At 46.0% G+C, this 72089-nt stretch overlaps 2 long non-coding RNA genes across 2 annotated transcripts; both read right to left on the bottom strand.

The window, feature by feature from the left end:
* Positions 1 to 29237: 29237 nt before the first annotated feature.
* Positions 29238 to 31478, bottom strand: LOC144175796 (uncharacterized). The gene is made up of 2 exons (XR_013323690.1): positions 31267 to 31478; positions 29238 to 29594 (listed from the first exon to the last, which is right to left on the bottom strand). It is a non-coding gene; the product is annotated as an uncharacterized LOC144175796 (long non-coding RNA).
* A 30651-nt stretch (positions 31479 to 62129) lies between these two features.
* Positions 62130 to 64392, bottom strand: LOC144175795 (uncharacterized). Its single transcript, XR_013323689.1, has 2 exons — positions 64185 to 64392; positions 62130 to 62486 (listed from the first exon to the last, which is right to left on the bottom strand). It is a non-coding gene; the product is annotated as an uncharacterized LOC144175795 (long non-coding RNA).
* Positions 64393 to 72089: the final 7697 nt, after the last annotated feature.

Raw genomic sequence — 72089 nt, 5'->3', positions numbered from 1 at the left:
GTGTTACCTCTGCCAATTATGCACTTTTGTGCAAATTCAGGATGTTGGATTGTTTGCTCATTTACGCTAGGTTTTCATTAGTTTCCGATGTTCCTTTCGACGATTTTTTATCTCTGCTAGAATTTAGGAGGAGATGTATACCATGCATATTTTTATTTTGTGGGTTCATATTTGCAATATGTTTATGTTGTTTATTTCTGGTATTTTTGGATTTTTCGAAATTCTCCTTGACCAATTATCGCCATTTACGAAGTCATGAGGAATAATGCGCTACCTTTTCCAGTTCTGCATTTTTTGGAAATGGAAGGCGTTACACGGTTGGTCAGTTTTAAGTATTTGTTCATTAGTGTTGCTCCCTTTCTTCTCGAGCGTTCTTTTTTTATTTCAATCTTTATTTATTTGGACGAGATATAAGCGAGGGATACTTGGATGTCGACAGTTCAGGTGTATAAAATTTTTGCTTTTCCTTATTTTTATTTTAGAATTTTAGATATTCCGTTCAACCAATTTTCTCCATTCACGCCATTGCAACGATTAAATGAGTTTTCTTCTCCAACTATGCATTTTTGTGTAAATGGAGGGCGTTAAACGGTCCTGGCTGTGGCAGTGCCCGGGAAAGCTTGCTAATCAATAATACTAGACGCGTTGCTGCATAGACGTATAAGCGGACACAAGGTGCACGCAGCGCCGTATGGAGGCTTTCATTACGATGGAGGGACTGTCCTAAACATGTAGAGGGAGAATACGACATGAACAAAAATTAATAGAAAACCAGAAGTAAACCATAAACCGTTCAAAAAGTCAGGAAAGAAAACTCAAAACGCAGCGAGCGTACTTTGCATAAGGTTCTGACTCCTTTAATCATTGTTGTTTTGATCTGTCCTTTTGCGAAATGAATGTCCTCGAGGTGATAGGAGATATCGAAACCTAGCAACCAATGTACACTCCTCGAGGCAGAAAAACAATTATCGGCAGTGGTCACGTGAATATAAGAGTTGGCAATGGATTTCATTCTCCGCTTCCAGTGTCCATAATGAATGGTCACGTTGTATTTTCTGAGCCCAAACCACGACCGGCTGTATAGATAGCAACCTGCTCATTGCAACCGGTGATAATGGGAGCCAGAGTGCCAAAAAATTGCCGTGTAGGGATAGCGGGCTCCGTCAGGAGGGGCTAAGATCGAACACCATACTCGCCAGATTCGCAGTGCTCGAAGCGTTCGACAGCTCGCATGAAACGTAGCGTTCGTACCAATTAATATCGGTCGTACCGATCAGTACCTATAATAACGGCCAGCAACGAGAATTCATGGTTAGGTCTAGAACTGTTTTTTAGCTATCCGAACGTCAACGTACGCAAGTAAGCCATTGTTGCGACGCTGATTCCCCGAAAACCTGCCGTTGACCCTCCGTCATCGACTTGCCACGAACCGGCGTATTCACAGTGGCGAACTTTGCGCCTACTTGAACTATGCGCCTTTCAGCGACCTCGTGGCTTCTCAAAAGCGCCAACCGGCCAGCGGGGGTGCTAACAAAAGCAATGCTGGGCGCCCTGCACAACAAGCCTCGGCGGCGTGCCCGCGCCTCATTGTATTGACCTTTTGTGGCGTGTTGTGTTCAATAGGCCACTCGAAGAATATTACCACCGAGGGATGCAAGGCGTCTTCGTGGTAGTGCAACATCGCCAGGACAAAGGGGGCTCTGACCCACGGCGGATTGCCACGGCGGGAGCAACCTGGCGCTCACCTGCCCAGGAGAGGAGGGGTCTCTCGCTCGTGTGCGCGTGTGTGTTTTGTGTGGTGGCGCTGCTATCAGTGCCATGTTCCGTGATTGGTGCCTCCTGACGTCATCCGGAGAAAAAGGGTGAAGGGGAAGGGACCCAACGTGCCTATTTAATCTCCCGCGCGCAGGAGCGCACTGCCCGCTCTCATACCAAGATGTAAATACTTGTATATGAAGTTTTCTTCTTCGTCAACTTGCCCATCATGACTGCCCCGGCACTTCACCCACCTCGGCCCACATCGACCACGCTACCATGGTTCGCAACAGTGGAGTCAGCCGTGAAATTCCCAACAGTGGAGTCAGCCCCTAGGATCCCAATAGTGGTGGCAGCGGTGGGATTTGGCTTCCCAATAGTGGATGGCAGCTCGGCGGGATCGGCCAGCGTCAGCACCTTGGTGGGGTGAGTGCCTGAAGTTTTACCTCTCGTTTTGCCAGACCTTGCTAGCGCAGCGTCGTGCGTTCTAGGTTTTGACTTTGCTTTCTACTTTGTTGTAGCGAGTAGGCGAGGGTAAACTATTCGGGGTGCAGTATCACGATGGACAAGTTCAGAGTGCGGGACCTCCTCGAAATTTGCGAGGAGTTGGGTCTTTCTGTTGGCCCCGCAAAGCGAAAAAAACAGATCCTCGAGCTCATGGAGGCAGATGAGGTAACTCTAGAGGAGGCCCAGGAAGCTCATGAGGAGATTCAGCGGCGGGCTGAAAAAGACAGCCAGGCGCAGAGGGAGCAGGAGGAAAAGGAGGCCAGGGAAGAAAAAGCTGCCGAGAGAGCGCATGAGCTCAAGATGAGGGAGTTGGAGTTTCGGATGTCCGCCGAACACTCTGCTCCATCCTTACGGGAGTCCGCGAGCCTTAAAAACCAAGTCCTTCTGCAGCCGTTCACGGTTGGCGAGGACATCGCTGGTTTTCTGGTGGATTTTGAGTGCGCTTGCGAGAAGGCAGGTTTCTCTTCCGACGTTTGGCCCCAAAAACTTTTGGCGCTACTGCCGTGTTGTGTCGCCAATGTAATCGGGTGGTTGAGCAAAAAGGATGCCAAGGTGTATGACAGGGTCAAAGCAGCTCTCCTGCGGAGTGGGTACCGCCTGTCGGCAGATCCCGCAGCGCGAGCTAAACCCGCACCCGCGCAAGAAAGTAGCGAGTCGACCGCAACGGCAGATCGCGAAACGCGAGCTAGATCCGTAGCCCCGCACCGAAGTAGCGAGCCGATTGCGTCGGCAGGTCGCGAAGCGCGAGCTAACCCCGTATCCGCTCAACAACGTAGTGAGTCGACCGTCTCGGCAGATCGCGAAGCGGAGCTGAACCGGTAGCCGCGCAGGATAGTAGCGAGCCGATTTGGTCGGAAGATCGCGATGCCCCAGCTGTATGCGATGCCGCTCGAGATAGAAGCGGTCTGATCGCGTTGGGAGATCGTGAAGAGCGGCTTGAGCCCGTAGTCGCTCAGACTAGAAGCGAGCCGTTCGCGTCGGCAGATCTCGAAGCGCGAGCTAACTCCGTAGCCGCGCCGGATAGTAGGGAGTCGGCCGCGTCGGCAGATCGCGATGCCCCAGCTGTATGCGATGCCGCTCGAGATAGAAGCGGTCTGATCGCGTTGGGAGATCGCGAAGAGCGGGCTGAGCCCGTAGTCGCTCTGACTAGTAGCGAGCTGATTGGGTCGGCAGATCGCGATGCCCCAGCTGTATGCGTTCCCGCTCGAGATAGAAGCGGTCTGATCGCGTTGGGAGATCGTGAAGAGCGGCTTGAGCCCGTAGTCGCTCAGACTAGAAGCGAGTCGGCCGCGTCGACAGATCGCGAAGCGCGCGCTAACTGCGTAGCCGCGCCAGAAAGTAGCGAGTCGGCCGCGTCGGCAGATCGCGAAGCGCGAGCTAACTTCGTAGCCGCGCAGAGAAGTAGCGAGTCGGCCGCGTCGACAGTTCGCGAAGCGCGCGCTAACTGCGTAGCCGCGCCAGAAAGTAGCGAGTCGGCCGCGTCGGCAGATCGCGAAGCGCGACCTAAGTCCGTAGGCGCGCAGAGAAGTAACGAGTCCACTGCGTCGGCGGATCGCCGAGCGAGAGCCGAACCAGTAGCCGCGCAGGTGGACCCGGGCAGCCAGAACATGCCACACACGTTTGACTGCAAGTCGCCTGGGATCGGGGCATTGCCGCTCGAATGCGCCGCGATACCCAAAAGAAGAAAAAGGAGGCGGCCGAAAAACAGTCAGCGTAAAAAGGCAAAGAAAGTAGGCGAGCCTTTTCACTTTGCAGCGTTCAAGGCTAAGATGGCCAGAAGCAGCCGAGCTAAGCCGAAACTCAGACGTCCGAGGGAAACAAAGAGGCCGCTCCCTAGCCGTGACAAAGGCCGAGGGGCACTATGCCAGAAAGGGCAGAAGGGGGTGACTGGGTTCCGCGGGAATTCTCGGAGAGCTGGGGGGAGGACGTTTCGGGGAGAGTGCGTTCCCCGCCGACGCGTTCGTCATGGTCGGGCGTCCCATTCTTCTCTGGGTTCCCTTCACTTCCGTACTCTCCGCACGCGTTGCGCCTATTTTCCCCTTCAGTGTCAAAGACCTTCCCCGTACACTGTTCAGTGCACATTGCAAAAGATAAGCACAGGCGGTCGGCCTAAGTGGCAGCACCGTTTCGGCAGGCCACACCCGGAAATGTTTGTTTTGACGAGGGCTTAGGATGTTTTTAAGGATTCAGACGAATCCGCGTGCGTGTGCATAAACTGCGTACTTTACTCATTCTGTATAGCCAGTCAAGTGTTTATTGAGTTTTTGTAAGACAGAGGAAGTTAAGCGTCTGTTTTTTTGGTTGGCAGTGTGTCAATCGTCGTGCTTTAACGCCGCGTAGTTATCCTTTTGCTTGGTGTTAGAGAAGTAGTTATTGTTCGTGATCGAACACCGCGTGAACTAAGCGTTATGTTAGTGTTTTGTCGAAGAAGTGGTTCATGTGCGTGATCTAACACCGCGAAGTTAGACCTTTTGTTAGGCGTTATGGAAGTAGTTATTGTTCGTGATCGAACACAGCGTGAGGTAAGCGTAACTTTTGTGTCGATCCTTGGAGAAGTGGTTAGTGTTTGCGATTTAACGCCACGTAAGGTAGGCGGAATCTGCGTGTCAGTGTTCATTTCGTCTCACCCTGATGGAGTGTACGAAATTGTTGTATATAAACACCGGAAGTAGTTGCGTTTAGTACTACGTGTTTATGGTCAGTTTGTATATTGAGGCATTTGTACGTGCCAGTTTGGTTCTCTTGCGTAATGGTGAGTCCAACGCAATTTTATGGTTCAGTGTAAAGAAGGAAGCTACAGATTTTTGTTGATTGACGTAGCCGAGCTCTGTGAGCTAGCTATCTGTAAGTTATCTTTCAGATAAGTGTTCATGTACCTGTAAGTTTTCATGTTATTTCAAGTTTCATTTTCGTAAGTGTAGCGAAATGTTGGTTTTCAAGGAGTCGTGTAAAGTCCTACTTTGTTTTGCTGTACCGTCGTATCGGTTTCGTAGTTTTGACTTTTGTGCTATAGACGGTGACAAAAAGCCATGCGTTGCCTCGGTTGCCTCGAATTACGGCAGTTGTAGCTGAGTAGTTTTGACAAATGGTCATGGGCAAAAAGAGGAATGCCTTTAGAGCTCCTGTTGGCGTCATCGCTCGTTTGCGTCATCTGCCTCATAAAGCTCCTATAGCCAATTCATGATTCTTTGGTACTGTTGTAGTTGTTTTAACAACACCCAAAATTGAGGTCTGATTCTGAACTTGTGCCACGAGATGAGCACTTCGAATTGTTTCAAGGGGTGTAATGTTTTAGCAGTCAGGTTGGTTTTGTTTTGTTATCATGGTCTGGCATTTCGAGTGGTGTTCAGAGGGCGCTTTCCGCATCGAGTGTGGTTCGACAATGGTTGTCCTGCCGAGTTAGTCATTTCAGCAGGAGCCTTGTGTTCGTGCCTTGTGTGGGTTCACGGAGGAGACCAGAAGAAAGCAGCAGTTCGGAGAACTGCGCCTCAAGCCCGGGATGGACCTGCTGACCATCCGCATCAATTCAGCCGAGCCGCGATGAGCCGCTCGTCATCCTGATGCATTGTCTGGCGGCGGGGGTGCTGTTGCGACGCTGATTCCCCGAAAACCTGCCGTTGACCCTCCGTCATCGACTTGCCACGAACCGGCGTATTCACAGTGGCGAACTTTGCGCCTACTTGAACTATGCGCCTTTCAGCGACCTCGTGGCTTCTCAAAAGCGCCAACCGGCCAGCGGGGGTGCTAACAAAAGCAATGCTGGGCGCCCTGCACAACAAGCCTCGGCGGCGTGCCCGCGCCTCATTGTATTGACCTTTTGTGGCGTGTTGTGTTCAATAGGCCACTCGAAGAATATTACCACCGAGGGATGCAAGGCGTCTTCGTGGTAGTGCAACATCGCCAGGACAAAGGGGGCTCTGACCCACGGCGGATTGCCACGGCGGGAGCAACCTGGCGCTCACCTGCCCAGGAGAGGAGGGGTCTCTCGCTCGTGTGCGCGTGTGTGTTTTGTGTGGTGGCGCTGCTATCAGTGCCATGTTCCGTGATTGGTGCCTCCTGACGTCATCCGGAGAAAAAGGGTGAAGGGGAAGGGACCCAACGTGCCTATTTAATCTCCCGCGCGCAGGAGCGCACTGCCCGCTCTCATACCAAGATGTAAATACTTGTATATGAAGTTTTCTTCTTCGTCAACTTGCCCATCATGACTGCCCCGGCACTTCACCCACCTCGGCCCACATCGACCACGCTACCATGGTTCGCAACAGTGGAGTCAGCCGTGAAATTCCCAACAGTGGAGTCAGCCCCTGGCTTCCCTACACCATACTGCTACCATTTCCACCTGCACGACTAGTATTCTTCATTTTCGAGCGTTTTCTTTTATTTAATTATACAGAAATATTGGTGACTTTCGCTTTACGTCGACGTGCTTCCTTTTGGCATAAAGAACTACTATGCACGTGTAAATGTTCAGAGGGAATACTCAAATTTCTATAAACACCTCAGAAGGAGCATTCTAAGAGTGAAAACGCCGTTATTATTGCGGGAAAACAATAATTTTCCAGCGAAGGCAGCACTAACCGATGGCAACCTCTCCAGCGGCTGCGGCGTTTTTACCATAACTGGAGCGCGACGTTTGATGGAGCTCGGTCGGGTTGGCTTACAAGATAATACAAAAGGGAAAGTTTTGTATCGCAGCCATCCCAGGTCAATGCTTGCGATAAGAACCATAAATATCTTCGGGATAGATTTGTGAGCCACTGAACCCGTACGGAAGCGATTGGAACCTGGTGAAAACAATTTGCCTTTACCGTGCGCCTCCAAGGTTTTCGCAGCTGTATGCAACACATACCATCGCATACGATATGATGCGATATGAAAGTACAATGCAAATGTATTGCAGGACCTCCCAGCATATGTTTTCGCAAAAGCGCTTCTCTTGGTTGGGTTTGCCGCCGAGCCTCTTTCCCAAGTCGCCAAAACCTACAGCATCGGCATCAGAGTCACTACAGCTACTTTTTCAAGAATAACTATTCATGCTGCTGCGACACTGCTTACACATAAGCTGAAGGCCAACCAAGGCGGCGCGGCAAATTTAAGACGCGCGCTCGTTTTATTGCGTTTTTTTTTTGTACTCGCTCTATGCGTCGCAAGCCTGTGGGAATTGACCACGTGCCTCGTGTTGCTTCCAGTCTTTTCTTTCTTTTGATGCATTAAATTAAACAGTGCCTGCAAAGTGTTTCTTCTTATTCATTTTTGTGGTTCGACGCTATAAAGCAAAACGCGCCGAATGATAATTTAGGTTTTATTACCCGCCGTGGTGGCTCAGTGGCTAAGGCGTTGCGCTGCTGAGCACGAGGTTGCGGGTTCGATTCCCGGCAGCGGCGGAAGCTTTTCTGATGGGGGAGCAAAGCCAAAACGCCGGTGTGTACGAGATTTCGGCGCACGATAAAGACCCCCAGGTGGTCAAAATTAATCCGGAGCCCTCCGCTATGGCGCGCCTCATCGCCTGCGTTGCGTCGGCGCGTTAAACCCTACAATCAATCACTCAATCAATCGATTTAGGTTTTATTCATTCGGGCGTACGCGCCCTATCGAACGCGTGGAACGCCAATGAACGTGCTAGCAAAGGATTAGCCGCTGTGGTCAGTTTTTTGCTGACGATTCCAGGTGGGTATTCGTTCGGTGTACGCAGGCCGGATGCGTTCTTTCGCCAGCCTAACCAATATTAATTTCACGCTAAAAACACTTATTTGAGCACACCGCCGATCCCAAAGAAGGTGGGTACTTTCCCCAGTGTGAATCGGTAAAGACTGGGCAAAACGGGCACGAGAAAGACGAAATAACAATGACGACAGGCCGAGCAAATGCGTATACAGTGAATAAACGGAGATTAGATGCTGCTCCAACCGGTGCGGTGGCACCGGAAAGAACTAAAAAAACCAAAGAAGCAATAATAAATTCGGCACGCGGAATCGCCGCGCATGGGCAGTCGCTATCTATGAAACCGGTCGTAGTCCAAAATGTGAAAAGGGGACTCGCACTCTCGGCTCCCTTTTGCTTACGGCAGTGTCTAGTTGTCTTGCTGTCAAGCTATTTCTGTCGAGCGGAGTGGCTTTGTTTTTACGGTGCGCTGACGGCAACACCGTTGTTCCTTTTATTGCACTGGGGCAAGCGATCAGGCATCAAAGGTAGGGGGCATCTCTTCATTCAGCAATAAAAGCTGTGGGTGGTTAATTGAATAAAATGTAGGGCAGAACCCCAGTGTTGAAAACTTCACTCACTGGGAGTAAGAGCAGAAACTCGCAAAATTGGACGGTGAACATTTGGTACATTTCATAATTCGATTCACTAGCAACAGAGAATGCGCAGTAGCGATTCATTGATTGTAGGGTTTAACGCGCCGTCGCTACTCAGGTGATGAGGCGCGCCGTAGTGAAGGGTTCCGGATTAATTTTGACCACCTGGGGATCTTTATCGTGCACCGAAATCTCGTACACAAGGGCGTTTTTGCTGTTCGCCTCCATCAGAAAACGGCCGCCGCCGCCGAGAATGGAACCCGCGACCTCGTGCTCAGCAGCGCAACGCCTTAACAATTGAGCCACCGCGACGGGTATTGTTCAAACGAGTCATTTAAGATCTGAAAGGGTCATGACAACTCAGCATGTTGTCTCATTTTTGTTGATGTCTTAATATTGTCGCGACCGGGGCAGACACAACCTGCCGTGACAGCGTTTGGGCTCGAACTTATTCTTATTCCTCCAGCAGCTGCGAGGGTCTCCTGTCGCCGAGCTCCTCGACGTTCAGAAGCTGCTGCAGCCTGCTGCGCTCAGACTCCGACTTGCGTTGGATGATCGCTGCCTTTAGGTGGTCGTACGGCGCTTCAGGATGTGGGCGTCGAGGATGTCGGCCAGCTCGTCCGCAATGCTGCCTGGCACGGAGGTCACGACGCTGTTGTATTTCGTCGCCTGGGTAGTGATGCGATGCAGACGAAAGCGCGCTTCGACTTGCGTGAACCATGTCCGCGGGTTCCGAGTCCAAAACGGGGGTAGAGTTGTGTGTGCACAGCCACGGTTGTAGCGTGAGCAGGCGGAGCTGCTTCGTGGTCACTGCCGCGCTATGGTTGGCCCGCAGAATCCGGCGAGGTCGAAGGGACCGACATGGCGCGGTCAGAAGAGGCGAGTTCAGTCCACATCACCAATTCATGTCGCGACAGGCGCAGAGACAACCAGCAGCGACAGCGTTTGGGCTCCAACTGATTTTTATTCCTCCAGTGCGAGCGCACGTGAGCGCGCGCCTCGTGGTTCCGCCTTCGTCGTCGACGTCGTCTTGGCGCGGCGGACCTGCGCCGCTACAACATTACGAGTAAACACGGGGTAAATTTTATAGTACATTTGGTTTCATACAAACGCACCGCTGTGTAAATTGATGCAAGAACGTATGACTGCTATTTTCAACATAACAGTAAAAATCACTGCTTAGCCTATTTTCTCTGCAACAGGCAGTAGTCTAACCTCAAGCCGTCATTTTGATGAATACCCCTACATTCGCGTGCATGGCACCGTTGGTGTTTTGTTTGTTAACTAAACACCGGGTTTGGACAGTCGTGAAGCAGTGACACAAAAATCATGGAGCAGATTCCGCGGTAAAAAATAATTTATTTCAAGAAGGCGATGATGATGCCCGTGGTAAGTTTTGGTGATTCGCATGCAGCTGGCGTTTATCTTCTGCGATACTTGGGCGATACAGCTCCATGGCCTCCACCAAATCCACCTCCGAAGCCTCCACCAAATCCACGTCCGAAGCCCCAACCGAATCCACGGCCACCGCCGTAGCCTCCGCCATAGCCGCCTCCGAACTGGTTGGCTGCTAGGCTGCAAAGGGTGGCCAGCACCATGAGGGTGACGAGGATGAACTTGGAGCTGACCAAAATCATGGCTGGAATTTAACCTACGTAGTGTAATTATAAATACGAGTTTAATGGGCTGTCAATATATAAAAATACTATTTAAAAAAAGTATTTCTCCACAATACTCTAATTGATTCGTTATGATGAGCTCCGCCTGTAGCGAAAAATGCCAGCCACTTGCTGCGGCCGATCCCACAACACACAAGGACCATACTTATTCGGTATTTTAGGCGACCAAGTTTGTTTGACTGAACCGAAGGTGCTTGGGATGTTAAGTTTTAAACACACTTAAGTCACATCAACCGAACTGTCTGCAAGGTCACCTGCTAAAAGCGATATTCATACAATGAAACAACGGACATGCGATCAGGCCGGGACATTAACAGCTTTATTTTGTCGGAATAAATAATCACACAGGCAGCAGACACATTTTAGTTACACATGAATTATATAAAATGTGTCCAGTAGTAGCTTCTCTACTCCAAGCTTTATAATCTAGATTTCGCGTCATTAACACACTCACTTGGTAACTTCTTACGATACAAAAATTGTTTCCCACGTAACGATACACTGCTGCAGGCCGGTAAATAGCCTTGTAAGGGATCCAGGCGCCAGCGACGCGAAATGTGTCGAACGCAGAGGGAGCGGCGCGGTTCCGGCAAGTGGGGATGAATGAATTTATGGCAGCCAGCTTCTTAAGAGCAAGCGGCCTCTTGGTCACGCCGCTCGCGGGAGGACACATTTTTCGGGGGCCGGAGCCGCGTCGTCGCGTTGTTTTGGCCGGAGTGCGTGGTGTAGCCGTGGGAAAATATTGGCGGTACGGCGGCTTGAAGGGCACTCAGGGAGCTTGGCAGTGGCTCTGAGCCCACCGCATTTTCCTTTAGCAGGTTGTAAAACCATTCAGTCCACTGCGCCTCCGGAGACGGGGAGGCTTGGAGCTGTTAACTGGAGCGGGACGGCGGTCGATTTAAGAGAAAGGGCTCTCTTTGTTGGCCCGTGCGCGCGCGGAGTGAAGGCGTGCGGGGGTGTGCGCGTAGCGGCCCGGGATGGGCGCGGCAGAGGCGACGCCAGAGCCGGCCGCTATGTCCTGTTGTCCCTGCGCGCTGTTTCTGGCCCACGGTCCAATTAACGGGGCATCGCCTGTGAACGGCGGAGACTCTTGATGACGCGCCGGGTCGTTAAGACGGATGGCTATGGGTTTCAGCTGGCGTGGAGTGGCTTTCCGGTTTTGGACGAGAATCATGGGAACAGGTGATGCAGAACGCGTTCGTAGAAGTTTGTCCCTGTCGCTCGCACGTTTTTCCACGGGTTTCTGAATGTTTGTTGTAGCTGTTTCATTTGTATTTGATATTTTCCTTTTTAGTTGGTGAGAGAGGGTGACCACTGTTTCATAGTTACGGGGGGCGTCACCCACCGCAATTTAAAACTGGCTGTGGTAACCCGACCAATCAGAACGGCAGGGGATGCTGATTGGCCCGTGTATCTGGGGTGGAGAATAAGTGACCTGTTAAAACTACGAGACACGAGGTCTCGGGGTCGAATATCAGGGTTTTAATATGCTATGCACAGCCGGCTTATTGCCGGGCTAGCCAGGTCAGGCTAGGGAGGATCTGACCACTTGGGTAGTCTTAGGTCAGGGTCAGTCGCGGACGGGTCAATCGCTGACGGGGGTGCCGCGGGCACAAAGTCCTAGCTTACCTACAAACCCACTTTATTTCTTACTCTGTCTACTTCAGTCTGTAAATATCCTGTATATGTCTCTCGCTTAAATATACAGTTCTAAAAACCCTCAACAACTCTCATCGTCGTCTCATCAGTGCCGTAACCATCAGGCACCAACGCAGACCATCGGAAGACTTCTACACGCCACAACATCGGCGCATCGAAGCAAGAGACAACGAACAAAACCTTTACTAGCCTTTTGTTTTTTCTATTGCCCCGATTTCAAGTATTCGTTTGCGGTGCATAAGGCGACATTTGTTAGTTTTTAATCATGCCTTCTTCGGCTATACAAAGAACACACTGCTCGAGCAACGCAGAACAATTATTGCGCTTTCATTGTTCTGTCAGCGATAGAAACAAAAACACAATACCTAACGAAACAAAACCGCACGGGAAGATTAGTAGAAAATATGGTTATTTTCTGTAGCCTACCACACTTAAACTTAGATCTCTAGTAAAGAGAGAAACTTTAATCACAGTTGAAGTGAGCCTTTTTGAGGTCGGGGTCTTCAGTCCAAGACACCGTTGGTACGGCCGGCAGTCTTCGCCCTGTCCGCTAGCAAAAGCTGCGTTTTAGGACAAGACCTGGCGAGCGTGCTCCCCCACTGCTCGCGTGAGGGGTTGGGGATTGGGGTGGCGGGGGAGATCTGGATCCAGTTGACATTCCCAGACAATATGATACAGCGTGCCTCGTGCTTGACAGTGAGTACATAGGGGATCGTTAAGAGTAGGGTGGATGACGTGTAGTCGTGTTGGGTGGGAGTAGATATTAGTCTGTAGTTGTCACAGGGTGACTTCCTCTTCTTACGTGGCCTGATCGGTGACTGGTGGATGGAGTTGTCTTGCTAGTCGGTAATGTTGGGTGATGTCGGCGTATGTGAGGAGTGGTGGCCAGGTTCACTCCGACTCTTTTTGCGGTGCCCGGTGGGCGAGTTCTCGGGGCCAGGACGTGTGCCGTCTGGTTTCCGCGAAGAGCAGAGTGGGCCGGGGTCCAAATGATTGTGACCTGCTTCTGTGGTGGTCATTGAAAGAGTACCTGAAGCGCTTGTCTTGAAACCCTACCTGCTTGGCATGCTTGGCAGGCAGCTTGGCTATCCGTAATAATTACTTTGACCTTTTTCTGGGAGAGGGCAAGGGTAGCGTCCTAACTTTGAATTCCAGGCGAAGAATTTGCTACAACAAAATATCTTCAGGGCTGAATTATTGGGAATATTGCTGTAAGAAAAACACACATTTAGAAATAGAAGCTTAATGTTTTATCGAAACTTAGCTACGATTACCATAACTTTCCCATCATTCTCACTCTTGGAGCATCAAAGCGTATCGGTGGTGCAACACACGTTTTCCTTTGGTGTTTTCTTGGAGCTTCCAGCAGGTAGTTTGTGCTCCACATCTGATGGTGGCGTTATATAGCGCCTGGCTTCATCACAGGTGGCGAACAGCCTTGCGCGTCAATTTCAAGCGATTGAAGCAACTTACAAATTCATCCTGACTATGCAGCAGTGGCTACCCCTGTTGCGGGAAAGTCCTCAGAATGTTGTAACGCGTAGAGCCCTGTGCATACTGAACGACCTCTTACGTGTCGCCCATACCGCAGAACCGGCACGTGTAGAGACCAGCAGATTGAATCAAGAAAAAAAGACGGTACTACATTCGGGCGGCTATAGAGAATGCAACGTTCGTCGGCAACTGACAACGCCAAGAGAGAACGAGGACATTTATGGCTAAATCGTGGGAACTGGGAATAATTGCAAAAAAAGATTTGCTCTGTAAGCAGGTAATACACGTAGAGCGGCTTTGCTGGATGACTGACTCATTTTGCGATGTTTTTAAAGGCTTGGTGCGCGCACCGGAAACTAAGTTGAATGAGTTGCGCGTATTTCAGCGTACAGTATTACGAAACTCTTTTCTCCGTATTACGCGATGGTATCGGCGAGTGCGGTAGTTTGAATGCCTATAGATTTGGCGACCGTTTAATCGTTCCGTCTGTGCTGGTTGTTTACTCCGCTACACTTGCGCTTTTTCACGAGCGCTCCATTGCCTACTGGAGAATTTTCCGATAATAATGCGTAGCATTCTTTGCCACGCACCCTGCAACGAGGACCGTGTAACGCCCCGCATTTCCAACATAATGCAGAGTTTTTGGAAATTCCACCTGTATTCGTTATGATACCCTAAATGTAGATAAATCTCGTACAAAATTGGTTCTTTGTTCTCTCACTGTAAAGAAGAAAACCAGGAGGAGTGGTTCTGCCAAAAAACATACCAAGCCCTTTGTGAAATGCGCAAAAGGCGTCGCGTATGAAATTCCACTGACATGCGGAAAGGCCTACATTGGCCAAACCAGGCGCTGCGTGAATGATCATGCAGGGAAGCATGAGCGCACATTGGGAGGTAAAGATACTAGAACAAACTTGGCGGGGCATTGCAGAAATTGCGAAAAAAGCGGGTGGAGGCCCTGACTGAATGAGATTAAGATTCTTGGCCGAGGCAGCATCAATTTCGCGCGTGAGATTATGGAAGCCTTTTTGAGAAAGAATGCGCACAATTGCGCGAGTTAAACATCCTTTGCTTTATATAAAAACGAGTCAGATATGTTAAAGTCGTGCTTGTAGGTTGTGCTGATGACAAATGTTTTCTAAGCGTTTTGCATTTGTATGTTCGGCGCATGCGTCAGTTGTGTCTTATATTTGGGGCGTAAGCCCTTGAATTATGCAGTTGTTAGTCGCGCTCGTCCTCTTCTCTCTTCCTGTGCGTCGTCGTTCTGCGCGATCCTGATGGCTTTGAATTCACTTAAAACGCAGACTGGGATTAAGCTGCCTTAACCTGCCGCTACGCCCAAAAATTCGTGGCAGTTTATTAGGGGGCTACAGTGTGCTGGTGCTCCCAGCTGGCGTCTCTTCCGCTTCAGCTTTGGGTCAATAAGTGTTTACCATCTCCCCCTTCCCGCTGGCACCACCACCGTTCAAATCGCATCGAATCACACGTTTCCTTATTTACTCTTTTCAACGGCAGCGATTGGCTTAGCAGGACAGCAATACTACGACCACTAAATCAACGGCGACGATTATTTTTCGCCGAATGTGGCCCTTGAACTTAAACACGTCAGTCCCAGATACCCACGTGGCTGTTCGCTTCGTTCCACGCGCACTTCACATGAGTTTCCTACCACGGCCTCTACAAAATCTTGCTAATAAAGGTGCAACCACACGTTCGTTAAAAGGGAATTTTGCTTCTTGCAAGAACCCAAGCCATGCTGTGCGATTTTACCAGCGCATGGGCAAAATTACGCACCCGAAAAACACGGATGGCCCCGCTTGAAAACGTGCCGACAATTTTACAAACCAGAGCGCCACGCGTGGAGATTGGGATGGGCTTCCGCGTAGGCGACGACTTCAGAATTCCTGAGTGGCGGAAATGCGGAAAAAGAATGTTTGTCTTCTTATATTTATCCCTTAAAAACTGCAAACAGCTGGACAGTAAAGCGACGTATTATAATGGTTTAGTTTTTGTTTCAAATATCTGAGACAGTGATTTCGAGCATTCGCCACCACACGAGAGGCCGGGGCGTGGGTGACTGCACTCGAGGCCTCAATAACAGGGCAAGTTTAAAAGTTGTGAATGAGCTAGCAAATAGTCCCGCATCTTTTACAGAACTTGCAATATCCCAGATGCCCGCAACTATTTAATGGTAGGTGAAATTATCAATAATGCATTGATCAACTTGGTTATCTACACTTCAGGAAAACGGAAGCTAGAGGTGGGAAATTACAGCCGAATACTGCACCACAGTGTCCAGATTCTGTTTTAGAGAGTGTGCAAGAATAGGAGCTCGAAAGCGCGGCGAGCACCTGCCATAATTATTACTTTATCCTTCACTGAGCAGGGGACGTATATATGCTGACGAATCTAAAGTAATCTCTAGCTGATTTTTAGTGTTCAAAGAGGGTTCCGGGAAACTTTAGAAAAACATTCACAAAACTGTCACTTCGGGCTCCGTGTGTGGGTGAGTATTTTAGGCTGATAAGTAAAATACTGCAGCGGAAGTTCTCTAGCTTGGGAAGATATTGGTCTTATGAGCATAAACCTCCTGCTACCAGCGAAGACCATTGTAGAATACCTGAAACGTAAACAAACATTGCAGAATTCGGGACCACCAGTGCAAGATTCTGATTTGTAAGTTTCACCAACATCTTGAAAAACCTTGAAGTTGTCTTAGAACAGTTAAACCACATCGTTGCTTTCAAAATAATTTATTTCACAAAAATGGGGAAGGTGTCTGAAGAGATTTTTGGTGATCCATGTGCAGCTGTAATTCGTCTTCTATAATGCTTGGTACATACAGTGTAGCTTATCCGTAGAAGCCGTGTCCGCCGCCAAATCCTCAGCCTCATCCGAATCCTCGGCCTCCTCGAAATCCACGGTCTCCTCCAAATCCACGTCCGAAGCCACCACCAAATCCACGGCTGCCGCCGAAGCCCCGGCCATAGCCGCCTCCGAATTGGGCGGGTGCCAGGCTGCACAGGGCGGCCAGCACAATAAGGGCCACGAGGATGCTCTTGGCATTTACAGAAATCATGGCTCAATCGGCAACTGCATGAAGTAAGAAAAATATGAGAGAAAAGGAGTAAGTGCGTTAAGCAAGACACAAAGACACTACATTAGCTAAACTGGTAAATTCTGCTGGTTGACGGAACCAGCAGGCCTTTACTACGCCTGATACCACAGTACTCGAGGGCGACATTTGTACGTCGGTATCTGTGGCGAAGTGTGTATGATCCTCATCAAAATTCTCGTAGTAGTAAAGTTTGATAATGCCTCGTATCTTCCTCTCTTTCCAGCCATTCAGGTGCAGAAGCATCGCATATGCAATCTTTCCAACACCCACGTGAAACACATTTTGTTACATAAGGAATTATTTGGGGTCTGTCCACTCTTTGCTCCTGTATTCCAAAAACAGGCATGATAATGTACATTTCGGGAAAGTTTAAGCTGATGATTGGGATCGGAAGAATACAGCGACATTTCGATAATACAACATTTTGCGATAGGTCTGGGATTGTTCCGATCGTTTAGAATTACCGCATTTTGGTAGAGGTATTTTGATTGAGAGTCTCATTAAGAGTCTCAGTAGTCCAATGACCTAATTATTCCAGGAATGTATAATAAGAAGGAAAAGGCTACTTCTGTAAATTAAGTGCAAGCGTACCCATCGAATGGGGCAAAGGTAATATTTCAGGGGTGTGTTTTATGGCAGAAAGGCACTTGCAGTAAGTGTGGAAACAAACGATTGCTATTAATTTACTACAAACTAAGTGAGAAACACTCAGCCAGATTTGCATTGGTCTTTTGAACCAGCCCGATGCAAAATTTTAATTTGAAGTGTCACGAATCTTGCATATGCTAGTGGCTGTGTGAGTGTATCGGATTGCAGCACTTTCATTTATTGATATTTACAAGTTACTTAGTTGTGGCTGATTTTAATGCTTTATTTAGAATGCGACGACTGGTTGCAGTAAGGTGCAAATTGATTATAACGTCTGGTATGAAAGTATGACGAATAGCGCACTACAACAACTATCTAGCGAGACTCATTACCACCTTAATACGGACGTATCAGACACAGCTAGTGTGAAGTTTATGTTGGAGTTGAACCACACCCTTGTTTTAATTCACGCTTCACATTCGGAATTCGACCTATATTTTTGCGCATGAGTGGGAAGTAAAGAAATCAGTTGATGTAACGGAGAATCGTGTTTTGAGACTATTGTCTTAGGAGCTCAAAGCAAAAGATGGCATTTAAACAGCAAACGTTTTGCATGGAGCAGCCATTCTCCTCGGGTAAATGTCCATAATAAAATTTAAACGACATAAAGAAGGTAATTTATATGTACCGGATGTTGGGAACAGTAGTAACTTAATTTCTGGTGTGCTCATTTCCGGTTTGCGGAACATTTTCTCGGCATGAAGCCCTAATCTGTGATGTTACAGATAAAAACACCCGACGTGGCCATAAAATGCTGGATTGGATCATAAGGTGCTACTAATACATTGAGTAGCCTACCAACATCCTGCTTTTTACCTTTCAATAGTCAATCTGAGATTCAATCGCAAGCAAATACTGGCTACAAAAATGTTTTTTTTTGGGAATTCCTGCGAACAGTAATGCAATACGGACCGGCGCTGATGAATAGCTTCATTTATTATCAAACTTCAGCTACGTTAATACGAGTCCATCAAGTATTCAAACTTCTCGAGCGTTAAATTATCCGACAGTGCAACTCACGTTTTCCTTGGGTGTTCACTTGGAGCTACAAAAGGGTCGTTTGTGCTCCCCAGCTGATGGAAGCGTATTTATATAGGGCGACTTTCCGTCAGGAGTGACGCACCATCTTATGCGTCCATTTCTGGAGATTTTTTTTTTACAAGATCACACTGGGAACGCTGCCGCGGCTACTCCTGCGCGTGGAAAAGCACAGATGTTGTTGTGACGAATGTGGCGCTGCCCGTATCACAGCGATCCGTTACGTGCCACCGATTCCGTAGATACGGTACGCAGACTGACCAGGAAACGGTAAAAGTAAAAGCGGTTCCACGCCGTGTACGTCCCTTTCCTACAACGTATCCGGTGCACGGCCTAGGCAGTCATAGTCTAGAGGGCATCCACAGCTAAATCATTGGAACTTGGCAGCGTAATAAATGAAAAATCAAGAAAGCGTGCAACTCACCCAGGGCGCAATCGCTTGATTGCCGAATACTTACCAGTGGTTCCTAAATCGCAGTTCCAGGCACCACCAACTAACTCGGGTAAGTTTGTTTCGTGTATTTCAAGACTGATAATCGAGAAACATTTTTCTTGGTTTTACACGACGTAACCGAATGCGACGCCTGACTATTTATTTGGCAACTACTTACACCATTTGGTGTGCGTGTTTCTTTCAGGCTGCGTATTTGCACTAATCCCTCAGCCCTGTTTTAGGGGGATATTCGAGCTCTCGCTGCTTGCGGAATTTCTGTGACTTCTGTTTGCTGTTTTTTACTGTTACTAGTTTGCGTTAATGGGTTGCGGAAACACAATTTCCGAACTTACAAGGGATATTCTAGATCTCGCTTCTTGCGGAACTTACAACAGCCGCTGCTAGCCTAAATCTTCTGATGGGGCCTCCTGGTCTCGAAGCAATGTTTCCGTGAACAACTAAACCTATGACAGCCGTTGTATCGCAGGCCATGTTCCTACTTACAGCAGCGTTGACTTGCTGAGTACAGTCATCTTCCAGTCTCAGGAAGTTTGACTTCAGGTTACCAGAACTTAAAGGAAATCAAGCGTTACTCGAACAGTTTAGTATAAAGGGTCTATAACGCTAGTCGAGCCAATTGCTTCTGGGTGACAAACACGCCCGTTAACCATCAGTTACGAATCAAGCACTACATTGATTGAAACATCCTTTTTTATCTGCGCTTGGGAATGTTTTATTCACAAGCGCTTTATACAGACGTTTACTGACACCTTGTTTTTACCAATAGTTTTCCAACGACACCACCCCGATTTAACTTAAGAATAAACTGAAGCTAGTTCACTCCGAAATGTTAACAATAAAGACGCTGCTCCAGCTGAACGGCGTTGTCAATGTGCCCCTTGAAAGCACGAACCAGAGATGGCTTTTAAACGGCAACACCAGCAAATTAGGGCTTTGAATTTTTGCTTCCGAGCGTCTGCTACCTTTATATGGTCATGGGATGAAGACCACTGACGATGGATATTCACTCCTTCCTCCGAAGAAGACAAACTGAGCTGGAGACAGCTCATGACCGACATCATGTAAATACACCGTTCACATCCCACCATTGTTCGTGTCATCTTTTCCATGCGGCCACGTAACAATATTGTCATGGGACGCCCATGGATGCTCATAAGGTGAACGAGGACAGCGAGAGATGGCCGGCATCATGCAGCGGGAATGAAGCGATAGACTGGTTGTTCCGGCCGATTGAACGACGATAAAGCACAGGAAGAACTTTTTCTTTGTTAGCACCTCCTCGAGAGTGGCACTGTGTGCCCCACCATGCAAAAATTGTAAATGTCTTCAACATAACACTTTCCCCATAACATATTCTGGTGAAGGTGCTGATTAAGACTCCACCATCACGGATCTCCGTCGCGGGTGTCATATCGGCTCCAGCGCGATGGCTTGCAAATCGCGTCCGGGAGGTACCGCACCACGGGTCGGTTCCCCCTTTCTCTGGTGCGATGACACCGTTGTGGATGACTGCCTCAAGGTATACGAACGTGTGAGTGCTCACACTGCAGTGAAGAGGCGTGTTGGAGTGTGGAAAAAACAGATGTATGCACTTAAAGACAAGCAAGGCAGTGTCATCACAAATAGGTATAAAATAGTCATAGTATCCGAGGAGTTCTATACAGATGTGTACACCAGCCGAGACATCCAGAAAAATTCCGAACGAAAAAGTAGTTTAGAGAAGACAGACCTGTCATAAGTAACGACACAAGAAGTAGAGAAGGCTTTGAATGAAATGAAAGGGGGCAAAGCCCCTCGTGAAGACCAGATAACAGCAGACCTCTTGAGGGATGGCGGGCACATTGTACTAGTAAAACTGGCAAACCTGTACACGCAATGCCTAATGACCGGGAGTGTACCCGAATCAGGGAAGATCGCGAACATCATCCTAATCCATAAGAAAGGTGACATGGAGGACTTGAAAAATTACAGGCCGATCAGCTTACTGTCAGTCGTATACAGGGTAGTTACAGAGGTAATCGCTAACAGAATTTCTGCCACCCTAGATTTCAGTCAACCTAAAGAACAAGCAGGGTTCTCTAAAGGCTATGCAACAATGCAACATATTCCCACGATCATTCAGGTAATACAGAAGTGCGGTGAGTGTACTGAACCCCTATATACAGGTTGATCAAAGTTAAGTCAACAGGTTTTTTTTTTTAAAAAAAGGCGCTTAGATTTACACGAAGATGACCTCTACAGTGAGGTTATGGGCCCAGGGGGACATATAAATAAGAGGTAATTATTGATTTTGGAGGCTTAATTAACTAAAATTGATTAATGAACTTTTTAGTAGCTACAGTAACCAGGCTTGTTTGTATTGGAAAGTCAGACGCAATCTTGTTCCCACGCAGTTTGAATTGGCAGAATTCTTCTAGCACATCTGTAGTCCGAGATATCAAACGGCGAAGTTTATTTGACGCATACGAGACAGTCTGCACCGGCACAAAGCTCCTCCCTTCTGTGACTTGCCTGCTGCTGTGTACGGTGTTTAGTTCGACAAAGGTGCGGAGGCACCGAAAAAAGTGATAACTGGCGCCCATTCATTCTTGGCTGGCGTTATCGCAATCTGCGCTACTCGAAACCGTTATCGAAACACAGAACAAAAGGGAGGAGCTATGCGCCCGTCTTGACTTCTAGCATGCGTAATCATGCGAACAGCAATTAAACTTCGCCACTTGATATCTCGGACTACGGATGCGCTAGAAGAATTCTGTCAATTGTAACTGCATAGAAATGCGATTGCGCCTAACTTTCCAATACAAAAATGCCTGGTTACGGCAGCCACTAAAAAGTTAAATATTTAATTTTAATTATTTAGCCACTACATCAATAATTACCTCCTAATTATATGTCCCCCTGGGCACATAACCTCATGGTAGAGGTGGTCTTCGCGTAAATCTAAGCGCCTATTTTTTAAAAAACCTGTCGACTTAACTTTGATCACCCTGTATAGCCTTCATAGATTATGATAAAGCATTTGGCTGAGTCAAAACCTCAGCAATCATTCAGGCATTAAAGAACCAAGGTGTAGGTGAGCAATAAGTAAGAATACTAGAGGATATTCACTATGGGTCCACAGCTACCATAATCCTCCATAAGGAGAGCAGTAAAATAACTATAAGTAAGGGCGTCAGACAAGGAGACACCATCTCTACAATGTTATTCACAGCATGTTTGCAAGAAGTATTCAGAACATTAGATTGGGAATAGGTGGGAGTAAGGGTTGTGGTCTCTACCTCACAATATGCACCACCCTAGCATTGCATAAGGCATGCACTCATGCACATTGCGAGGAGCCACCGCGGGTTCGAGCTATTCGAGAACGCTCACGGAACTGAGACGCCGTCGCGCCAGCTGAACACCGCCTCTGTTGGGCAGGTGGAGTAGGGGGCGACGAAGGAATAAGCCCAGTGTAGTACATCAGAAGGCGTTTATTCGCGCCAACCTTTTCCGTTACATTTCAACATCCCCGTGGGTGAAAAGGGGCGATGGGCGATCTGGCGCCACGCGCAAGTGTGCGCGTCCTCGGCGCGCTGAACCGGTGGGCTCAGCAATAAGGGCAAAATCTGGGGTGCTGGCCGATGGGCTCGCAATAGAAAGACACTGTCCTTTCGTTCCCAGGCGCGTACCGCACGGCGCGATCGTCGAGTGTCAGGTACGGCTAATATGTGAGTGAACGGACTGTGGATCAACCGAAGGCACGGGCCGGCAGCCGGAAGGGCTAGCGGGCTTAGAGCCGGCGCAAAAGAGCTGCGACCGGGCGGTGAGGAAAGAGTTACGCACCTTCGGCTGTCCTCCTGAGCGTCTCCCCGAACGGACCCCCGCGCAGGGCGCGCGTTCGCGTCTCGGCGAGCGTCCGGTTCGGGCATCGTTCAAACGGGCCAATGAGGTGAGGTTAGCTCCAACACCAGGGCGGAGCCCCCGCTGCGTGACAGTGTTTTATCGCCGCAACGGTTGCAGGAGTTTTAGAAGACGGCTCGGCTCTACACAGCGGCGCCGAGGCGAGCCGGCAACTCGAAGGAGACCAGGGAGAAAGGGGGAAAAGAGCCGCGCAATGCCTCGGGCGCCAGGATCCCCAAAGGGTTAATGGAGAATACCTCAGTAACCTCACATTTGCTGATGGCGTTGCCCTGCTAAGTTACTCTGGGGACGAATTGCAAAACATGCTTTCCGCACTGGACAAACAGAGTAGAACCGTGGGCTTGAAAATTAATGTGCAAAATACTCAAGTAATGATCAATAACGGCAGGACAGCACAGCGGTTTCAGATAGGTGGCGAGGCGGTGGAAGTGGTGAGCGAATGTGTCTACTTAGGCCAAGTTGCGGCCCCGGATCCCAACCATGAGGCAGAGATGATGAGAAGGTTAAGAATGGGGTGGAGTGAATACGGCAGACATTTTCAGATAATGAACAGAAGTCTAGCATTGTCCCTGAGAAGAAAGTGCCTGGCAGCTGCATCTTACCGGTGCTCATCTACGGGCCAGAAACATGGAGGCTCTCAAAGAGGGTTCAACTTAAATTGAGGACGACTCAGCGAGCAATGAAACGGACGATGATAGGTGTAACATTAAGGGACAAGAAGAGAGCGCACTGGGTTAGGAAACAAACGCGTGTTAAGGATATATTAGTAGAAATACGAAGAAATGGACGTAGGCAGGGCATATAATGCAAAGGCAAGATCACCGTTGGTCGTTAAGGGTAAAAGAGTGGATCCCTAGGGAAGGCAAGCTGCAGGGGGTGGCAGAACGCTAGATGTGCAGATGTGATGAAGAAGTTTGCGGGGATAAATTGGTCGCAGTTAGCACAGGGCCAGGATAATTGGGAATTAATGGGAGGAGCCTTTGCCCTGCAGTGGGCGTAGATAGGCTGGTGATGAGTGCTCACAACAGCTGGTATCCAACTATCGTGTTCTAAAATGTTCATTTCTATCTGAAGGGTAGGGCATGGGCATGGTATGAAACGCACGAAAAGGAACGTTCTGTTCGGAACATTTCCAAAGCAAAGCTGTAGAAGATGTTCGGAAAACGAGTTGGCCTCCGGCTTGCTGCGAACGAAAAGGTCGCTACACACGCTCACACATTGACCGAGCCGTACGAGGTGTATATACAAAATGTTCTGGCCCTTTGCCATGCCACAGACAAGATGTACCAGGAGGAAAAGGTAGGCGATGTGCTGAAACAGATCGCTGCTGATGTGTTGAATCTGTTGGTTTGCAAGAAGTGGAACAAAGATTGACGCATCTTTTAAGGAATGCCGGTGGTTTGAACAAGCCAGGAGCCGCACCATCACGTCCCAAGTCGCACTGCCGCCGAATACCCGGCGACTTTTACCGGCAAATCAGCATTTTTTATCGCGTTCGGTGCCAACCACATTTAATACAGACACTGACAAGCTGCAGCTATGGTCACCAGGATTCTAAACTACAAAATTGAAACCACGGCCTCCGGCTGTTTACCACGCTTGACAAAGGGCAACCTTCCGGTCCTTTATCTTAATCAAATGGTTGGTCGTGAAGAATTTGCAAACATAAACTTTGATCCAGTCAGTTCAGCAAATCACCAATCGAACGGCAACAAGCACATGCTGCGGTGGCTTTCCGCGGCGACAATGTTCTTACCCGGTATCGCACGAGTGAACTCCACACGACATACCTATCTACTTCAGCTATAGGCGTGTAGGTCATGTTGCCCGCCACTGTCTGCACCGTTAGTTCCAGTTTCCCACAAACCTTTTCCCGTAAGCGTCTCAACAGTATGCCCCGCCGCCTTTCTCCCTGAAACAAACAGCAATCAATTGAACCGGACACCTCTTCAGCATCCCTGTGCCACTGCTGCCCCTCACCGCACCCGTTGTAAGTTCGCCGCGGTGTGGGAGGTTTTCATTTCCGGCCACTTTCGAACTCTTCTCGCCAGAAACCTAATGAGTGCAGCTCCTAGATGTGACGCTGAATTCCCGCAACGCACCCCGATTGATTGATTTTCCCCGTAACAATGCGTCTCAGTCTGTGAGGTGGGTACATGCTTTCCATTTCGTAGTGTTGCTTCTGCCAAGAAGCATGGGCGGATCAGTAACGACTTCCACTTCGGTCACACGGTGTGCGTACGTGGTAGTGGCAGGGCTAAACTTTCTGCTGTGTTTGCGGGTGATCTACCACCTCTTTCTGTACACTGTCGTATTACGCAAAACTACATCCCCCTGCGCCTAGTAGTGGTGATTTGAAAAAAACAGGAAGCCGTAAACAATAAAAAGGCACGTCATTCCCCCAAGGCAAACAAGAGTGCTTACTTTATCCTCAATGGCTATGATTTAACACAGCGAAAATCACAGAGCCCATTTTAACTGCATCGTTCATCTCATCATATAATCTTTTTAATTCAAATTTCGTACATCCAGAACTTTTGAGTAAGTTTACGTTCGACCGTTTTGTAGGGGTAGGGCTTCCATTCAACTTTACCAAAAGACTGTAAGATTCGGAAGGATGATCGAAAGACTGTAAGCACATTGGAAAAAGGACCGGACAGGGAGATGAAAGGGAGACGAGGCGAGGAACACGTTGACACACTGTGTCCGATAACCTGAAACAATGCTAATGTCATTTTATGGCGGTCATCGCAGATGCCATCCTGAATTTTTATTGCGCTATGGTTCAATCCCATCGCCAACACGCATTAATACGCAGCAAGGGATCACCTGAAATCACAGAAATAAAGCAGCATGGTCCTTAAAGCGCTCCAGTAACGTTGTACTCTTAAAACGCTGCAGGTATGCACATTGTGGGGTGTTCTCACAAATGTCTTTGTTAACGAGGCAATTAAGTTAGTGTGTCTAAAATAACCGTTTTGTTTGTGTCGTGCTGGTGTCGTTATCCTTTCTGGTCCCTGTGTCAATAGGCGCTTAGGTTTTTCTCATGGATGCTCACCAACTAGCTCGTCTCTCTATTCTGCGTCGTTTTGTTACGCGCGTCTTTGGGATAAAAGATTATCATGCACAGTCTTCCACTACCTGCCTGCTGGCATGCTTTTTTTTTCACAAGAATAACGTCGCTCGGAGGGCTGTAAGGCTCTCAAAGCATTCTGACGAGCTAGTTAGTCTGTTATGATGGAAATAAAATTCCGCTACAAGGACGGCACGACAGAAGAAGACACAACACAGCTGCGCTGTGTGCTGTGTTTTCTTCTGTCGTCCCCTCCTTGTAGCGCAATTTTATTTCTCATTTTGAGGTTTAGGACGTCAGGCCCAACGTCGCATTTTAGGTTAACACCACCAACCGCGCCACTAAAAAAATTAAAGCCGTCCCACTCTATGTTAAAGCCGTCGAAAGTGCAAAAGCAGTGATTCGGCATAATGGGCTGCAGCGCCGCCATCCGCTCACTGCTGCCAACCAATGCTTTTAAAATTTCCCGCCTTAGAGGTGCTCGCGCACCCCCTGCCTGAAACTTAGGTGGCTGGAGCCTTTCTGCGGCATTTCGAACGCACCATTTTTTTCTTGCGTGGCTGGAGCCTTTCCGCGGCATTTCGAACGCGCCATTTCTTTTTTGCGTTGCCGCTTTTTCGCTTACTATTGTAAAAACCAACCGAATCAGCGTTCCTAACTAAATAAACGCGGGGGCTGCCGGTTATATACACAGATATTGCCTGAAATGTAACTGCAGTTTTCTTTGCGCTAAATGGCGGGGAGAGGTATGACAAGCGCCAGCGGTTCACGAGGTGCGAACGGCTATGGCTATTTAAACCACGTGGTTTTCGAGGCCTCAGCGTGAGTGCCTGACGCCGTTACAAAAGGCTCTACTTGGGTCCGTTATCTCGCTGCGCCGCCTGATTCCGGCAGTAGCATGAACCGTTAGCGAGCTGAGCCGACAAGGCGAGCCCATAAAGTGCTCTGCACTTAGAAATTGTCCACTGAACGCCAAGCAGCAGGTACCAATTCACGCCATACACCCGAAACGTTAGCCCTGCGGAGTACAGACCCCAGCGTTGCTGTTCCGCTTCCAGACAAGTGGCGCATACCTCCACAGTATAGCACATACTCTCAGTGTGGGACTGGCCAACCGAACAATTCATCTCGATAAAGCTTCGCGTTTGACGGTCGTCGTCATTACACGGAGGGGAGCATAGTTTTTTTGTTTACTATCGCAAAAAATAGGCAGCCATTTAACACTGCATATACCACTTATGCATTCATGTTTTGCATCAAACATGTTTTTTATGAACAATGTTAACGAGTATGAAGTTTGTTTCCATAGTGATCTGGGAATGTTTTGCTGGGTACAACATTCCCGTTCAGCCATTCATTTACCTTTCGCCCGGAAGGCAGAACCGAGGGGCAGACCGACAGACAGCTGGACGGACGGACGAAAGGGCGGACGGACAGACGGAAAGGCAGACAGACAGACAGGGAGACCAAACTTTTCTGATTTAAGTAGCCCAAGAAAGGCTACCTTCTTTAGAGAGAATACTGCCCTTGTTGTAGAAGCGAGAAAGCTGCAAACGAAACTACCGCTTTGCCGCACTGCAGAATATTCGTTCCCGCGCCTGACACCAGAATTGCGCCATCAGGCTAGTGAAATAACTTGATACCTATAGGCTTTATGGTCACAAAGGAATATAGAATTTCAGGATAGACGTTGTGTAAAATTGATCTCGGACGTCAATGACCTCGGGCGCACGCACCCACCAGCAGAGGCCATTGTCTCCATGAAGAATACAGCAATTTATGGGCATTCTACGCGTTGAGGAGGAAGAGATGAATAAGACAACTTTATTTAATTGCGGCGGTGAAATCAGGATTGCTGGTATTGGAGAATACTGGCGCAATTTAGATCTAGGCAGATAATTTATCAAACATAAGCAATCGGTACCCGCCGCGGTGGCTCAGTGGCTAAGGCGTTGCGCTACTGAGCACGAGGTCGCGGGTTCGATTCCCGGCCGTGGCGGCCGCTTTTCCGATGGAGGCGAAAAGCAAAAACGCCCGTGTGTACGAGATTTCGGCGCACGATAAAGATCCCCAGGTGGTCAAAATTAACCCGCCGCCCTCCACTACGGCGCACGTCATCGCCTGCGTTGCGTCGGCGCGTTAAACCCCCACAATCAATCAATCAATCATAAGCAATCGGCAGTCTGCCAGAGGTGCGACACTGTGCAGGGACGTCAAATACCCTGACAGACGACTGGTAGACTGATCGTAGGCGAACATCTGTGGCTCTTCTACCGATTCTGATTGACAGGACTGCGATATTAGACAAGTTGTAGATATTCCGTTTTTGCGGCACAGAATACAGCGGAAAACAGAACTAGCACTGGATGATCCTGCCATATTCTACACCCCGCTTTCGGCAACTTTTCGTGGTTTATTTCAGTAATGTTTGCAGGGTCGTTTGGAGAGAACGGCCTGGCAGCCTCATGGGAGACACGAACGTGAAGAAGCTGACTTAAAAAAAACTGTGATCACAAGTCACTTAGTTGGGGGGACACAGCCAACCAACTTGAGATATTGTAGATATGATCGCAATTTCTATGTTTATAAACGTGTCCTATTAGTACGGAACAATTGCACGTTTAATAAAGCGCCTCAATAATATCGCCGCAATAATAGCTGGTATATTCTTTCGCGGTAGATATTACTATTTGTTCCCAATACTTGGGGAAAAGAAATATAAACTAAAAATTATAGCTACCCTTCTGTCTACACAACGACAGGGGAACGAAAGCTTCCCAAAATCAAGTCCAACACCAAATGAACCAACCCAACAGAGACCAGACCCGCATCACACCACCTTCCCTTACGCATAAGGCATTTTCTGCCGGGACTGTTTACTGCACTGCGAGTGTTTTCTCTAGTTCATTACTGATTCGAGCATTCTATGGCTATCACAAGACTTCAACCATTGTCGGTTTATTTTTGTTTATTTTGCACTTCCATGGGCCCCCCTCCAAATCCAATCTGCTTGGTCGCGGTCGCAATCGGGTAGACGTCGGCCTCGTGACGTGAAGGACCCTCGTTCGATTATGACCACGAAAATCAATCTGATTTTTTTCTTTATTTCACTCACACTCATCATCACAGTCAGAGACAGTTGGCTGTCCTGAAGTACATCTTGGATGGACTGCAAAAGACATCAGTCCTACGCCAGAAGTTTTGCTTTAAAATGTACGTCTTTGATGTATCACCTATATTACCCCTTTAGGGAGGTTCGTCGTTTGTTTAGAAGCGCAATAAGATAAAACAACGCTTTTTGACGTGTTGTCACCCTGGGGTTTGTTTCAATGGCAGAGTATAAGCTCGCTAATTCAAAACTCAGGCTTCCCTGGCAGGCGGACGGCCCGCAGCATGGTGTACAGATGGCCGACGTCTCTGATTAAAGAACATATGGTTATTGCAGCGAAAATAGGCGTTAGTTAGTTTGACCGTACCTGTAGCTAAATCCACGAACATCATGCGAAACCTTCGAGCATCTGTGAAACCTTCAAAAACATTGTAGGACTTTTGCTAATGTGAATATTGATTAAGCAGAGTCGTGAATTCGGTATAAAATGTTCCGTAACACATCTGGCATAAAAATATAATTTATTTCACGAAGACGATGACTGTGACTGTGATGATTTTCGGTGGGTCATGCGCAGCTGGCGTTTCTCTTCAGCAACGCTCGGTTGATACAGCTTGGTTTATCCGTAGAACCCACGCCCTCCGCCGAATCCCCGGCCTCCTCCGAATCCTCGGCCTCCTCCGAATCCACGGCCACCTCCGAATCCACGACCGAAGCCTCCACCGAATCCACGGCCTCCACCGAAGCCACGGCCATAGCCGCCTCCGAACTGGGCGGCTGCTAGGCTGCACAGGGCTGCCAGCACCACGAGGGCTACAAGGATGGTCTTGGCGTTAACCGAAATCATGGCTGGATTGTCACCTGTAGAAAAAAAGAAGCATGTTTAAATAAAACAGAAATAAAAGTTTCACAAACACTCCAGAGAAATTGATTCTATCAACTCTCTCTCCAAGTTAGAAGACTGCCTGCTGTTTACAGCGCTTCATGCCAATGTGCTCGAGGACACCTTTTATTTGACAGCTTCCGAGGCGAAGTCCGGCTGGCTGTTATCAAAAGCCCTCGTGATACAAAAGTTGAAGAGAGTCCCTATCGCCGCTCATTCTGCCAAGACAGAGGCACAAACAATATTATGGAACAAAAAACTAGCGATCGAGTGGAGGCTTTAAGACTTAAAAAAATTAATATCTCCATCCTTGTCAAAAAAAAACTGATCAGGAAGATCTTAGCCACAATTTATTTAGATCAAATCAAGCGCCATTGTGTTCACTCTTTGCGTCTGCATTTCAACATTTATAATAAACATTTCTTTTCATTTATGCGCTTATCCTGCAATTTGTGTCGATGCGAAGCGTATTCCCAGTCTAGCGATGTACTGCTGAGGTGCCTTACTTCTGCCCTAAAGTATCAGTGGCTGGTGTTTATGTTTAGTACAGTTGTGCGCGAAAGGCGCTCCGTTTTTTTACCTGTCACGTTTGCACAATTTCGACTGCGGCTATGGCTAGAATATTGTGATAAATGTCGATACTCAAACTCAAAAAGCATAGAATACCTAGCCTATCAGTACCTAAGCCTGGGGAAGGCAGTAAGTCTATTTCGAATTGGGTAATGCTGTTTCTATTGCTACGGAATTTGCATTGTATATGGATTACGCGGCATAATGTTTTTATTGTTCAGCACGATATATTGGGGTATAATGAGAAGACAAAATATAAACAGCATGGGACCAATATTGGGCCTTTCTTGTGTTAGGAGAAACAAACATTACGCCACTTCGCAAATTGGATGCGAAGACTGAGGAAACAGCGGAACTTGCGGTCTTTTCATGCTAGACTGAGTAAAGTCAAAGTGCACAATCCACCCTCTTAAACTCCAATATATGACGTGCCAAAGTCCCAAGCCAAACATCCAAGTTCACATCATCCGATGTCCAAAGCGAACTCTTCCTCTGGGAACTCAAAGTAAATCCTGTGCGACCCGAATGCGATGATAGGAGAATCGGGTAGAAGGCTATTTCGTAACGCGAGGGACACATGTTCGATTCCCACCACGGGAAGCGTTTTTATCCTGCTGAGCACACTCCACAAAACTGCTCATCGGTTTTTTACCTACTCGCCTCTTTCACTCACACTTCTTGGCCTGGCATTTTTTTCCTCTCCAATTTGATCGGCCGATCAAGTTTTGAGCTACGGCAGGCACGGATACAATTTAAGCTTAAACCGCCCCGCTAATGAAAACGCCGTACATAACCAAAGAAAACCGCCTGGTTGGATGAGAGGTTGGTATCGTTATATTTCGCGGCCAATTAACATCCTGCAATGATACAGCAAAGAAGCATACTTAGATTTCATGGCTACCGAGAATTGGCTACAGCAATGTATCTTCACGGCCACATTCTTCATAACACTACTGCAATAGTGACAGAAGTTTTCGATTAGAAGCTTCATTGAGTCACGAAAACATAACTACGTTAACGCAAAAATTATCAGCACATTCTCTGCCTGGGTATCATCCACCGTCAGGCCGTGCAACTCACGTTTCTCGTTGCTGTTCACCAGGAGATCCTAGAGGGTTGTGTGCGTCCTTAACTGGCGGCGTCGCGTTTATATAGCACATCTATTTGTGACAAGGGACGCATTTCTGTGAGCGTGTATTTCCAGCGATTACGGTCTTTCACAAATTCCCGCTGCCTAAGTGGCAGTGGCTACTCTACCCGGCGGGAAGCCCCGAGGTTTGTTGTTGCGCCGCTCATATTGCAACGAACGGTTACGTGTCGCCGATGCCGCAGAACCGGCACGCGGGCAGTCGAATAGAAGGAAAGGGGAAAAAGAGAGAGGTCGGCGTTCGGGCTACTTTCGTACAACGCCTCTCAGCCACTCCCACTTGGCACATAGCCTACTGAGAGTTTCTCGGTAAGCGCGCAAGACGCGTAGAGCGGCCTTGCTTCATGATTGACTCGCTTTGTCCTATTTTGTATGCTCTGCGGCGCGCACGGCTAACTTGGTAGAAGTTGGACTTATTTTAGAATCGAATATTACAAGACCTTTTTTCTTCGTATTACACGATGGTGTAAGCGAGTGTGGTAGTTTGAGTGTATATAAATTTGGCGACCCTTAAATCATGGCATATGTGCTGGTTGTTTACCCTGGCACACTTGCGTTTTTCCACAAGCAATGCTTTAAACTGGTCTTGGCTCTGCCTGCTTAAAAAAACCAATTCGTAATATTTCTTACATTCACCTACCTTTATTTTATAAACGTACGTCCGTGACATAAGTATAGATAGGAACAAAAGTTGTAAAAATAAAAAAAGTGGAAGCTGAACTAGGTAATGGTAGGTAATGAGCTAATGGAAGTGTAGTGAATTAATCAACAAAAGTGTTCTCTTTACAGATTAATTTTCAAAATGTTAATAAATGTTGCCCGTCAGGGCGGCTCAAGATCAACGCGGTAAAAAGCGCCAGAAGACGGCACATGAAGAGACAGTTACACAGGACCAGCGCTCATAACGGCTATATGAAATGCAATGCTCGTGCAACATATTTTAATGCCTAGCATTCTTTTCCCAGTACCCCTCTGCCAGGAACATGTAACGCCCTAGATTTTCACACTAATACAGATTTCCTGAAAGTTCTACCTCTAATCGTTATGTTAGAGTAAATGGGGATGATTGCACGACAGAATTCTGAAAAAACTAAAAAAAGAGTAACAGTAAAAAAAAAAAAAACCGAAAGTGCCGAACCGTATAACGCTCTGCATTTCTACAATCATGAAAATTCGCGGAAGTTCCACCTATAACCGTTATAATAGCATAAATTGAGATGATTTGTCGAACGAAATAATGAAAAACTGAACAATAAAAAAATATAAAAAAATTACGGGAAATGGTGAACCGTGTAACGCCCTGCATTTCCACAATAATGCAGACTTGGCGCAAGTAACACCGGTAATCGTTATAATGGTATGAATGGAGATAACTGGTTTAACAAAATTTTTATAAACTAAAAGATAAAAATATAAAAAATGACGGAAAATGTCGCACTGGATAACGCCCTCCCTTTCCACAATGATGCATATTTGGCGCAAGTCCCGCCTGTGGTGGTTATAATAGCGTAAACGGATTGAATTAGAAAGGATTTAGAAAACCAAAAGCAGTTGCTGTAAAGAACTCATACTCAGAACAAGCCCCCAGAGAATCACCAACCTTTCGGGATTCGCGGCCACAAGTGGCAGCTGTGTAACCGCTGTGTTTTGCCTTTCTAGGTAGGAATTTTTCCGCTCAATCCGTGTACTGAAAGATTTTGTGGCCTCTTATCCCCCCTTTTGTTCCCATGGGTGTCGACGTGGGCACCTATCGGGTGCGCATCGGCAGGTTTTTTGCCTGTCATTCGCTACAGTGCCACTCTCGGAGACGTTTTGTGGCCGGAATGAATTTAATCAGCGTTCTCGGTCCGAGGCCCTCGACACTACTGCTGTCCGCGTGCTTGGCATTGCTCCTGCTTTAGGCAGGGGGTGACGTTGAGTCCAACCCAGGGCCTAAGATCGAGGAAGTTGTAACTTTGTTAAATAACTGCCATAAAGAAACGACGACTAGTTTGAACGCAATCAAACTGCAAATAAGCAGTATTGAGGCCCGTTTGACTGATATGGACAAAACTGTGAACAATGTGTCGGAATTCCCAAAAACGGTTGACGTGGCGGTTGATTCCGTGCAGGAGGTTAAGGCGAACGTTTGTAAAATAAATGAAGGTCTTGCGGATGTCGCTGATGACATGAACAACCGTATGAGGCGTAACAACCTTACCATTAGAGGCGTTCCTGAAGAATAGAATGAATGATACGCATTCGGAACGTGTCGTCAAAGATTTGTTTTTCAACCCACCTTGAAATCAAAGCTGGAGATATTGAGAGAGCCCATAAACTAGGGAAACCCCGACCTGACCTTCACCGTCCCGTTATTGTTAAATTTCTAAACTTTAAATCAAAACTGGAGCTCCCTAGTAACGGCTAACATTTGAAAAATCTTGAAACGCCCAAAGTCTGGCTAGAAGAAGATTTTTCACCCAAAGTACAGCTAGCCCGGAAAAAGCTCAGCGTTTATGCGAAATCGAACCGCAAAAGCACCGAGGAATGCACCGTGCGCTTTAATAACAAACTGCACACGCATAACTCTGCTTTTTGTTATGATGCTGCAAGCGACTGCGTTGTCAAGGTGGCCTCAGTTAAAGCGGCCTCTCCACAATGACCCTCTAAAGGGCCACTTCACAAAACTAAGTCTCGCAAACCGATATCCTTGCTTGTTGCAACTTTTCGTAGCATGTATAACAAAATTGACACCCTAAACGCAATTTTGTTCACGTGTACGGCTGATATATTTGAAGGCACCGAAACATGGCTATCTGAAGATGTTCCAACTTAACACTTCGCTCGTCGTTTGCGATCTTTCGCAAAGATAGAACGGGCTGCCGAGGGGGAGGATTTATATTCGGCGTAAAATCTAGTTAGCACCCATCAGTTATTTTCATTTCCTCCCCTCTTGAAATCGTTTGGGTTTCTTCCTATTCTGAACATGTTCACTGCGTCATCGTTGCCTGCTACTAAACACCTGATAGCCGGCAGGATTTCATTAACATTCTTAACGATTCCATCGATACCATTTTCCTCAAGTTTCCCAGTTGTGTGTTAATTGTTGCCTGTGACTTTAATTATTCTGATATTGACTGGGACTCTCTTACCGTTCGTGCTCAACGTAATCGCCATGAACAACTAAGCTTTCTGCACTTACTTCATTATCAATAATCTCAAACAACTCGTACATGAACCGTCGCGCGGCGGCCACATACTAGATCTTGTACTCCGAAATCACCCACAGCTTGCTAAAACAAACATACTGGACGAAATCAGTTACCATAGCGCCGTACATTGCTCGTTGTCCCTACCACGTGCCGACAAATCTGAAGTTAAGAAACATATCTTTCACTACAGCCGAACCAACATTGAAAAACTAAACGGTTTGTGTCAGAGCTTCTATGAAGACTTTGAACTCAACTTTGCAAATCGTTCAGTGTAGCATAACCGGTGTTTGTTCCGCGATAAACTAAAGGAAGTGGAAGAATTGTGTGCACCTAAGCTATCAATAAGCAAAAAATTCAATGATTCTTGGTTTACCCGAGAAGTAAAAAGAAGCGTAAATAAGAAGACAAGAGCACACCAGAAATCGTCTAAAACGAACGACCCCGATGACTGGCCTAAATACAAGAGTACCCCCAGCGCGGGCGCTGATTCGATTCAAAAGGCCAAAAATGAACTCTACAATTTCACGCTCCCAAACCTTTTAAAAACTTACTGTAAAAATTTTTGCAATGATATTAATCCAAAGAACAACAACTCTGCCCTACCCCTCACAACTGAAGATGGCAAGACCTTGCCCTTTGCGGAATGTGATAAAAAATTGAACACTTACTTCTCTTATGTTTCCAGCGTTGAGCGACCACTAGATAGCTCTCTCGAGTTGTCGTCCTTTAACATTCCACACCCCTTTCCGCTATCGCAATCATTATGCCTGGCGTAGCCTGCGCAATAGATCGCTTCGTACTCAAGACTAGCGCACGACCAGAAGGAATTAGTTCGAAACTTCTAAAACTAACCACGTGAGGGTTCAAGATAGTTGGTACTCCATTGTGCAAATTTAAAGCACAACAAATTTAGACAAAAGACAAATGACACAAGGACAAGCGCAAGGAAGCGCTTGTCCTTGTGTCATTCGTCTTTTGTCTAAATTTGTTGCGCTTTAAATTTGCACTATTCTAAAACTAACAAGTCAGTTATCGTCATATTTTCTTTCTTACATTTTTCAATGATCACTTGATTCGGGATTCATACCGCAAGATTGGAAATCAGCGCATCTGAGCCGAATTCTTACATCGGGTGACAGTACAATCCCAAATAACTACAGGCCAATTTCACTAACATCAATCTGTTGTACATTACTCGAACACACATTATTCACGCATATAATGACCCACCTTAGCCTCAGAAACCTGCTCTTAAACAACCAACATGGCTTTCGTAAAGATCTTTGTTGCCAAACAGAGCTCTTCGAATTGGTAACCGACCTTCATTCCGCTCCAAACGTTTCGCGACCTCTTGATGCAATTTTCATTTACTTCTCAAAAGCCTTCGATCGCGTGCCACATAAACGTTTGTTACTAAAAACTCGCCACCTCCAACTTGACCAAAACACAACACGATGAATAGAATAATTTTTAACCAATCGTTTCCAGACAGTCAAATTAAACAATTATATTTCTAAATAAACACGCCTTTTATCTGAAGTTCCTTAGGGGTCAGTGTTAGGTCCTCTATTATTCCTGATTTAATTAAATCACATAGCATGCAGCGTCAAATCATCACTTCGCCTGTTTGCGGACGACTGTGTAGTATATAGAGAGATACGTAGTCCAGCCGACTCAATCATCTTTAAATCTGATCTCATTAAGCTAGAGGAATGGTGTAGCCGCGGGCTAATGGAAATTAATGTAGAAAAAAATCAGACCAATATTGTTTAGTTCTGTCCCCGAGACCGTCCCTGCTAACTACAATATAAATGGTACTCCAATAGATACAGTTCAATCATTTAAATATTTTGGTGTGTTTTTACAGCACATTTAGGGTGTACGTGCCACGTCGAACACATAACTACTAAAGCCCTTAAAAAACTTGGCCTTCTGAAGAGGCGCCTACATTTCTCAACCAAAGAAACCAGGTTTCATGCATACAATTGCCTTTTCCAGCCCACACTGGAATACGCTTCTATCATATGGCATCCCCAGGGCGCAAACCTAACTAACCTCTTGGAATCCGTCCAGAGCAAGGCAACCCGGTTCATCACGTCCTCGTACTTGCGCTACCAAAGCGTATCTTTTTTAAAGAAATCACTTCATCTTCCCTCGCTTGCAACGCGCCCAAAGTTGGCTCGACTATCTTTTTTTCAGTCGCTGTACCACAGTAGCAAGCCGTTTTCCCCGCTTCATATCATTCCACCGCACCATACCTCCGCCCGGGTAGACCACATTTTCAAACTTAGACCAATTTTCGCTAAAACAGAAAGGTATAAAAATTCTCTTTGAGTTCTTGCAAGCCCAGAATGGAACTCGTTGCCTGCTCACATCGAAGAACGGTCCGATTCATCTTCCTTTCAACATGCACTAAAAACCTTTCCTGAAGTTCTTTGATGTCGCATAAATCTTTCTTTTGTTATTTTTCTTTTTTTTCTTTCCAGCTCGGAATCCACAACACCCTCGAAGAACTCCTGGAAGCTCAACGCAACAGCCAACTCACCAGATTCCTGCTTACCACTACCGGCCGACACGTCCTCTAGAATCTCGGATACCCGACCCCACCTGCTTCACAAGCCCTTCAGCGCATTCAATCTTCAATCCGGCACCACATTACTGTATCTGAAATTCCTAACAATATGCACCCAGAATTCAAAGAGGGTAGAAGGCTCTCCCGGGTTAAGCATCTTCGATCACAATTCCACTTTCACCCCGATACTCTCCACACCGACGCCGCCCTAAACCTCACACGCCAGGCTCATGCTCTGGCGGTTGTAAACTCAGAAGACACACTTCTCACCTCTCTCACAACTCTCTCGACATCAACCACCACTGCCGAAGAAATTGCCATAGCCATCGCCGCTACAACTGGCTCCGAATACCTTACAATATTAACAGATTCCCAGCAAGCCCGCCGTAACATTCAACGTGGACGCATTTCACTTCCCTTACAATCAATCCCTTCACCGAGCTGTACATCGTCTGGACCCCTGGCCACTCTTCCCTCGAGGGAGATGAGGCGGCTCACGCCGCTGCCCGCGCCCTTCCACACCGGGCATTTCCCTCAGGAACAGAACCCACGGTCCAGCCTCCTCTACCTCCCGCTCTTCCATCACGCTACCACGACATCTTGCACCATTATCGCAACCTTCGCCTCACTTTACCTCAACCTCACCCTCAACTAACCAAGGAGGAAGCAGCCATCTGGGGTCGATTACAAACATACATATATTACAACGCACCCATCCTCCACGCTATCTCCCCTACCCAGTACACCCTCACCTGCCAATTCTTCCCTCTCTTAATACTACCTACCACATGGTGTGGGCCTGTCAAAACACCCCATCGCTTACCCGCTATCCCAGACCTTCCGCAGAGCAGTGGGAGGGCCTGCTGACCAGCTCCCGTCACGCTGACCAGATCTTTCTGGTCACCCGTGCCAGGGCTGCAGCCAAGGCCCAAGGGTACCTGGACTGAGGCGAAGCCACCCCACCGAGTGACGGCTCGACCACCACTGTTTGCTCTATAAAATGTTTCTTTACTTTCTCTCTCTCTCTCTGTATTATTTGCTTCAGTTGAGTGTACTTTTTGCGCTGTTTTGTTTTTTTAATTGTTTCTAAATTTATTTTGCATGAACGCCTTTTTTCATTCAATGTAATGTATTGTTATTTGGCGTTGTTTCTGTATTGTACCGTAAGTTTCTCAATGTAATAGTCATGTACAGCATCCCTGCCTTCATTGTTATGTTGTGCTGAAAAAATCTACGGTACTTTTGACAACCCCAATCTATCCCTTCCCCATGTAATGCCCCTTCGGGCCTTTAGGGTATGAAAGAAATAAGAATGCTGCGCTTTAGTTGACAGTTCTCTGAATTTCTGGAAATTTTTTTAACCCTGGTGTAGGTTCAGTCCTGCAGATGCACTACAGCCGCAGCGGACCATGTTTCCGATGTCGTTCTCTTACCCCTGAGCAAGAGTGTTCTGCTGACGCTCGAATGCCGCATTTTAGATCTGTTCAGGGCATTGTAACAATTTTATTAGCTGATTCTGCTCATCATAATTCTTCTGCTACCATTTTGTACGGATATGTGCCTGAAAGAGAAATCCCGAATAGACAATATGCATCGCTGTCTAAATTCTTCTGTTTATAGCAGCTGAAGTTTGAAGGAAAGTTTTTATTCCTAATCAAACCTTATGGCGATCGCCAGATTGCTAGCGTTTCCTGTCCTTATTGCTCGACTGACGGAGGCCATCCAGCTGCTTTCAACTTGAAGGCTCTAAGCTTGACACGACTATATATTAGCATAAACGAAATAAAGGGTTACCTTTCTGGTTTTTCATAAGAGTGCATTCTAATGCCGGTAGAGTTTATGCTTGATAAACGCTTTGGATTACAAACTCGTGTGCACACTTCATCGGCTTGTCAAGCGCTGTTATTGGCCGGTCTTTTTTGTTAATAGTGGTTAAGCCCGCCATTACTCTAACCAAATTGTAAGGATATATAATAATGTTTTGTTTTGGTGCCAGAACATGTCCAAGGACATCACTCCATTAAACTTCAAACCACATTGTGAAGACCGTTGAGCGATTCGCCTCAACACCCACAAAAAGCCTATTTAACCCTCAGGCGATGTAGTCACCCTAAAAGCAGGCCGACACGCTTGTCCTCAAACATAGCTAGATCGGAACACCTTAGCTTTAAATATCTGCACAAAGCATCTGCAGTATTTGCGTCCGTGTGTGTGCAGACCTTTATATGCACACCCTTTTTACACTTCGCAAACTGTTGCTTCTTACTGCACGCCTGGTGCGAGCAATAAGGGCTTGAACTTCCGTTACATGGTGTGTCTTAGGTGTGGCCACGGTGAACTTGCGAAAACATCTGAAGTATTACGCTCTATAAAATATAACGACATTGACACCGACAAGCTGCATCGGATATTTACATGTGGCGAGTTGAAAAAAATACTAATATCTTCTCTCCTGAAACAGGGGTGCACGCTACGCTTTACCTCAGTGATTTGCTTCTTGCCTGCGAAAGAAGCAAATCACCAGATAAAGTCATATTTATAGCCAACCACCGATACTTATAACAATTTTGTTACTCCTACATTCGATTTGTGGTTTTTGTTCGCGTTCGTTTCCTTGTGTTTTAGTTAGAATTACTTCGACCGGGTTCTTTCCTTCTGCTTACGCGCCACCATTTTCACTGTTCACACGGCAGGTACTGCTTACAACTTTTAAAGAACTGACCTGCAGTGAATGGTAAAAGAGAGGGAGGAGGTTGGTTTTGCGCACTAGGCGCTGTGTGCTGACCGCACTCCGCCTCTGGTCTCTGCACACCACCATGTGCCACCTGTAATAAAGTCAATCTCATCCCCTGCAACCGTGTCAGTATTTGTGATTTTATTTCGCTTTCGTTTCTTTGTCTTTTAGTTCGAATCACTTCGACCGGCTGCTGTATTTCTACTTATCGGCCATCGCGTTCAGCGGTCAATTGTGAAGCACTGTTTACAACTTTTAAAGAACTCACCTGCGGCGAATAATAGAAGAAAAGGAAGAAGTTAGTTCTGCTTGGTACCCGCAATGCGATGACCCCTCTTCACTCTTTTATTCCCAAACCAAGTCACTTCTCTTGTTAATCAATCGCATCATCCAATTTCTTAATTATTTATTAAAATACCCGTTGTTACAGCAGTATTGAATTTCATTTTTTTTCGGTTCGCAAATTGTTAGCGTTGTTTTACCCACCATTATCCCACTTTTATTTTCCCTTGAATTCGTAAGCTTCTTCAATAATGAAACTGTAGCGGCCACTTCGCCATCGACTGCAAGGGGCCACCATCACCATCATTAGCCGCTGCCTCCATCGTCAGCAGCGCGTGGCCTCGAGAGGCACGCCGAGCCACGGGAGACAGAACATCATGGCTTCCGCGCCGCTTGGCCGCACTCCACGGGCGCTCTCCGATTCTCGGGGCCATGTTGTCGTCCCCACGCAACTGTGAATAAATGTGGGCTCGGCCTCACCATTTTGTCGGCCACCTACAATTTGGTGACCCGGACAAGCGGCTTCGCCATGACTTCGCAACGCTGCTTCCCAAGCCACAACGCGGACGACGGCACGGGAAGAACGTTCCCCGCTCTCCCAGACCTTCTCTTGCTGATTACGTTTTATTTATTTATTTTGTTTAATATTTATTTAAAATACTGCCAGTCTCTTCCCGAGACCATAGCAGCTGGTTTTGAAGATTTTACATACACGTAGTCTACACAAACAGCAGAAAAATGCAGTAAGAAAAAGATAGAAGAACTGCAATCTTAAAGGCGGATGGTCTTTAAAGTATACACAGCAGAATACGAAATACGTTTCAGTATAGGTATACATAAAAATATTTACAGAAGAAAGGATAAACACACAGAAAAACTAATTATTTCAAAATACCCGTTTGTTGCCGGAAATACATAAAAAGAAGTTCTAATATTTTAATTGACTCCATCACAAGCGCCACCCTGCATGGTTCGTCATCCTGGAGAGCCATTTTTATGTACATGACATCTGCTCCCGCAAATCAGGTACCTCGTGACATTACAGAAGCTACCTGCTGACCTCATTGAGCAGATCCAGCTGCCGACCCCAGGCCCCAGTGCGTATGACGGCTTAAAAGACACTGTCCTCAACCACTACGTCATGAAAACCCGGCAGATGACAATCCCAACAGAACCTGCAGTCGTTGGTGGTGGTAAGCTCTGTAGCGGCCATTTCGCCATCGACTGCAAGCGCCCACCATCACCATCATTGGCCGCTCCTCCATCGCAGCAGCGTGTGGCCTCGAGAGGCACGACGAGCACGCGAGACAGAATATCATGGCTTCTGCGCTGCTCGGCCGCACTCCATGGGCGCTCTCCGATTCTCGGGCACATGTTGTCCCCACGCAACAGTGAATAAATGTGGGCTAGGCCCCACCACTTCATTCCGCCGCCTACGTAATTGGTGACCCGGACGTAGGCAGTATGGAGTCCTGATTCGCCTACAAAACCACAATCAGGCTCAGCCAATACCCCAGAGTGGGTACGTGCCATTCTTGTCATGGCTCCAACCAACCAACAAACCGCTCCCCGCCTCTGTTCACTGCGCATCGACCCGTGACACCTGTAATTAAGCCATCTCATCTCCTTCAACCGTGTCATTTGGTCGAAGCGCTGGGTATCGTCAACCTAAAAACAACCGACGAGTTTCGACTGAGCAGGTGGCTAACCGGGCCAACCCCACGACAGCCCAACGTGCCGGACACACAATTGACGGGCGCTGCTTCTCCAAGCATTGTGAGCGCCTACCCCCCTCTCCCCCCCAGAGGGAACGGCGCATGTTTTCTGGGACTCCGGAAGAGGACGCAGAAGATTGCCTGGCACATTATGGAAGGGGCAGCAAGTACAACCGCTGGGCCCGGCATCTCAGCTCGTCAACCTGGGCCCCTGCTTCGCCGGAACTACAGGTGTTCCTGTGGTTTGAAACCCACGAGGAAACGTTTGCTATGTGGAACACCTTTGCTACCAATGGTGAAGAAAGCTCAAGAAAGAACGAATGCAGACGTAGGGTAAACACAAACACGGCGCTTATTTATCCTGTGTCTGTCTTCGTCTTTCCTTGCGCTGTTTTCATCACGAACCTAAACCAACTTGCCCATCGCAACGCAATCGTATTTGTTTGCGAGATGAACAACTACTTCGAGGATTCTGTAGCCAGACATAAAAAGGCTGAAGGAACCCTCGCGTAACGAACCCAGGTTCACGGACAGATTTGCACAACAAACATCTAGGGAGCGCTCAAGTTGTTCGACTTCGTTAACTGCGGAATTTCCGATGAGGACGAGGTGGGTCAACTGCCCAAGGGAATTTCTGAGGACGCGTATAACTTTTTAATAACAAACCAAGACCTTCCGTCCGCACAGGACATGATTCGCCACTGAAGGGCATTTGAGAACTGAAAATGCGGCGGCTTTCACCCTAGTTCGGACTTCTAGTAAACGTCACCACTGCGGCGACGTTGGCAGTTCAATTCGGGCCCTTCCGCGTCCCTGGTTCGCAGAATTATCGAAGAAGAGGTTTTCCAGAAGGGTGTTTGCCGCGGCCTGCCCGACCACCATTGTCCTGCATTCGACCCCGTCTATAAACAGAGTGTAGTGCAAGAGTCACCAAAGGAGTCCTTAATACCATGGTGTGAGCAAAGTTCGATGCGTTCGCCGAGCCCTTTTTCATATGAACGCTGTGGTGCCCCCGCCTCTCAGTCCCCGTCCCGGAGGTTTGCAACGCCCAACAATGACACTGGGTGCCGAGTACCTGTGGACTACAGAGGACTTCTTCCTAAAAAAATTCCCCGCATTTCCCCGAGGGGAAGAATGTGAAAGTGCGAATGCACGAGTTGACTTTGCGCGGTTCGGTAATGTTCGCGAAAGAGAGATCACACACACACACACAACTACAAAGAAAGAAAGATGCATTTATTCACAGACACCTATTTGTGTTGTCGTTGTACTTGATTGCTAGAGCGGATCTCAGCTTTGAAATTTCGTGTCAGTACTCCTTTAAGCAGGTGCATTAGCCCTTCTCACGCCCGATTCTTGGCCAATCTCCCACGTGGGTATGTGCCATGTCACCGGCCAGGCAGCGCGCGCCCATCTCCTCCCGTTGCCACGGAAGACGAGGAGATTCCTGGCCAATCCCCCACGTGGGTATGTGCCATGTCAGCGGCCAGGCTGCGCGCGCCCATTTCCACGTGCGCGGACATCGCCGGTGGACGCAGGTTCAGGGTCGCTTAAGAAGTGCATTCGCACTTAAAATGGTTGCGCACCGACCACCTCCTGTTTGCTATAACTGTGGCCTTCCTGGACACATATTGCGATTTTGTTTCCCTCGCACACAGCAACCTCAATGGCAATTCACACGACCACCTGCAGTAATGCACAACCCGCCTTGAGTCATGACTGTACCGACTTAACTTTACAGAGGTTAAGCCAGAATCGAGTAACATGCGTAACGACCCATCCGTGAGAAGAAGAAAACTATCTGATCAGGCAACGTTAAATAACTGACCTGCCCTTAAAGGTAGAGGAGAAGCAAGAGGTTGGTTTTGCGCCCTACCCGCTCCGTGTAGCCCACTCCTCGCCCCTGGTCCCCTGCGCACCACCCCGTTCATATGTAATAAAGTCCATCTCATCTCCTACAACTGTTTCAGTATTTCTGGTACTTTTTAAAGCAAAGCTTTCTACCTCTACCCGCCAATGGTTCTTTCGCGGCGTGCACGAAAATAAACTCCCAACGCTGCAGAGGCGGTGACGGGGAGGGTGGGAAGTGGACGGTTTCACTCGCTCTACGTGGCACGGCGAAGTTGCCCAGCGTTCCCCGCGCGGAGGTGCCTGCCCGAGGGCGGGCGCGTTGGCAGTACGGCTTTGTCGTCTGCTTTAGCGATGGTGGTTTTGTGCCTCTTTTGGCACAGTTTCGCTTCCATTGCACGCTTCCTTCGCACCGCTGGATTAACTTTTATGACAGCTCTTCGAAAAACCAGGCCTGACTGAATTGAGTGATCGTACGGCAAAGGTACATCAAGGGTTGGTTTGAAGGGCGGGAAAACAAAATGAAGAGACAACATACACACATCTGGCCGCTAGAGAAACGCTACCTTTGCGCACTGCTTGTAACGAATGAGACTCCGTTTTCTAAATTGATGAATACCAATTCGGTTGTGTTTTAAGAGGTATTACAAAAGGCAGACGGAGCAACTGGTTCTGATAAATAGCGATTATAAACGTTTCCTCAGGTTTCTCGCAATTTTCAAACTTCCTAAACTAACTAATATAAATTGGTATAACTGGGAATCACTAAGCTCACATACTGAATTGTTTCGGTGTCTCCCTTACAAAAATGGATTTTGAGTTTCAATTCAGTTCCAGTTGAGTTTTTATTGAGTCAACAGAAACATAATTCAAACTCAAATGGCTATTGAGATGTGTCAGTAGAAACTCAAAAGAATTTTTATTGAGAAAACGCAATACAAAACCAATTGACACCAGTCTATTGACACTTTTTGGAGAACCAATTGACAAAACTCATCAGGCTGAAACATACACTTTGAAGGGCTATTTTTTTCAGCGCTGCCCACTGTGTCTACAGGATTAGGACTACTAGGTTACTTTATGTTTTTTATTCTACATTGACATTTCTATTGAGTGCAGTCAATAAAAAGTCAACAACGTTTCAATAGACAAAACTCAACAGAATATCAAATGACTTCGTTTAATTGAAGCTCAATAGAGTTTCTACTGACAAAAATCAAGTAAAATTGAGAGTCGAGCTAGTTGGTGAACATACGTTGTTGAAAATTATACCAGTGTCCTTCTTTTTTGTCCATGTTTTATGGTTCGACCTTAATTTTCAAAGCTGATAAAACTCCTTAGGCCAGTAGCCTTTACCAGCAGCATCTTCGCCCAATTAATAATTATACCTGCTAAGTGGGGAAATCAATTATATTGGACAATTTTTGACTGCATTTCCTCAAATACTGCCGCAACATGCTTTGCACAAAACAATGGAGGAAATAAACATTGACAAAACTCTAGTGACTCATCTCTTCTGGCACGTGACTCCCGCGGAATCGTTTCGTTGCTATAGCAGCGGATTTTCTTCTTTATACCTTAGCACGAATTGACATAATGGGCGAGCAATCTCCACTACTGCTAAGCTTCCGCTTTAGCGGCAGTGGACATATTCGAAGTCAGTCTTCCGGGAAAGTTGGAGCGGAATCATGAAGCATGCATATCTCGGCCGGGAAAAAACGGAAAGGCGGGGGGGGGGGGGGGGGCTACACATCTCGGGTCCCAGTTCTGGGGACAATAAAAAGTCGTCACTCCCCCTACCCATTTTCACACATACAATGCTGTGATACCTTGTGTTCCGGGGAGGGGAGTTGGTTAGGAGGTACATTTAAAACGCGATTTCATCTGCTACATCTACAAAAGGCATATGTGACATCGCATCCTAGTGCGATGATTCAGTGTTTTTCTGTGGAGGCACGATACTAACAGCGCTGTTTGCAGAAATGAATACTTATCTCACAAACCCAAACGCACAAGAATATTCCAGTGACAAAATTGTGCCTATAAATACTCAGAAAAAAAACCAGCAAAACTTTGGTGTAAATCCCTACACGTCGAAAAAAGAATAATTAAATTTTTGTACACAGCGAATTTTTAAAACAAGCGTTCAAATCAAGCGAACGCAGGCTTGGCCTCATCGTCGTTCACTCGTGAACTTCATTACTCCAGTTATCACTCGCGCACCCCGCCGTGGTCTGAGCCCAAGGACGCGAGTTCTATTCCCCGTCATACATAACTTTCCTTGAGGATACCGTGAACTGTCTATGATAACAACAGTGGAACAGCAATGTGGAATGCAGAGAATCCCACGAGGAGCAAACGCGCATCTACGCTCTATTAAAACAGGTGAAAACAGTTCTTTCACTGCAAAAGAACTCCGTTCGCCAGTCCAAGGCGCCGCCGCTCACACGAACTGAACGAACAAACGAAGAAAATAAATGAAGAAAGACAAACTGAAGCGCTGATTAACAACTCATCTTCACTGCACAGGGTCACAAAAAGATGAAACGAGCCTGACACTGCTTCACGCCACTACAAAAAAAAAAGAGAAACCGAACAAATTAGTGGGCTGGCGTGCCGCTTGTTACACGCCGAACCGCTCTCTCGCTAACGAAAGCATGTCTTTTAAAGATGTCAACACGTCCGTGGACTACGTTTCTCAAACACAAGCGCCTCGCAAATATCCTGCGCCCGCAAGTAGATCAAGAACTGTGAAGCTGTTTTCAAGGATTGGACTTTCCAGAATTCTTCCGTCCTCTCTCCGGCTGCAGTTCGCCGAAGCGGGCGCCCGGACACAAAGGACGTACCATCCACATCCACACCCGGCGATAACCAGTTCTTTTGGTTCCTCTGGCACCCTCCTACACTAGCTAAAGTGACCGCACTGTCACGAATGTCTAGTACGCGGCGTTGCCACTGCCGCCAGTGGCGCTGACAGCCAACATCGCGACCTCGGCGGAGTTCCGTTATCTGCAATATAATATTACTGCTGCTAGAGGGGTTGGTAATAATTCTATAAAAAATTACTGTAAATGTTAACATAGGACTCACAAGCCGCCGTAGGTTTTTTTTATATCTCGTGTCAATGCTTTCACGCTCAGTTTTCACAAGAATGCGTAGCTGTGGCATAGCCATCGCAAACCGACTTGAAACCAAGCCAATATCGCTTGTTCGCCATCCCGGATGTGCGGGCACCAGCGCGGTGCGGTCGTGTGGTCGTTCTCATTTTTCTGTGCAAATTTACAGCTTTGCTCGTGTTGTTGGCGATTTATGTGCCGTGTGCGAATCTTTTCAACCAGCATCGAAGGTCAGACATTGCAGTGCAGCTGGCGATACATCGAATTTATTGAAGGAAAAGCCATCGTATGCGCTCTTCTACCGCCGGTGAACATCCTTTGTGTGTCGTGTTGTGTTTGCGCGCTGTGATCGTACGGTGAAGAAGCGTGCGAAGTGAGGTGTTACCATCCCTGTTAGCCCCGCTTTGGAATCCGTCAAATTCACCACGCTGGGAGCCCCGCTGGGAGCGACGTTGTTATAAGATAAGCTCATTCTTTCCGAGCGCTCCTGTACATTTCATCATGACTAACGTTGTGCAGACCTACCTGAATGGCTATACTCACGACTTGGTTATTTGTCGCTATATAAACAGTGTTTTTATGCATGCCGTCTCCAGATCGAACTAAAGGGTACGATTTCACTTCAGCTTTTCAAAAATACTGTACGTAAGTGTAACAAATTGAAGGGGGTATTTTACCGGCACACATTTTGACATCAATCGGTAGTTTACTGTCTTCCGCGCTGCTGTATTGCTTTCGCGTGTAATATATTTGTATGTATCTTAAGCTAAAGGTCTAACAAAACCTTTGAAGGTAAGTGACGAATGAATAAAATTCTAGACGCAGTGCCGCTACAGAACGGAGCAGCAGCCCTGTATTGCCTGGTACGAAGCGTCATAAAAAAAGAAAGAACACCATGATTAAGGTAAATAAAATGTTTGACGAACCAAGTTAACGAAAATAAAAAAAAAATGAAGGAGGTCGAATCAAACAAGTGCCTGTCGGATCAATAACAGACGCACGAATACTGCGCTATGCAAACACACCTGACAGCGCTAGGCTGAGAGGCAGATCTACCAGTCACAAACACTATAGTGTGTTCCACCAGTTAGGAGACATGGCGGTAAAATATACTTACAAGCTAAAGTGCTGGCTGCCGGTAATATATTTGCTTCCTAATTTGAACGATTGTTTGAGAAAGAGCGTTCCCTGAGTGCAGAGCAGTGACTCAGGTGACAAACGTGGCCTAAAACGTACTTCATTCCAGCTAAAGAAATAATGCCCAAGAATATAACAAATTCATTTATTACTTTTGGAAAATAGAGACTGTGTATCCGCAGAAGCTAGGGTTTGAACCCAAAGCATCTTTACACAAGTCTGATTCGTTACCTTGACACCCTAAAGGCAAGCAGACACTTTGGTTTTAAAACCAATGAAGAAAAAAATGTGCTGCGTAAGGAGTAGTTGGAAACAGACTGCACGCTGTTATATATTAGTCTTTTGCCACAAAGTGCCAATTCTCTCCACGTATCTTTCTGGGAATTTCTCATTTGCCAATTTTTGTCTCAGGTGCTAGGCAGCTTGCGCTAGAACATGTACAGGCGTCGAACTTTCAAACTGATGAATACCGGTTTTGACTAAGCACTTGCTCGACATGCTAGCATAAATTGAAATTTGCCATTGCTTATAATCACAACCTGCTGATTGCCTTACTCGGAGCAGTTTTGAATAAGTTGGGCTGAATGTTGTATGAGTAATAGCAAAATCACTGAATAACATTTTGGCCTAACGTGGCATCAGACGTGCCACTCACTGATGCTACACCGGCATTGCGCGAGGGCTTAGTCGATCTGTTGTGACAAATTTTCTGCCTCTAGGAATTACCCAAATGATTGGTCGGCACGGTATCACTGTACTGTTTTAGTGCTGCTGCTGTATAGAAAATCTCGCCAAGCAAAGGGAAAAAAAGCTTTTACATTTTTTCTCATTTACAGCAACTCTGCTGTTTTTTCCTCTCACCAAACAAAACTGTAAACTGGCATCACGACCTTGTCATACTGGGACACTCCTCTGGCATTGTTACGATTAAGGCAAAAATGTGGATATACCCTTATCTCATATGATCCCTTCAAGCTGCTGCTTCGTGCTACTTGTTTGTTATACGTACTACAAGGCACACACCATACTTCAGCGTTACAAGAGTGTGAAAGACTGCGAAATTTAACTTACGTATTTTTTTCTGTCACGTTCTTTCTGGCAAGTTTTTTTTTCTTTCACGGTTCATGTAATTTTTTTCCACTAGTCGGTAAGGACAAAGTATTATGTGCTCATTCATTCATAAAGCCATTTGCAATGATTGCCTGTTGTAGTAACTTTAGTTTACAGTACCATCTGACATTAGTTTTTTTTAATCAGGGCTACAATTTTGTAAACCAGCTCATACAAGTTAACAGTTATCTAATTTTTTTTTGACATTTCCAGCATTGAAATTTCACAAAACAAAATCCACAGGTTGACAGTTATGCTTTTGGACAGGTTTGGTAGTGGCTCACCGAGTCTTGATAGGCCTAAGCGGATTTCTTTTGGACCTCGAAGATGTAGAAGACACGATAACTAGTCCATGCGGGTGATTTTGTGGTTCCCTGCGGACATAGTCGTTCCTCTAGATTTCAGGTGCTTTAATGCGGAAGGCATTCGAGTAAAGGCGTTCCACTCCCTACCCATTGTAGAATTAATTGATGTGGTTAGCTTGCCTTGATGCATTAAAACCTGAAACAAGCTTATACATTTGTTGAACTGCTGTCTCCTTGCCTTGCTTTCCAAAAATACAAACCATCTAACATATGAAATAGCAAGCTACTTAGACCAGCATGCTTAATAAGAAGGGACGCAATCATTTTGTACTATACTGGTGGAAACAAACGTCTGTTTTTTGTTGTATTTTGCAGGCTACACAGTCAAGTAGCCAAGTGGACCCTGCAAGGCTCCAGTGATCCCGTGCTGCTTTCGTGAGCAATAAAGCAAGCGTTGCCATGAAACACCTCACTATTTCACCTGCTCAATGCACACCTTGATTTTTTGCATTATTGAAGCAGAATCACTATATATTTAGTACAGTCAACTGAACTTTACGAGGCAATTGTTGAAATAACTTGATAAAAGACTAAAATGAAATCAAACGGGCTGTCTTGAATGTGCTCAATAGGTTTTGATTTGACATTTCTCAACAGGAACTCAACATGAGAATCAATAGTTAGTCAACACAGACTCAACTGGAACTCCACCGACTTTTCTCAATAGACTTTCAATTGATACATCACAATAGGAACTCCACAGGAAAAGTGTATTGAGAGTCAACAGAAAGTCAATTGGAAATCAACAGACATGTTGGCTATAGTCAATAGACTTTCAATTGAAACACATCGGTGAGTTTCAATTGAAACGCGGCGGCCAATTTTCAACGAGAACTCAATACAAAATTTCTATTCAAAGTCAATTGACTGTCAACACATTGTACTGAGTAAAGTCAATTGACTTTCAATTCAATCTCAATAACCATTTTTGTAAGGGTACGCTTGTGTCGCGCGGTGCTGTAGCACCGAGCTAGCACATCAGGATGGCTAGATTCCACTGTCTCACCCTTCGAAAGACGCTCCTCTCCGCTTTCTTTCGGCCGAAGCACGGCCGGGCTACGGCGCTCCCCGCCAATTCCCCGCAAATTCCCGCGAATTCCAAGTAACGGCTGGCAGAGTCTCTCGTTTCACTCTTTGTAGAGCCACGTGTGTGAATTCAAGTGACGACGCATCGCCAATTCTTGTGGGGGCCATTTAAACCTTTGCTTTCCAACCACCTTCACTGCGTGACTTGGAGCCAATTTTTTTCCTTTCCTTTCTTTGTCTTTTAGTCCAAATTACTTCGACCGGCTTTTAAATGCAGAGCATTTCTGTAACTTACGATGTCACCCGCGTTGACTTCCGCAGTCGTAGTCCGCACCCCTCCCCCTACACTATATAAAAAAATACTATCCGGCGCCTGGTTTCAATCCCTCGACCCTGCGGGCGGAACGTAATGTACAGGGTGCTCTACCCACTGCGCCACAAAGCCGACGCAGAAAGGGAGGCTACGAACGCGCCTTATATCCTTGACTCATTCAAACTACGTCAAGGAGCTGCTGATACAACGCAGTCACTACCACCAACTCCCCAAACACTAAACGTTAACGCAATACACCCACCCCCTATGCGACGCATTTACTCGAAACCCCCTCGCGGGGAGATGGGCCCAATTTTTTTTATCTTCCACTTATGTGTCACCACATTAAGTGGTCACACGGCAAGAACAGTTATACAAAGTTCACCCGTCCGATTCTCAGTTTTGCGAATTTTGTGAACTTAGCGCACAAGGCACTCAAATCTCCCGATCCCTGGCTGGTCTCCCAAGTGGGTATGCACCGCGAAGAAAGGAACAACACCAGGGACCTTTTTTTACTGCTCTCAACGTGTGGAGATTGCACCGTGGTGGCGAACTCTGCTGGCACACTAGAATCTCGGCCTCCACGCCTCACCCTGAAGTTGGTGAAGAAGTCGCCATTGCCTTAGCTCTCTCCGCTTCCCCGCCAAAGCACTATGATCTCCGATTCTCAGACAGCTTTGCGAGTGCACGTATATCCCCTAACACCCCACGCATCCTGCCAACAACACAGAGTCCCTTGCTGTTCACGAGCTGGCTCCGGAACAGCAAGGGACTCTGCTACCGTGATTACTGCTACCGTGATTACCTCTCATGCTTCCTCTCCATCTCCTGGAGGGGAGAGATCGCCTGGTCACCTATAGAGACATTACGAAGTATATTACCACCTCAGTCGTGCACACTCTCCCAGCTCCTCTATGCCTTTAACCACAGTGAGTCTGCTCATTGGGGTCGAGTGCAGGCAGGCATCTCCATTTGGCTGAATTGTGTTACCTCCATTTCCCCACGTCATGCTCTCGCTCCTGCACATGGTGCGGCTTGCCATTCGCTTCCCTGCACAACATATAGGGTGCTTGCCCTGTCATACCCCCCTTGCCCTATATCCATCCTACTCTGTCCCTGCCCCTTTCTAGGTTAGAGCAATGTGAGGGCACACTGCTCAGATCCGACCCAGAAGTTCAAAAGTGAGAGATTAAGCTGCCTTAACCTGCCGCCACGCCCACGGATTCCTGGCAGTTGATTAGGAGACTGCAGTGTTCCAGTGCTCCCAGCCGGTGCCTCCTTCGCTTCAGGTTTGGGTCAATAAAATTTTTACCCCCACCGACACAATCACCCGGGCTCAAATCCCATCAGATCACATATGTGTGTTTTTATTCACTCTTTACAACGGCCGGGATTCACTAGCCCGGACAGCAACAATTATCTAAAATGACGACGACGATGGTTTTTCGCAGAATGTGGTGCTAATACTTACACGCGTCAGTTTTAAATGCTCAGGTGGCTGGTTACTTCGTTTCACGCGCACTCCACCTGAGTTTGCCACGACGGCCTAAAAAAAATGTCTAATTAAGAAGCGACCACACGCTAGTTCAAAAGCAATTTTTCTTGGAAAAAAACAAGCATTATCCGTGAATTTGCCAGTGCGTGGGCCAAAGTAGGCACAAAAAACAAATAGCGATGCTTAGAAACGTGCCTATAACTTTCCTACCCAGCGTGCTACGCGTCCACATTGGGATGTGCCTCCGCGTAGGGGGCGAGATTAAGGCTGATGGCACTAAGTGCCAGAAATATGACAAATTGTTTGTTATATTTTTCTCTTCAATACCTTCACCTGCTGGAAAATAAAGGAAATTGATATAATGTTTTAGTTATCGTTGAAAATACTTGCGACTCAGTGACTTTGGGCATCAGCAACCACTAGAAAGGCCGGGGCGTGGGTGACTCCAATCGAGCTCTCAATAACATGGCAAGTTTTAAAGTTGTGAATGAGCTAGCAAGTAGGTTTTTCCGCATCTTTTACAGAACTTGCCCTATCCCATATGCCAGCAGCTGGTAAATAGGGGAGCGAGATTACCATTAATGCATTGATCAACTTGTTTATCTACATTTCAGAACGAACAAATCTCGGGACACGGGAAATTGGCTGAAGCATTACTAAAGCGCCAGCAAGTACAACCGCTGGGATCTGGCATCCCTGCTAACGTGCTGTCATCCCTCGCCGGAACTCCACTCACTCCCGTAGTTTGAACACCACGACGAAACGTTCGCTATGTGCAATAACTTTGTCCCAAAGATGTTACCGAATAGTACCGAGTGCACAAATTTTGTTTTGCATAGGTTCCACAATAGTAGCTGGAAAGCGTGGTGAGCACCTTCAATAATTTTTGTTTGATCCGGAGAGACCTTCGTTGATCAATGGACGTATATAGGCTGATGAATTAAAAGTCAGCTCATGCTGATTTTTAGTGTTCAAAGAGTGCTACGGGAAACTGTAGGACAACATTAACAAAATAATCGCTTCGTTCTCCGTGTGGGGGTGTATAGTTTAATTCTATACTACAAATACTGTGGCTAAAATTCTCTACTTTGCGAGAATATTTGCCTTATGACAATGAACTTTGTACCACTGGTGTAGAACCTTGTAGAATATGTGAAACATGTAGAAACACTGCCGAATTCAGTACCATTAGGGCAAGATTCTGACTGGTAAGTTATAAAAACCGGCTTTAAGAATGTCGGAGCCGTCTTATAATAGTTACAGCAACATCTCTCCTCTCAAAATAATTTATTCCACAAGGACGATGAAGGTGACTGGTATTGAATTTCGATGATCCATGTGCAGCTGGCTTTCGTCTTCTACTAAGCTTGGTTCATGCAGGTTAGCTTATCCGTAGAAGCCACGTCAACCGCCAAAACCTCGGCCTCCTCCGAATCCTCGGCCTCCACCGAAGCCCCGGCCTCCTCCAAATCCACGTCCAAAGCCACCACCGAATCCACGGCCACCGCCGAAGCCTCGGCCATAGCCGCCTCCAAACTGGGCGGCTGCCAGGCTGCACAGGGTGGCCATCACAATAAGGGCCAAGAGGATTCTCTTCGCGTTTACAGAAATCATGGTTGACTCGGCAACTGCATAAAGTAAGAAAAATATAGGGAGAAAATAAGTGAATGCGGTTTAAACAAGACAAATAATCTAAATTAGCCAAACTGGTAAATTCTGCTGGTTGCCGAAACCAGCAGGCCTTCACAGCGCCTGATGCCACAGTACTCGAGGGCGACATTTTTACGTCGGTATCTGTGACGAAGTGTGCATGGTCCATATAAAAAGTTCTCGTAGTGGTTAAGTTTGATAATGCCTCGTATCTTCCTCTCTTTCCAGCCATTCAGGTGCAGAAGCATCGCATATGCAATCTTACCAACACCCACGTGAAACACATTTTATTTACATAAGGAAATATTTGGGGCCTGTCCACTCTGTGCTCCTTTATTACAAAAAGAGGCATAATAATCTACATTTCCCAAAAACTTGGGCTAATGATTGGGATCGGAAGAATGTAGCGGCGTTTCATGTACAACATATAGCGATAGATCTGGAATGGTTCCAATCGTTTAGAATTACCGCATTTTGGTAGAGGTATTTTGATTGAGAGTGTCATTGAAAGTCTCAGTAGTTCAATGACCTCATTATTCTAGGAATAGAGAAAAATAAGCACAAAGCTAATTCTGTAAATTATTTGCACGCGTGGCCATCGATTGGGGAAAAGGTATCATTTCAGGGGTGTGTTTTATGGCCGAAAGGCACTTGCAGTAAGTGTGGAAACAAAAGATTGCTCTTAATTTAGTAGAAAATTAGCAAGAAACACTCAGCCAGATTTGCATTGGCCTTTTGGACCAGCCCGATGCAAAACTATGCGTCAAGAATCTTGCATATGCTAGTGGCTGTGCAAGTGAAGAAAATTGTAGCACTTTCATTTATTGGTATTTTCAAGTTACTTAGTTGTGGCGAATTTTAACGCTTTATTCACTATGCGATGACTGGTTGCCTAAAATTAGGGTGCAAATTGATTATAACGTGTGGTATGAAAATCTGATGAATAACGCACTACAATAACTATGTAGCGAAACTCACCACAACCTTAATACGGACGTATGAGACACAGCTAATGCGAAGTTTATGGTGCAGTTGAAGCACACGCTTGTTTTAATTTATGGTTCACATTCGGAATCCGACCTATATTTTTGCGCATCACTGGGAAGTGAAGAAATCAGTTGATGTAACGGAGAATCGTGTTTTGAGACCATTGTCCTAGGCGCCCGGAGTAAAAGATGGCATTCACACTGCAAACGTTTTCATGGAGCAGCCGTTCTCCTCGGATTCATGTCTATAATAAAACTGACACGACATAAAGAAGGTAATTTAAATGTACCCAATGTTGGGAACAGTAGTAACCTAAAAACCAGTGTGCTCCTTTCCGGTTTGCGGAAACGGTTCTCTGCATGAAGCCCTAATCTGGGATGCTACAGATAAAAACACCCGAAGTGGCCATAATATGCAGGGATGGATATTAAATACTACTAATGCATTTAGTAGCCTACCAACATCCTGCTGTTTAACTTTCAATTATGAACCTGAGATTCAATCGCAATCAAATATTTTTCTACAAAAATCTTTTCGTGGGTAAAACCTGCTAACAGTAATGCAATACTCACCGGCGCTTACAAAATAATTTATTTATTACCAAAATAGTATCTACGCACCCGTTAAGTTGGCTACGCACCCGTTAAGTACTCAAATTTCTCGAGCGTCAAAGTCTACCCAACGGTGCAAATTACGTTTTTCTTGGGTGCTCAATCGGAGCTCCAAGAGGTTGGTTTATGCCCTGCAGCTGATGGAAGCGTCTTTATATAGCGCCACTCTCCGTCAGGAGTGACGAACCACCTTACGCGTACATTTCTGGTGATTGGCCTCTGTGACAACTTCACACTGCGTACGTTGCAGCGGCTACCCCTACGGGCGGAAAAGCCCAGATGCGACGCGTGTGGCGCTGCCCGTATCGCAGTGATCCGTTACGTGCCACCGATTCCGTAGATACGGCACGCAGTCTGGACAGGAAACGGTAAAAGTAAAAGCGGTTGGACGCCATCTACGTCCCGATTCTACAACTTATCCGGTGCACAGCCTCCGCAGTCGCAGTCTTGAGGGCATTCAGAGCTAAATCATCAGAACTTGGCAGCGTAAGGAATAAAAAACCCAGAAAGGGCACAACTCACTTATGGCGCAATTGCTTAATGACTGACTTCTTAGCAGTGGTTCTTAAATCGCAGTTCCACACACCACCAACTGACGCGGATAAGCTTGTTTAGTGTATTTCAAAACTGGCTATCGGGAAATATTTTTCTTGGTATTACACGACGTAAACGAATGCGACAGTTGGTGACTGTTGGTGACTATTTGTCAATATTTATTTGGTGACTATTTACTTTATTTTGTGCGTATCTTTCCTCCTGCGTTCTTATTTGCGCTCAACTGTAAGCACTGTAGTGGATTGATATTCTAGCTGTCGCTAATTGCGGAATTTCTGCTCGTTCTGCACTAGTTTGAGTTAATGGGTTGCTGAAGCGCAATTTCCGAACTTAAAACAGGCGCTGCTATCCTAACTCGTTTCATGTGGCCCCCTGGTTTCTAAGCAATGTTTTTCTGAACAACTAAACTTCAAGGCAGCAGTCACGTCAAAAGCCAGGTATCTACTTACAGCGGCGTTGACTGGCGCAGTACTGCCATCTTCCAGTCCGAGAAAGATTGACTTTCAATTACCAGAAATTAAAACAAATCAAGCGTCATTCGAGCAGTTTAGCCTATTTATTTAACTGTATATAACGCTAGTACAGCCAATTTATGCTGGATAACAAGGATGAAGGGCACTTTCTCGTTAAAACGGCTGTTACAAGTCCAGCACTGTATTTTTTGAACGATGCTTTTTCTTACGGGCTTAAGCATGTTTTATTCACCAGCGCTTTATACAAAATTGTGCTGACACCTTGTTTTGTACCAATATTTTTCCAAAACCACCACCGCGGTCTAACTTGGGAATAAACTGCGAAACTAGTTCACTCCGACGTGATAACAATAAAGACGCTGCTGCGGTTGAACGGTGTCGTCAGTGTGCCCTTTAAAATCACGGAACAGAGATGGCTTTTAAATGGGCAAAACCAGCAAGTTAAGGCTTTGAATGTTTGCTCCTGAGCAGCTGCTACCTTCATATAGTCACGGGATGAAGACCACTGACAATGGATAATCACTCCTTCTTCCGAGGAAGACAACAATGGGCTCGATACAATTTATGGCCGGCATGATGAAAATACACCGTTCGCATCCAACCATTATTCGTGTCATCTTTTCCCACCGGCTGTCACAATATTGCCAAGCGACGCCCATGGTCGCCATGAAGCGAACGAGGACGGTGAGAGATGGGCGAAACCATGCAACGGGACTGAAGAAAGATAGAGACTGGCTGTTGCGGCAGGTTGAGCGATGAGACAAAAGAGGAACAACTCTCTCTCTGATAGCGCCCACTCGAAAAATTTGTAAACGCCTGCAACATATACCGAAACACCTTCTGGTAAGTGTGCTGGTAACGTTCCACCATCAACAATCTCCGACGCGGGCGTCACATCGGCTCCACCATGATGGCTCACAAATGGGATCAGAGGGGTAGCACCCCACTGGACGGTTCCCCCTTTCTGTGGTACAGATGACACCGATGTTGAATACTGCCTCAAGGTATACGAACGTGTGAGTGCCTTCAACAGCTGGGGCCCAACTATCATGCTCGCAAGTGTTCATTTCTATCTGAAGGGAAGGGCACAGGCACAGGTATGGTATGAAACTCACGAAAAGGAAGTTTGTAGTTAGAACATCTTCAAAGCAAAGCTCTGAGATATTCGGAAATCCAATTGGCCGCCAGCTTGCTGGGAACGAAAAGCTTGCTACTCGCGCTCGGACATCGACGGAGCCGCAATAAGTGTGCATACAGAATGTTCTGGCCCTTTGCCATCGCACAGGCGACAGTATTCACCAGGAAGAAAAAGACGGCCACGTGCTGATAGGGATCGCGGCTGATGCATTGAATCTGTTGGTTTTCAACGAGTGCACAGCGGTCGGCGTCTTCAGTACGGAATGCCGGCGTTTCAACAAGCTACAAGCCGTCACATCACGTCCCAGGTCGCATGGCTGCCGAATGCCCAACGACATTGTCATGCGCATCAGCATTTTCCCACCGTCTTCGCCGCCAACCACGTGCAATACGGACACTGACATGCTTCGACTACGGTGACCAGGATTTTAAGCCGCCAAATTGAAAAAATTACCGCGGCGGCGGTTTCACCACGCATGACTGACGACAACTTTCTGGCCATTTTTCTAAATTTAATGGTTGTTCGTAAAGAATTTACGAACATGGGCTCTGATCCAGTCTGCGTCACCAATGAATACGACAAGCACCCGCTGCCGCTTTGCGGGCCGACTATGTCCTTTCCCGGTATCGCAAGCGTGAAGAACTGAAGACGATATGCCTATCAGGTTCATCTTTACGTGCGTAGCTCATGTTGCTCGCCACTGTCAGCAACGTTGGTTCCAGTTTCCTAAACAACTTTTCCTCTGTCCGCTTCGACAGTATCCCCTCCACTTTACACTTCAAAAGTAGGAGCAACCAATTGAACCCGCCGCCACTTCCCCGTCCCCATTCTACGGCGCGCTCGCCCTCACCGCAACGTCTTCAGTCTGGTTCGCCGCAGCCTCAGAGATCATAACCGACCACCTTCGAAGACGTCTCGGCGGAAAACTAATGAATGTCGTTCCCAGAGGTGATTCTGCATTCTCGCAGCGCACCCAGATTCATGTATTCTTCCCGTAGCCCTATAGCTCTGTATATGAGGTGCACACATGCTTTCCACTTCGTAGAGTGTTGGTTCTGCCGAAAAGCATGGGCGGAGCAGTAAGGACTTCCACTTCGATCGCACGGTGCGCTTGGTAGTGGCAGGGCTGAGCTTGCGGCTGTGTTTGAGGGTGATCTACGGCCTCTTTCTGTACACTGCCTTATTACGCAAAAAGACATCCACATGAACCCGTTCGATACGCTGTCCAGAAGAGGTAAGTTGAAAAAACATGAAGCCGTTGAAAAATAAAAGTAAACATCGTTCCCACTACGGAAACAAGGTTGCTTGCTTTATTCTCAGTGACTGTCGTTTTACACGGCAAAAATCGGGAAGGGCATTTTAAATGCATGTTTCAGCTCATCATATGGACTTTGAGAACACAAATTTTGCGCATTAAGCAGTTTCGAGTAAGTATACGTTTAACAGTTTTAGGGCAAGGGCTCTCATTCAACCGTGCCAAAAGACTAAAATTCGGAAGGATGGTCGAGATACTTCAGGCACATCGGAAAAGGGGCGGGAAAGGGAGAAGTAAGGAAGAGGAGGCGATGAACACGTTGACAAACTCTGTCCGACAACCTGAAACAGTGCTAATTGCATCTAATGGCAGTTATCGCAGATGACATCCGGAATTTTAATTGCGTATGGTTCCATGCCACCGCCAAGATGCCTTAATACGCTGCCAGGGATCACTGCAACCATTGAGATTAAACAGCATGGTGCTAATAGCACTCCTGTAAAGTTGTCATCATAAAACACCGTAGGTACGCACTTTCTGCGGTGTTCTCAAAAATGTAGTTTTTAATGAGGCAACTATGCCAGCGCGTGTAAAATTACTGTTCCATCACACGCATCTGTGGTGTAAAAGAAGACCCTGCAGTCTTCCGCTCCCTGCATGCTGGCGATGTTTTTTTTTTCCACGAGAAGAATGGCGTTGCTCTGCGGGCCGTAAGGGTTTTAGTGCAACTTCCAAGCTTTATAACACCAGGCCTATTGTCACATCTTCGGTGTGAACACCCCAAACCAGCCCCCGCTCAAAAATTGCTCGCTGAACGCCAAGCAGCAGGTATTGGATTAGGGCCGTACACCCCAAACGTTATGCTTACGGCGTAAACACCCCAGCGTTGCCTTGGGAGTTCTAGGAAACTTGTGCGTACATCCAGAGTAGCACCTACTTGAAGTGTGGGTCCGGCCAACCAAATACTTCATTACTAGAAAGCTGCGCGTTCAATCATGGTTGTCGTTAAACAGAGGGGTGTGTATTTTTTATTTACAAATTGTATTTACAAAAATTAGGCAACCCATTCAACACTGCAAATGCCTCATATGCATACATGTTTTGCATCGAACATGATGTCTTTTAAGGCCCAGCCCTTTGGTGGCCGTTTCTGGGCTGAGCCGTGTCGTCTTCGTAACCGCGTGAACGATGGCAAGGCCGAATAGTGAAAGAAAGCGAAGGACAGACTGTCGCGATGAGCTACCTGCGATACTTTTGTGGTGCAGGTCTGGAGTCCCTTCTCCATCTCACAATCTGTCGCGATGAGCAATAAATAAAAGCAGGAGAGGGGGCGAAATTGTGAGGGGAGGGCGGTCCGTCGGTGCGGCGCAAGCGGCCTTCCAAAGTGTGTGGCAGGGTAGGAGAGGTGCAGTATGCTGTGCCCACATGAGGCCCTCGCCGGCGCGACCCTTGGTGAAAACATGAATGGGGCGTGCGCGTGACTATGATGTGCGTTCTCTTAAGTCGCAGTTCTGGACCCACCCTGACTAACTTCGCGCCGCCGACTCAGAGGATAATCGTCGCTGCCGTCGAGAAACACACAAGTGAGTCTGCCTAAGCGCACTGCTGATGTGCCCAAATATAGCATTAGGAAGTATCGTAATCACCAGCTATTTTTTATAAACAATCTTAACCTCTTTGAAGCTTTTTCCAGATTTAGTGGTCTGGGAAAATTTTATTGGTATAAACCTCCCGTTACAGCCTTCATTTACCTTTTGGCCGGTAGGCAGAACCGAGAGACCAAAATACGGGCAGCTGAATGGACGTACGTACGCACGAAGGCACAGATGGACTAACAAACAGACAGACGAACCAAAATTTTCTGGTTTAAGTAGCCCAAGAAAGACTATCGTCTTCAAGAAGGATACCGTCTTTTCTATAGTAGCGACGAAGCTGCAAACGAAACTACGTTTGAGCTGTACTGCACAATATGCGTTTGCGCGCATGGTTCGATGATTGATTGTGGGGTTGAACGCGCCGACGCAACGCAGGCGATGAGGCGCGCCGTAGTGGAGGGCTCCGGATTAATTTTGACCACCTGGGGATCTTTATCGTGCGCCGAAATCTCGTACACACGGGCGTTTTTGCTTTTCGCCTCAATCAGAAAAGCGGCCGCCGCGGCCGGGAATCGAACCCGCGACCTCGTGCTCAGCAGCGCGCGCATGGTTCCAATACCATGCATCGAACCATGGAAACATGCGTTTTCGCGCATGGTTCGATGGTGTGCGCGCATGGTGAAACAAAATATAAATAAAAACTATGATTACCCCCTAAAGAAATTACGACCACGGGGAAACGCGAAGCTTGCCATACTCATGTCCAATGCGTAACAAACCAACCCAGGGGCGATCGGACCCACATCACACCACCTTACCTCACACGTAACAAATTTCTTATCGGGACTGTTTTACCTCATTGTGATTGTGTTCTCTAGAGCGTTACTGATATAGGCATTCTATAGATATCCCTAGCGGTCAACCATCATCGAATTTGGAGGATGGGTGAATTTTGTGCCTACTTTGGCACGGCCAAGCACACCTCTCCAAATACTAACTGCTGCCACAGTACCGCAATGGCGCAATCAGCCAGACGTCGACTTAACAGCGCAAGGGTCCCGGGTTCGATTGCGACGACGGAAACCAACTTAATTTTTTCTTCATTTCACTCACGTTCATCATCATCAAAGACAATGGGCTTTGCTGCGGTGCGTTTTCAATTGACTGCAAACAACCTCAATGATACGCCAAAAGTTTCGCTTTAATGTGTACATCCTTAATGCATCACCTATACTTTAAAATATTTTTACACCTTTGGAGAGGTGCGTCGATTTTTACTAACGCTGTAATTTACAACAGCGCATTTTTGGTATGTTTATCACACTGTATTTGTTTCCGTTCGAAATATTAACTCGCTAAGTCAGACATTCCGCTTCCCTGGCAAGCGAACAGCACACAGCATGGTCGACGAATTGCTCTCCAAGCGGCTGACCACTGAGATTATTGAATATATGGTTACTGCAGCGGAAATAGGATTTAGTTAGTTTGAGAAAAGCCGTAGCTAAATCCGCGACCATCGTGCGAAATCTTGCAGCGTCTTTGAATCCTTCAGAAGCAGTGTAGGACTTTTGCTAATTTGAATATTGACTAAACACAGTCGGCATTTCGGTATAATTGCGAAACACATCTCGCATAAAAATATAATTTATTTCACGAAGACGATGACTGTGACAGTGATGATTTTCGGGGATTCATGCGCAGCTGGCGTTTGCCTTCATCCAGGCTTGGTCAGTGGAGATTGGTTTAACCGTAGAACCCACGTCCTCCGCCAAATCCCCGGCCTCCTCCAAATCCTCGGCCTCCCCCGAATCCTCGGCCTCCTCCGAAACCACGTCCGAAGCCTCCACCAAATCCACGGCCGCCGCCAAAGCCTCGGCCATAGCCGCCTCCGAACTGAGCGGCTGCCAGGCTGCACAGGGCTGCCAGCACCACGAGGGCGACGAGGATAGTCTTGGCGTTAACCGAAATCATGGCTTGATTTTCACCTGTAAGAATAAAGAAAGAAAGACATGTTTAAAAGAAAAGACAGCAAAAGTGTCACAAATACTCCAGAGAACTTTCTATTATCGACTCGGCCATTTAGAAGACTGCCTGCTGTTTACAGTGCTCGATCCCCACTGCGGTCAAGGAGGACAGCATTTAATTGAAGTATCTGAGACGAAGTCCAGTTGGCCGTTATCAAAAGCGCTCGTGATAGTAAAGGGTGAAGGCAGTTAGTTCCTATCGCCACCCATTCTGCCAAGACACAAGAAAAAACATTAGTTGTACTATGGAACAAAAACCTAGTGTTCGGATGGAGGCATCTAGATTTGTGGTAAAATCAATACCTCCATCCTTGCAAATTATATTGATCAGGAATATTTTAGACACATTTTAGTTTCATAAAAATCAAGCAGCATGCGTCAACGTTTTTCGTCTACATTCCAACAAGCACGAGAGCAAAGATATTGTTTCGTTTCTGCACTTATCCGACAACTTCTTTCGATGCGCAAACAATTCCCCGACTAGCGACGGACGGCTGAAGTGCCCCACTTTCACCTTAAGTATCAGTGGCTCGAGTTGCGGTTGGGTCCAGTTTTGCGTGAAAAGCGTTCAGTTTTTTGTACCTGTGAGATTCGCACAACTCAAACTGCGGGTGTAACTAGAATATAGTGATAAATGCCGATACTCGAACTCAACAAGCATTGAACAGGTAGCCTATCAGTACCTAATACTGTTGAAAGTAGTAACTCTATTTTTAGTTTTCTAATGCTTTTTCAGTTGCTACGCAATTTGCTTTGTTTATGGATTATACGGAATCATTTTCTTATTGTTCAGCGCAATATCTTCTGGTGTAATGAGAAGAAAAATATAAACAGCACGGAACCAATATTGGGCTTGTGTTGTGTTTATAAGAAACAAACATTCGGCCACTTTCGCAAATGGGATGCACAGAATCAGGAAACAGCGGAGCTGGCGGTCTTCTTCATGTGAAACTGAGTCATATCGAAGTCCTCAATCCACCCACCCTAAACTTCAACATCGGGCATGCAAATTCCGATGCCAAGTACCCAAGTTCACCTCAGCCAAAGTTCAAATTTCAATGCAAGCACTAGGAACCCAAAGAAAATGCCGAGCGACTGGAATGCGATGATATGAGAGTCCGCCGGCTAGACTGCACTTTCTTAACGCGAGAAACACACGTTCCATTCCAACTACAGGAAGCGTTTTTATCTTGCTGAGAGCACTCCACAAACCTGCTCATCGGTTCTTTACCTCCTCGACCCTTTCCCGCACACTTCTTGGCCTGGCATTTTTTTCCTCTCCAATTTGATATGCAGATCGACTTTTCAGCGACGGCAGGCAGGGATACAATTTAAGCTTAAACCGCCCCGCCAATACAATCGACATGCATAACCAAAGAAAACCGCCTTGTTGGATCAGAGTTTGGTATCGGTATATTTGCCAGCCAATTAACATCCCGAATTGATACAGCCAAGACGCATACGTAGATTTCATTGCTACCGAGAATTCGCTGCATCAAAATAGCTTCACAGCCACATTCCTGGTAACACTACCTTAATAGTAACAGAAGTTTTCGATTAGAAGCTTCATTTAGTCACGAAAACCTAACTACGCTAACGCAAAAATTATCAGGACGTTCTCTGCCTGGGTACCATGTGCGGTCAGGCGTCTCAACTCACGTTTCTCGATGCTGTTCACCTGGAGATCCGAGAGGGTTGTGTGTGTCCTTAGCTGGCGGCATCGCGTTTATATAGCACATCTATTTGTGGCAAGGGACGCATTTCTTTGAGCGTGTATTTACAGCGATTAGCGTCTTTCACAAATTTCCGCGGCTTGGGTAGTAGTGCCTACACTTGCGGGCGGGGAAGCCCCAAGGTTTGTTGTGGCGCTCCGCGTATTACAACGAACGGTTATGTCTCACCGATGCCGTAGAACCGGCACGTGGACAGTCAAGTGGAAGGAAAGAGGGAAAAAGAGAGGGGTCGGCGTTTGGGCTGCTTTCGTACACCGTCTCTCAGCCCTCCCACTTGGCATATAGCCTACTGAATAAGAGGTTTTCGCGGTAAGTGTGCAAGACGCGTAGAGCGGCCTTGCTTAATGATTGATAAATTTTGCTGTTTTTTATGTGCTGCTGCGCGCTCGGTTAAGTTGATAGAACTTTCGTGTACTTCAGATCTGAATATTAGAAATCTTTTTTCGTATTATGCAGTGTTATAAGCGAGTGTGGTAGTTTGAATGTATATACATTTGGTGACCCTATATACACGACATTTGTGCCAGTTCTTTACCACGGCCTACTTGCACTTTTCCACAAGCACTGCTCTAAACTGGTCTAGCTTAGCCTGCTTAAAAAATTTCGGAATATTTTTTAGATTTATCTACCTTTATTTTATAAACATCCGTCGGAGACCGTAGGATGGAAAGCATAAAAAGTTATAAAACTAAAAAAGCGGAAGCCGAACTAGGTAATGGAAGGTAAGGAGGTAAGGGATGTGAAGTTATTTAACCAAAAAATGTTTTCTTTAGAGATTAAATTTCAAAATATCAATAAGTTTAGCCCGTAAGGTTGGCTCAACATCGACATGGTGAAAAGCGCCGCAAGGCAGGGACACAAGAAGAGATAGTTACACGTGACCAGTGCTCAAAACGGTTATATTAAAAGGCAATGTTCCTGCAACAGATTTTTAATGTCTAACATTCCTTGCCAGGTACTCCACCAGCCAGCACCGTTGAACGCCCTGCATTTCGACAATATTGCAGATTTTGATAAAGTTCCGTTGCAATCGTTATAATAGCGTAAATGGACATAATTAGTCGCAGGCAATTTTGTAAAAAAAGAACAATATAAAAAATTACGGGAAAAGCTGAACCACGTAACGCCATGCTTTTACACAATAATGCAGACAACGCGAAAGTTCCAACTGTAATCGTTGTAATTCCGTAAATGGGGATGATTGGATTAAGATAATTTTAAAAATCTAAAAGAAAAAAAAAGAAAAAAATTATGGAAGATGCCGAACTGTATAATGCCCTTCCTTTCCACAACAATGGAGATTTGCAGTAAGCAACACCTGTAATCGTTATAATAACCTAAATGGAGACGGGTGGTTGAGCGAAATTTGAAAAACTAGAAAACTAAGAAAAATATAAACATTTACGAAAAATGGTGAACCGTCTAACGCGATTTATTTCCACAACAACGAAGATTTGGCGAAAATTCAACCTGCAATGGTTATAATAGCGCAAACGAAGAAATTTGGTTAAACGAAATTTTGAAAAACTATAAAATGGGAAAATATAACCAAATTACGGAATATGGCCAACCGTTTAGCAGCACCCTCCATTTCCGCAACAACGAAGGTTATGCCGAAGTTCAACCTGAAATCGTTATAATAGTGTAAATAGAGATAATTGGTCGAACAAAGTTTTGAAGAACCAAAAATCAAAATTTATACATAAATTATGGAAAATGACGAACCCGTGTAATCGCCTCAATTTCCACAATAATCCAGATTACGCTAACATTACACCTGCAACCATTATAATTGCGTAAATGGAGATAATCGGTCGGTAGATATTTCGAAACAATTAAACAAATAATCGAATGTAAAACACTATGGAAAAGGGTGAGCCGTATAACACCCTATATTTCCACAATAAAGCAGATTTCGCCGAGGTTTCCCCTGTAATCGTTAAAATAGCGTAAATGGGGATAATTGATTAAATGTATTTCTAGAAAACTGAAAAATTAGGAAAATATAAAGATCTTACGGGAAATCGTGAGCCGTATAACGCTCTGCATTTCTGCAATAATGAAGATTCCCGGGAAGTGCCTCCTGTAAAAGTTTATTAGCGCAAATGAAGAAAATTGGCTAAAAATTTTTTTGAAAAAATAAAAAATATAAAACACTACAAAAAACGGCCAACTATATAACGCCCTGCAGTTCCACAATGACGCAAATTTCGCGGAAGTTCCACCTGTAATCGTTAAAATATCACAAATGGAGGTAATTGGTCCAACGGAATTTTAGCAAAATGAAAGATCAAGAAAAATATAGAGATATCACGAAAATGGCGAACAGTGCAACGCCGTTCATTGCAAAAATAATGCAGATTTTGCTGCATTTTTGTCTGCAATCATCATGAGAGCCTAAATGGAGATAATTGGTGAAACAAAAAGCTTGAAAAATTAGAAAACGACAACAAAAAAAAAACGCGAACTGCCAACCGCCTAACGCCGTGTATTTCCACAATATTGCAGCTTCCCCGACGGTTCTACCTGTAATTGTTATAATACCGTCAATGGAGATAACTGGTTGAACAAAATTTTGAAAAACAAGAAATAAAAAAACTATAAAGAAATTACGGAAAATGGTGACTTCTGTAACGCCCGACATTTCCACAATGATGCATATATCGCAAAAGTTGCAATTGTAGGCGTTATAATAGCGTAAATGGAAATTTTTGTTCCGGGAGGATTTAGAAGACAAAAAATTGGCTGTAAAGAACTCACAATCAGGAGACGCTGCCTAAGAATGCTACGCATTACGAGACAATTCTCTGAATTTCTGCATATTTTTTTACACGTCTCGGGTAGCTTCAGCCTTGGTAACACTGGGGCCGCAGCTACCTAGTTTCAGATGTTCCCCTGTCCCGGATCAAGCGCTCTGCGGACTATGGAATGCCTCATTTTGTGTCAGTTCAGGCCATCGTGAGAATTTCGTTTGGTGAACTGCTCAAAATAATTTTGATTGCTTACTGTTTAAATTCTTGTTTCTAGCTCCTGAAGTTTGAAGGAGTGCTTTTCTAAATAGTCAAAGCATATGGCGATCGCTACATTGCTACCGTTTTATGTCCTTATAACTGCGTTGACTGAGCTCATTCACGCGCTTTCACCTTGAGGGCTCTAAGCTTGACATGACTATATCAGGGCCTAAGCAAAATAAAAGGTTATCTTTCTAATTTGGCATAAGAGTGTTTTGAGTGCCGGTATAGTTTATGATTGAAAAACGCTTTGGATTACAGACTCGTGTGAAAACTTCGTCTGCTAGTCAAGCACTTATTGGACTGTCTTTTTTTGTTAATGCTTAACCACGCTATTAATCACAACAAAATTGTAAATATATATAAAATCTTTTGTTTTGGTTCCAGAACTTCTCCGAACCCATCACTCCGCTAAAGCTTCAAAACATATTATCAAGACATTTGAGCACTCCGTCTCAACACTAACGAAAACGCTCTTTAACCCTCAAAGGAGGTAGTCTCCGCAAAAACATGCAGAGACGCTTGCTCTCAAGCATGACTATATCGGCAAACCTTAACTTTCAATATTTGCACACAGCGTCTGTACAATTTGCGCCCGTGTGTGTGCAGAACGTTATATGCACATGTGCTTTCCACTTCTCAAATTATTGCTTCTGAATGCACGCCTGGTGCGAGCAATAAGAGCTTCAACTTCCGTTACATGATGTGTCTTAGGTGTGGGCACGGTGAACTTGCCAAACTACGTAAAACATCGGCAATATTAGGCACTATAACGTAAAACGACATCGACATCGACGATGGTGCCCCAGAAAAAATGCGGCGTAAATACCCTAACCTGCTCTTAGCGTTGTTGATGATATGTTTAATATGTGTGGACCAGCTGAGGTAAATTGTAATGTGCACTCCAAGGTACTTATTTGATGTAACTGGTACAAAAGCTGTGTTGTTTAAGTAGTAAGTTGACCGATGCCTAAGGTTGCGGAATGCATGCATAACCACATTTGTAAACGTTTAATTCCATCAGCCAAGTTTGTCACCAGATAGAAACAGTGGTTAGATCAGACTGAAGGATTCTAGTGTCATCACTACTATTAATCTTACGAAACAAATTGAGTGCGGCGGGTCAGGAAGGATTCAATCCATTGTTGCACGTTTTATCAAGGTTGAGGTTAGTTAGCTCGGGAAGTAGAAGTTGATGACAGACCTTATTGAATGCTTTAGAAAAATCAACATAAATGCAGTCTGCTTGAGACGAACTGTCCATGATAGTGTGCAATGTTTCAGTGAAGGATATGAGCTTCATTACGGAGTAGTACGTTTTACGAAACCCGTGTTGCGGTGGAGTGAAAAATGAGTTTGATTGAAGGAATTTTACAAGATTTGGGAATAAAATATGTTCTAGAAGCTTGCAGCAGGTGCTAGTAAGGGAAATAGGGTGATAGTTAGTAGGAGAACATCTATTTCCGGATTTATAGATACGAACCACCTTCCCGATTTTCCATTCAAGAGGTAGCGCAGATTGGTCGAGTGATTGCTGAAAACTTTTGGCCAAGATGATTGAGCTTATCGCAGTTGTAATTTTCAAAAAGTTAGCGTCAACACTGTCATAACCTGGTGAAGAATGAAACTTCAAATTCTTTATAAGAGCGGCAATACCAGGAGCGCCCATGGTCACTAGTGGCATTGGGACATAATTGCAGTAAGGTAGCAGTTTGATAGCTGCTAGATTCATACGAAACATTGTTTAGAAATGTTTCGTTAAGGATACCAACACATTCACCTTCACAAACATAATCACCTGACATGTCTACGAGAGAGATGGAATCATTAGACGTCGGGTTAATAGTGCGCCAGAATTGTTTCACATTTGATTTTAGCACGGATGATAATACATTTGACAGAAAATTTTCTTCAGCATCTTTTAGAGCTGTTACATAGCTGTAAGAAGCTTCTTTGTTGGCTGCCCATTTTACATTGGTCCGAGAAAGTTTAGCAGAAGGATAAAGACGATTATTTTTGTTTGATAGGGATTTGTTGCGTGGGTTGTACCATGCGCATTGTGCGTGAGTCGTAATGAAATGCGTGTGGATGTACTTATTGGTTAGTTTGCGAACTTCGTAATAAAACACATCGCAGTTAGTTTGAACAGTTCGCCCGTCGTAACCTTTAAAAAAAAACATCAAGGAGTACCGCAAGTTCTTCAGTTCTTCATTTATGGCTTCAAAATTAGCTTTTCTGTAGCTCCGTATTATTTTGCTTTTCTTGCTACTTGTGCGGAATGGCGAATTGATACAGAGTGTGAGTAATGAATAGTCACATATATCCGGTAAGCATGTAATGTCGGACGCAAGGTCAGGTGTATTTGTTAAGAATAAATCAAGGGTGTTCGCGGCGTGCGATGTTACCCTCGTGGGTAGTGTAACTACTTGGGTAAGTGAAAAAGTCGATAACAGTGGCAAGAATTCACTAGCTTCGCTTGAAAATGGTGACAAAGAGGAAGGGGCGGCATGCCACTTTATGTTTGGGAAATTAAAATCGCCAAAAAGAAAGAATGACAGGAAAGAAACCACGTAATAATGATGTAAGAACATCGTGTAATTCCTTGACGAAAGTTGGTAATAATTCAATTCAATTCAACTTTATTTACCAAGAGGAGAATACATTTTAACTTTCAATACATCATCTGGGCCCATAGCAACCTTGCTAGTGGCGGGCCCATGCAATAAATACATCATATTATAGCAACTCAGCGTTTAAAGTAATTCAATACGGACTACAAAAGAAAGCGGTCGTCCGAACCGTAACACACCCATACACATCAATGTACTTAAACATAGCACATATACAATCATACATCCGCATGCATGCAAGTACAGATACTCATACATAGACATATATATGCTCACGTGAAAGCGAAGCAACGGCAAATCTAGTCTCGCAACTGAATGTAGCCCATATTTTGTCCAGGACCAATGATTTAAAAAGAGAAAATACATCTTTTACATGTGGTAAACTTAGTTATATGCAAGTCAACTAACAATTCTAAATTGTTACCTTTGATAGTGTTTATCAACGCTCTAGAAAAATTGCGGCTTTCTTTAACGTCAACAGAAATAGCGTTCCATATCTTAGTAACAAGATATTGTATTGTACGTCTGCCATACACGTTGTGTACAAGCGGTTTGCTAAAATTGATGTTTGCGTGACTTCGTGTTACTCGACCTGATTTTATGAAAATATTTGGCGGCAAAGGGCTGTTTTCTGACAAAATATTATGAGCGACGCATGCTATCATGTAATCTCGGGCGACCAAAAAAGGCATTATTTCTAGCTTACTGAATAAAGGATAAAACGGAAGACTGGGCGAGTTGGTACATATTCAGAATAACAGCGCTACCGACACAGACAGAAAGAAGAGGGCACAAACACGGCGCTGTGTTTGTGCCCTCTTCTTTCTGTCTGTGTCGGTAGCGCTGTTATTATGAATAAAGGAGCTCGGTACATTTCGAAAAGGTTATAATGCGGAGTGCTCGTTTTTGTAATTTTATAACTGGGCAAAGGTACGACAATTATTTGCTGCCCCAAGTTTCAATGCAGTATATTAAGTGACAGTGAAAGACAGCGAAGTAAATTGTTTTTAACGTTTTCAAGGGGAAATGCTGTCGTGCCTGGTATAACGTGAAACAAGCAAAACTTAATTTTTTACACACGTCACGGATATGCTGTTTATAATTCATGGCCGCGTCAAGGACTCTGCCGAGATATTTATATGTATCTACTTTTAAATCTGATCAGTTCCCAGATTCCGGTTTATTGAATAATCGTTCTTTGCACCTAAAGATGAAAAAAGAATACATTTTGTTTTGGTTACATTAAGCGTCAGCCTGTTTTCATCAAGCCATTTCGCGAAATTTATTAAGTCACTATCTGCTTGTATGTATTTCTAGCTGCGCAATCCTATTTACTACGAATAAAATAACCGTATCATCAGTGTACATCATGGCTTCCCCTTTTACTAAGCAATTCGGCAAATCGTTTACATAAAGAGAAAATATAATAGGTCCCAAGACGGAACCCTGAGGCACTCCAGCTGCTATGGGGAGAAAATTTGAACAAGTACCATTTATGGAAACACATTGTTTGCGCTGGGACAAATAACTGAATAAAATTTAGAAAAGAATCCCAGAAACCACAACAATGAAGTTTCTTGGGAAATATATCATAATCTGCAGTGTCAAAAGCTTTTCACACATCTAAAAATATACCGACAGCCATTTTGCTTCGTTTAGTGCGGTATTAATGATATTCGCAACGTTAATAACAGCTGTGAATGTTGATTTGTTTGGACAGAATCTATGCTGCTGGGGGGCTATAATATTATATCTAACTAAAAATTTCTGAATGCTCTTTGCTGTCAGCTTTTCAAATAATGTATTTATTGCACAAAATACAGAAATAGGTCTAAAGTTTTCAAGTAGGTTGGCATCAGCATTTTTATACACAGGCGTTATTTTTGCAATCTTAAGCATGTCGGGGTATCCACCATCATAGAGTGCCTTATTAAATAGGTTTTCAAGGAATGGGCTGATTACTTGTGCATTAAAGGAGTACTGACACGAAATTTCTCGCTTGCAGTTTTTATGCTGTAAAGAATACCTATTGGCCCAGTAATTACGAAAATCCAACCGAAAGCCGTCAGCCGCCAACACAGAATTAATTATAGCACGTTTATTGCAACCAATTTCAAATTTGGTCGCCACGCGGGAAAATGGCCGTTCGAAGGCCAGCCTGCAAGCGGGCCAGCCTTACGTCCCGGTCTC

The sequence above is a fragment of the Haemaphysalis longicornis genome, unplaced genomic scaffold (assembly GCF_048455015.1).
Source record: "Haemaphysalis longicornis isolate Haplotype H1 unplaced genomic scaffold, Haemaphysalis longicornis Haplotype H1 scaffold_3, whole genome shotgun sequence".
NCBI lineage: Eukaryota > Metazoa > Arthropoda > Arachnida > Ixodida > Ixodidae > Haemaphysalis > Haemaphysalis longicornis.
Note: the sequence above shows the minus strand (reverse complement) of the source record. Positions and strands in the feature narration are given on the sequence as shown.